The following is a 71604-nucleotide window of genomic DNA, read 5'->3' on the forward strand; positions in this document are numbered from 1 at the left end:
ATTAGAACTCTGTTATATTAGTCGGTGCACTTGCATTAAACAGCGTTTTTGCACAAAGTGTAATTTATTAAGGAATAAAGTTATTTCGAGCACTTCTTATGACAAAAAATGGTGAATATTTATACGGTCTCCGTTACAGCACATGTTTAAGACCATCAAAAAATATTTTCTCAGTAATGTGTATATTACCACAGTGCAATTACTTCGCGAGTATTATTACATGCATTAGCTATACCGACGCTTCATTTTGTTGTCAGCTGTTTTAGGTCAGATACCATCGAGCTGACTATGAGCGTGTGGGGATATTCTGTTTTATTTCTGAGTAATAAATTTATCAATAACATTTTTAAAAACTAATTTCGGCCGTTTCAATATACCTATATCTGAATGAAGTCGTAAGCCGATTTTTTCATCTTTCTGCTTATCAGGGCGAAAAGCTCAGATGTCTCATTAAACATAAAAAACTGATTGATTGATTTGTGGTGTTTAACGTCCCGAAACCACCATATGATTATGAGAGACGTCGTAGTGGAAGGCTCCGGAAATTTTGACCACCTGGGGATCTTTAACGTGCAACCAAATCTGAGCACATGGGCCTACATTTCCGCTTCCATCGGAAATGCAGCCGCTGCAGCCGGGATCCGATACATAAAAAACTGGCAGCCGGTGTCAGAATAAGGGATGCAAAAAACCAAAATTAATGACGTAGACCATAAAGTGTCAGCATGACGTTACAGGTCGTCAGAGTTTGTGATCTCGCCATGACTTATCACTGTGACTGTGCTGATAAGTGCTGGCCCGTTGTTATCGCAAGCCACGGGGCTGTGACGTAAGTGAGCCTAGAAATACGAGTCGAAATTAACGCCGGGGGCTTTTTTTTCAGTTGGTGGCTCCCAGGAACTGAAGATCAGCGGTGTGATCCTTGATCGGCGAGGGGCGTCGGTCGCTGAGTTACTGCCGTCCGCACCGACATGACAGTGACAACGGTAAATGTGATATCTTATCACTTAGGAGTGGTTGATTGATGACAATGAAAATATCATTAGATCCAATAACAAGCTCATAAGTCATTCATCTATAATTCTTCTTGATGAAGAATATATTTACTTGTTAGACAAGACATGAATCATGCTTTGTTGTAAGACATGCACATATGCACATAGTTTTGACGAGTCTATATTCTCTATTTATGTTCTTTTCTTTTCCTAATAAATTTCAGTAGTGAGTTCAGCGCTTTGTCTCTCCTCTATCTGTATCCAATTCGTCGTGCTGTAAAAATATTCTAAGATGAACATCCATCAACTTGCCCAACTCACGATTCTGCTTCAGTCATCACATCAGCAATATTTGTAAGCTTACATGGTTTCTTTGTAAATTCTATCGATTCTTTACTTGTTTTAACGTCCTTTTCATTATTTCTTTTTAAAATCTACCTTATCCGTGCATGTTTTATCCTGTTTTTTCGTGTCATGCAATGAAATCTTGTGCTACCACCTGCTTCTTTACCACTGTACAGAATATGTAGCTTTCACATATATGTGTCTGTTTTCAACAGACACTTATTTAGTTAATTCATTTCATTCGTTTTATTACCCCAAAAGTCGCAGTTGGGATATTACATGAAGGGGTGGGTGATGAAAAGAGAGAGCAAGAGAGATAAAGATGCAAGGAAAGGCAGGGAGGTTAACCAGACGCACATCTGGTTTGCTACCCTGCACTGGGGAAGGGATAAAGGGGAGAAAAGAGGTTGCGGAAAGATGAGAAGGTACACACAATCACGAGCACACTCGGGAGCACACACAGTCTACAGGCGGTCACTCAGGTTTGCTGACTTTAAGTAAAATAGCAGTGCTTTAGTCGCTTTCTGCGCAAGTGAGGCAGATGTCCAAGGTCCTAGTATCTTCTGCACACAAAATGGTCCGGGGTCAAGTTGATTCAAAACCATCCGGAGCTGGCATCGCTGTGTGTCGTAGCAAGCGCAGCTGCACAGGACGTGTTCGATGGTCTCTTCAGCTCCGCAGTAGTCGCATGTAGGAGTGTCTGCCATACCAATGCGAAAGGAGTACACCTTTGTAAATGCAACACCCAACCAAAGGCGGCATAACAGTGTCACATCAGAGCGGGAAAGTTGTGATCGTAGCTTTAGCTTGAGCGAAGGATCCAGTTCATAAAATTGACACCTTTGGAAGCTGGTAGACGACGAGAACGTGCGTGTGAGATCTCGAGCCAGCAGGTAAAGTTGTCTTGCTGCATCATTTCTTGATAGAGGAATCGGGACTACACGGGTTCCTTCATGGGCTGAGCGGGCTGCGTCATCGCCTGATTGATTTCCGGTAATACCGATATGTCCAGGCAGCCATTGATATATATCATGCCCTCGTGCTAGAGCTTCATGATGGCAATGTCTTATTTCTTGTACCAGTTGGTCATGACTCCTCCTACGCATGGCAGACTTCAAACTCTGAAGCGCTGCCTTCGAATCACAGAATATGACCCATTTTCCTGGACGTTCTTGAACGAGATATTGTAAAGCAGCCCTTATAGCAGCAAGCTCTGATGCCGTAGATGTAGTCATATGCGACAACTTAAACTTGATTGTCATTTCTGCAGCCGGAATTACAGTGGCACCTGATGAGCTGCTGGATGAGACGGACCCATCAGTATATATGTGCGTTCGGTCTAAGTACAACTCATGTAATAATAGCAGCTTTGCTTGCTTCAATGCTACTCTGGAGTGACTGCTTTTCTTTTTGATTCCCGGAATTTCTAGACGTACTTGCGGCTGGTCGAGGCACCACAAAGGACAAGCCGTTCTCGCAGCTGGCGTATATCCTGATGGGATGCTGTTTCGGTGCTTGGCTATGACGTCTGAAAACGTAGCACGTGGTCTTCCGGAAGGTAGAAGGGCCAAGTGGTGGTCGGGGACACGGCTAGCATGTCGAATGTGCGCTCTGAGGCAATTCACAATTATATATGTCCTGACTGGATGGTCTTTGGCAAGCATGATTGTGGCATAAGTAGAAGCGCATCGGGGCAGTCCTAGGCAGATACGCAGTGCCTGACCCTGCAAACTCTCCGATGAATGAGTATTCGATTTGCAAGTGTTAGTCAGTACCGGCAAGCTGTAGCGCAGTAGACCCAGAATTAGGGCCCTGTACAGCTGTAGCATGGAGGCCACAGAAGTTCCCCATGCTTTACCGCACAAGAATTTCATGATATGCACAATAGATAGCAGTCTCTTCTTTTTCTTTAAGTACGCACAATTTGGGCTCCACGAAAGACTTCTGTCGATTATTATGCCCAGGAAACAATGCGTCCGTGCATATTTGACACTTCCCATTGATGTAAACAGAGTATGGCGTCATTGGTTTGCGTGTAAACGCTATCAACGTGCACTTCACAGTTGATATATTTAGGCCTTGTTTCTGAAGGTAGGCAGTTGTGAGGGTTGCTGCCCGCTGTATTCGTGCACGCACCTGAGGGCGAGTAACTGCAGCACTCCAGAGGCAAATATCATCGGCGTATATGGATACGCACATCGACTTTGGCAGAACCTTTACCAGACCAATGAGGGCCACATTGAACAATGTGGGGCTTAAAACACCTCCCTGAGGTACTCCGCAGTAGGTGTAATGTTGGGCAGTTGTACCCTCATATGTTTGTACAAAGAAACCCCTGCCAGTTATATAATCTTTTATCCATTGAAACATTCGTCCACCAATGCCCATTGCCGCGAGAGAAGTGAGGATGGCATCGTGAGCTACATTATCATATGCACCCTTCAGGTCAAGAAAGAGTGCCACTGATATGCGCTTGCAACTTTTTTCTTGCTGAACAAATGTCGATAAGTCAAGGGCACAGTCAATGGAGGAGCGGCCCCGACGAAAGCCTGCCATGCAAGAAGGGTATTTGGTGTATCGTTCCAAGTACCACTCGAGACGAAATAGAACCATTCTTTCCATCACTTTTCCGAGGCAGCTTGCGAGGGCAATAGGGCGGTACGCTGTCAAGTCCAATGGTGATTTTCCCGATTTCAAAAGTGGTATTAATCGACTTATTTTCCATTCTCGGGGAACACTGCCGCTGAGCCAGGAGTTGTTGAAGCATGTTAAAAGTTCTTTTCTGGCTTTTTGTCCAGGGTGTCCCAACGCACTATAAGTAATACCATCAGGACCTGGCGATGACATGCGCTTAGAAGCGACTAACGCACCTTCCAGTTCTTCTATGGTGAACGGAATGTCCATTTCTGGTAATCGCGTCTCAGGAACGATCACGGCGTCGATGCTCTCGTTCATAATATTCCCGGCAACTCTCGTGCAAAATTCTTCAGCCACCTCGAGTTCTGTTTTTCCATGATGGAGTGCCAAAGCTTTAAAAGGGTGCCGTTGATGCGGAAAGGAGCGAAGACCACGAACTGTTCTCCAGATATATGACAGCGGTTTATGAGGGCCTAGAGATTCGCAGAATGCTTTCCAGCGTGTGTCCAGCAGAATGCTTTCCAGCGGGTGATGAAAAGGTTATTAATATCAGGGTAGTAATGATGGGATGGTTTCAATGAGCCGCTTGAATGCTTGCGTGTCTATGATGGGGGCGACTTCGGTGGGCAGGTCATTCCAGTCTCGAGCTGTGCGTGAAAAAAACGACTGGTGTAAGGCGATGGTACGGGCTTGCACTGGATAAACAGCGTTACATTGGCTGTGGCGGGAAATGCGACGGGCTCTTCTGATGTATAGGTTATATAAAGGCAAATATGGGACACATTTTATGATAAAGGCTAAGACGTGCAATTTTGCGGTGTCTAGCCAGGTCGGGTAAGTTATTCTTTGCTTTTAGTGCCGAGATGCTTGAGGTGTATGAATAGTTAGCATTAATCGGGCGGCATGGTTCTGGACAGACTCGAGGGCGGTAATGAAGTTATTGTGGTGAGGATCGAAAATCACATACGCATACTCTGGCTTTGGTCAGACAAACGTTTCAAAGGCAACTTTTTTAAAATAGAATTTTAATAGAAAGGGGAGCGAGTGAAAGGTTACGGCGTAAGTACCCTAGAGCACGGTTAGCAGAATTTATGAAGTCGTTAATATGACATGTCCCAGTTAAATCTCATGAGATGGTCACACCTAGATATTTAAACGAATCAACTGTAGAAATCTGGTTGTTATTGATACTGTACGTATAAACAGCATGATGAGGATGGTGATGAATAGACATTAACACAGTTTTAGAAACCTTCAAAAACATGAACCAAGATTTATCCCAGTTCTGTGATTGGATAGAATATGGAATAATCGAAGTTCTGTTATGCAACTAACAACAAGAGGCCCCACGGCATATTCTTAACTGCCGGACCCCTTTTTGTGTATTTTATCGGTTGTGTGACACCTTGAGTAAAAATAAACTTGAACTTGAACTTGTCTAAAGATGATGCATAAGGAACAGTGAGACTTTCTCCCTCTGCACTTTGGCTAAAAATCACCATCCCTCCTCCACAGAACTGTATTTAAGCACAGAAGCATCCCACAGCCTCGCATTCTTCTGACTGTGTCTACGCCGATCTCGGCCCGCTTATCACTCTGCGATAAGGACAGTTGGCGTACACTCACTCGGCTATGTAGAGGGTCCGACCACTGCTATCAGCCCCGCCTCCGTATAGTAACACCCATCGCGGCACATCGCGCTGCTGGCAGTCGGAAAAGTGTTCACAGTTTACTTCGAGCTCCTGGGGAATATACCGCTGAAAAAAAGTTGGCCAGTGGGGATATTGTCAGTGAAAGTTTTTGAACTTGGACTTCCTCCACAACGGTAAGAATTGCTTCGACATCTTCCTCGCTGATATGCAGGGAACCACAGTTTGTCTGGATTTACACTTTTTTTTTACGTCTAGATGAATAACTTCTAAAAACCTTCTCGAACCTTGCTGTGCTCCTCATTGTAAATACTTTCATGATGTTAGGATGTGTAAGTGGTGTGATGTAGAAATCATGATGCAAAATAAGAAAGCATGCACTGATTACGTGTAAGCTGTCAAACTTGCACATATGTTTTTGTCGGGGTCGCGCTTTTCTGAACAACGCTGTGAAATGTTGTGCCCACCTTCCTCCCGTCTATCTCATTCTCGAATAGGACTAATCAATGAAATTTTGTGATCACTGTTAAACTAATTTCAGTATTGCACAAGTTGAATTGTTTTGGTAGCGACGGCACAGCTACTCATCGTTAGGTGGCGGGTTCGATCACTGGCTATATAGCGAACACACTCGATGACTCTCCGTAGAGCCTTGCTCATTCTGGAAATAGTCCATAAAAAAAAGCCAGAAAAGAAAACTATAAATACAGCTTCTACATCTCTTGCTGCGTCTCTTACCACACCACCATTGCCTTTTATCGTTATGTTTTTGAAATAATCGTTTTTTTAGTGGAGGGAACTGTACAAATGCGAGAAAATGGGGAGTTGAACCGCGTTGACCCTTGCAGTTCTTGCTCTCGTGAAAGGTGGCTTGAGCCATGGCGTAAGAACAGCATCAAGACTACGTGCAAGGGCAAACCATGCCGCAACAGGTTTTGGTAGCAGTGACAAGCGAAAGTGAATTTCACACACACGAAGTTCGCGAATTTTTCACGGCCCCTTAGCAAATTTCTCATGTTTCTTTTTTTCATTCCCATACGTCCCAATAGCTCTAGCCTGCATCCATTACAACCATTTGCTTCAGTTTCCAAGAAATATATTGCCAAGAAAATAAAACTGTTCTCTAAACGATTGTCAAGGCAATTAGAGAATGGCATGCTGCTTTTCAACCACATTATCAAGATCCCTTTTAAACGAATTTGCGGATTTTCCAATTCGGAGCTGTCAATACCTTGAGACACATACATGCACTAACGACGTGATGTTTAATTGGTAATTATAATTATTATTATTATTATTATTATTATTATTATTATTATTATTATTATTATTATTATTATTATTATTATTATTATTATTATTATTATTATTATTATTATTATTATTATTATTATTATTATTATTATTATTATATATAGAAAGAGAAGAAAAAAACAAAATACGTAATACAGCAAGCATAAACTTCTATGCAATCAAGAAAAAGATTAGTCACCTGCACCTTGACGAGCACCAAAGCTATAAAACTGAATGGCGACTTCCTAAGCATGAAAAATATCCAACCTTACGAAGAAAACAGGATAATGCAATATTCAGATTACAATGCGCCAGAATACCCTCCTGAGCTAGTCACCATACGTGACGGCTTGGTCGCATTGCTTTTTTCGTTTCTTGAAAAATTTGGTCATTGTCGCCTCATCACTTCTATAGTGACTCGGCGCAAAATATTCACGATGTATGTACGTAGACAATATCGGTCCACTTGACTCTTGATAGCATTCACTGCCTTGCTGTCTCTGCAACTATCGGGATATGCGTCGAGGGTGCCCGTCAAATGGCCATGCCGGGCCTTGTTGAACCAGACTTGCAGCCCACTTACATGCTGAAGCACGGCCGCTTCTGGACTTTCCCTGAGAGTGTCCACAGACATCTGCTTCTGCATCGAGATAATCTTACGAGCCCTTATTATACCTGTGCGTGGCTCAGACGGCCCTGATGAGTTATTATTATCGCTTTTTATGTGACTATTTACTTAAGGCCACTCAGGTCCCTTCAAGCTGTTTTTGACAGCTTTTTGCCTGAAAGCACCCGCGACATTTTGTGTTGTAAATAACGTTCAAGGTTCATAGTGCTAAACAGCTGAACGGGTCAATGCCTATTTACACTCAATGCACATGCGCTCGCGCCCGACTCTCATAGGCTACTCAAAGTGAGTGGTCAATGCACGACCCCCGCAAGCCCACCCACACGGTGCAGGGTGGCCGGGTGGTTTGGGCGTAAAGTTGTCGTTACGGGGGGGGGGGGGGGGGTTGTGCTCCCTCTATCTGACGCCGCTCGCTGGCCACAACAGATTGATACTCTGTGGTGCATCGTGCGCCTTTTGTGTCTCACCGTCGAGAGTGTGACCGCACGGCACTTGACGTGTGCTTACATATATCTCTGCATTTCAAGCCGCCTTCGTCGCCTCATACCAATAGCAGGGCTCAGACTTAGCTGATGACATGGTTTTTTATCATGGAACACAGACCTGTTCATTGTTCGCTTCCAGACGTTCAGCACAATTTAAGTTACTTCATATATTTACGGCAAGCTTTCGTACTACACTAAATAAGAAGCATTCAAATAAAGCAAATGATCTTTAGGATAATCAACAGCTTTTAGATATTCTGACATTTTCCGATTTTCTACGATCAAGAGCGCACAAATGCAGCAACATTACGATATAAATTCAGTAACAGGAGAACTTTTAATGATTATTAAAGACAGACATTAGCATCAAACTGATGTACGTATGGGTAACGCTATAGTCTCATGAAATGATTGAAGTACATGTGTGTCCTCGATCTGAGAAACTAAACAAGTGAAAAAAGGTTTCAGTGACGTAGAGTTTTGTAGCTGCCCAATGAAACATTCTTCAAATCCCACAATTAAGAAGATTTAGTGTTTCAGTGATAGTGGACATTCAGTGAACATTCTAAAGGGTGCTTACCAGCGCAAACGACAGGGCAGGAGGGGACAGGAGAGAAGACGAGACAGAGCGCTGAACTGCCAACAATTTATTTCTTGTGAAGGTATTCGCGCGAAACACTAGTGCGCGAAACACTGTTTCGCGCACTAGTCATGCGCGAAACAGTGTTTCGCGCATGACTAGTGCGACTGGTAACTGTATGAAAGTGAATACCTTCACAAGAAATAAATTGTTGGCAGTTCAGCGCTCTGTCTCCTCTCTTCTCCTGTCCCCTCCTGCCCTGTCGTTTGCGCTCGTAAGCACCCTTTATGATGTTATACCAACACGCCCAATCCCGCTGTCTCAGTGAACATTCCACTCAATAGCCAACGCGGACCTGCAAAGACATATGAATTTCTGGCTAAATGTCAACCAGAACTGGAATGCTCCATCCAAAACTAGCCGGCACGTGTTAGCCAATATCAGCCACCACTAGCAAAATTTAGAAACCAACAGCCGAAAGAGAGTCCACGTTATCCAACGCCCAGTCACTAAACATCCATATGAACAACCACTAGACAGCTTGAAGAAACAAAATGTTCCACTCAGCAACAGCACCAGTGGTAAACACTAAGCAACGCACGACAGCATTAACCAGCAGCGACGGCAAGCAACCTCAGGTGCTGGTGAACAGTAGCGCAGCATTAGAAAACACTCCCTACAGCTAGCTGACAGTTAACGCTATCCAGAGCTAACCAACACTAGTTAACCACTGCTTTCTGCAATAAGAACACTCTAATCAACAGTTGAAAACCAGTCGAGGAAAGTAAGCAGATACAACTGTTCTAAAACTGCACGTTTCCTCGCTCACGTCACTCCGGCTACCAGTCAACGGGGTAAAGAAAACGTGGAGCAACTGCAGGCAAAATTGTACGTCATGTTCGAAAGGCCTTGGGAAGACGTTCAGGTTTGCTTGAAGACCTTGTAGGTAATACGAAAGTCTAATGAAGTCTACCAGCCGTCCCGAATTTTACGGGACTGTCCTGACTTTCATTTTGTGCACTGAGCACAGCCGCTGCATGAAAAAAGCGCACCCATGCGCTCTTTTCGTTTTTTTTTTGCCGAGCCGGAAAGAAAGCGCAATTCCATCTCGGGTATTTTATGCCATCAATTAGACTAGTAGGTTAGCCCAGTGTGCCGCTTTTGTTTTTACACCCTGTTTGCTTGGCTCAAGCGAAGCAATGTTTCATTAAATGGCCCTGCGAGCCAAATACCTAACATGGCGCCTATTTTTCAACGTCAATTACCTCTGGTAGCTCATCCCCCACCCCTCCTCTCATTGACGGGCCCGTTTCTTATTTTCTAGGAAAAGTGGCAATTCCAAGTCCCATGCTGTCGCTGTCGGGACAGCTGCCTGTCCCAGGTGTGCACGGGTACCCGCGGTTACAGAGATTTACTGTATACAACGCATGCTCAACAACACGCATCAGGCTGTGGAACACGAAGTTCACACGAATCGAACACACGAAGCAATGTTGCGTTTAGAGTTAAGCGGTACTTTCGAGGGGTCTTAGGCCCCTGTAGCTTAAGTTCCGCGCGGAGTGTGACACTTTTTGCGAGCGCATTCGTCAGCAGGTGAGAGCGTTGCGAACAGCACTTATCCAGCTGAAGTACCCCTTCAAGAGGCCACAACGATAAGGAAACAATTGGTTTGTCCGGAAGATATCGCAATGAAGAAATCTGAAGCTTGTTGCTTAGGTTTGAGCACGCCCTCCATACACACCACCTCGTCTTGACTTCGTACATTGAAAAGCTGGTGGCCCCTGACCTACCAGGTGCTGCTGACGTTCATGAATTCAAATTGTCTTCAAGCATGTCATAGTGCGCAATAGCAACAAACATGGAAGCACTGGCTGCGGCAGGCTAGACGCACCGTTTTACAAAAATAAGTGTCGCGAATATTGTAGGTATTTCAAAGAGCGAAATACTAATTACAGAATGCAATATTCATAACTACATAAAGATTATCTAAAGCAGAAAGAGTTCCTTCGCGGTTATATAGATTACACCTTGTAGGAGTTTTGCCTTTCCAAACTATATTCTACGCAAACAGGGGTCTTTTTCTATGCGATAATAACTTACGTTTTATGCCTCTTACGCTCACAGAGTGTCGCTATTTTATGGCAAGAAAGGTTTTTTTTACGATTCCCGTAAACATCCAAAGAGTTTTATGCAATTTGGCAAACCACCTCGTTGTCCAATATGCTGCGCTAGAATGTTGGCCTGCCACACTGTACCGAGCTGCACCGCAGGGTGAAGGAATCTTGAGTGTTCAACGCGATACAAACTATGTGTGTATGACGGCTGTGCACCCGTCGGCAATACGGCATGTCGCACCGTAAGCGCACTCGAGAGTCATATCAATAGGACCAGCGCTCCGACAACGCTTTTGTCACGTGTACAACGCACAATGCGAGATAGGGCACATAAAAGCGCTGTCAATAAGACAATCTCCGGGCAAACAATGTCGGAAGGCCCCGCGTAACCTGCACTCACGCGAAGCACCGAGACAGGGTTGCGAAAAGTGACTTTTTACGAGGGCTGCTTCCTTCTGCAACCGTAACACTGCACCAACATGCGTAAACCCCTATCACTGCAGAGGCGCTCTGTTATGCTTGTTGTGGAAACTAGCGTGTTCTCTACGCGAGAGAATACTTTCCCAGATGCAGTAGGCTTTCGGAATAGCTTGAAACGCAGCGTTTTAGATATATGCTCTCTGTTCCCGAAGCACATTAAGACTCCGTGGCCTCCAATATTACGGGCATGCCTCTCTGAGCGAATGCCGAAAGGCGGAGTGCTGTTGTGAGTGCGTTTTCTAATTATTTATCCTAAACAGAATCATGACGAACAGCTTTTGCTGCGCTATCATTGACCTTGTGAATTTCGTAAGTGCCTGTAAAGCTATAGATGTGAAGTTAGTTTGCGTTCATGTTTATTCAACAAGAATAGTGCTATAAGTATAGCTGCAATGCATTTTTTCTCTTTTTTGCTGCGAGACTAATTTTAGTGTATAAAAAAGGAAAGTTTTGTGAGCAATGACCCACTGTTGGTAGATATAACAATGTGCTTATTGTGCACTGTCAGGTCGTTGCTTGCTCGAGCTGGGTTGCAGTGCGTGTTGAGAATCGTGCACTTTCTGCCCGCGGGCAGGGTAGACCAAGCACAAAATTCCCAAAGAGGTACCTTATCCAGTCACGAATTATGATGCGCTGTCAGAAGTGCGTCAACTTCGCGTGGCGTAATTCCAAGGCAATCAGTATCGCATTGCAAGTAAAAAAATGAAGGGAATTGCTGTTTTGTGAGAACTTTAGTATATAGAGTTAATGAGTGTGTAACTAATTATTTAAATATTCTGACATCACTCAGCTTCAGTACTTGTATAAAAAGAATATCCTATTAGGACCGAAACACATGCACATTTTGTTTTGTTCTTTGGTTGTATTTATGTGATGGAAGAAAGAAAACTTGGGTCATCTCCCCGAAGGGAACTCTGATGGGATGCGTTGCGCACGGGTGGCGTCACAGTTGCAGCGGTGCTGATGCGGGTGCTGTGGTGAGCTCTGGAAGGCCCGTTTGAAACGATGGCTGGCGTAGGTCTTGCAACTGACACGTAAAAACATGTTTCAGCGCGCACGTTAGGCGTGTGTCAGGTTCATTGCTCGTGCACCAACGAGTCGGCGGTGTAGCGAGCGGCGGTCGCGGAGGGTGTTGCGAGAGAACGCACGATGCGGCAGCTGCGGCTGCCGCGGCGAGCGCGCGGCAGGCGAGGAAAAGAGTGCGCACACTGCGAGGCGAGCATGATGTCAACGTGCAGCGGTAACGTGACCTACTTGGCACTGCGCCAACACCTGCGGCGCGTTCTTACGGAGGGACAGCGTTACATAGGCTAGTCAAAGTGCTGCTTCGCATCTAAAAAATACTTTTTTGCGTAGGTGTCTGAACGCGTCACGTCAAATGATTGTCGAGCATAGCAGTGTATCCAGCAAAGTGATTCTCTGCAGCAATACGCAGCACGATAAAATTAAATGCTCGCCAGTTGTCCACTCGGGAAGCCTGCATGAATATGCACACTAATTTTAAGCCATTCGGTGAAACAAGAGGTGCTTGAGATGCCGTTGAAGTTGGCGTGTACATTTGTACACACCGTGACTGAAAGGACTATATAAATCTTAGACATGTGCCAGAGGTAACAGGTATTTCGAACATTATTGGCTGTACTTGCATCATGCGACAATCTTTGTCTTCCGATTCAATCCGGTGGAGCACTTGCTTACGGTTTCTAGAATATTCACAAAAAGATTTCTAAATATAAAAGCTTGACAGCCGGCTACGCTGTAATAGTGCATGACGGCTGGGCGCTGTTTCTGCTCTATCTTCCCTTTCTTCTTCTTCTTCTCGGTGCGCCACATCATTTTAACTAAAAATAGAAACGAATGGCTCAGGTTGAAGTTACCATTGACTGGCATGTGAGTTTCAACGTCTCAAAACCACCAAATATGCTGCGGAAATTTCTAACATCTGGGGTTATTTAACGTGCACCCAAATCTCAGCACACAGGGCTACATAATTTTGGCCTCCATTAAAAATGCAGCTGACGCCGCCGAGATTCGATCCCGCGACCTGCGGGTCAGCAGCGGAGTATAGCTACTAGAACGCCGCGGCAGGGATGACTGAAGTGAACATTCCTATTGGATAAATACGATAGCAGACGGCAACTTTGCCATTTACCATGATATATAAGGAGATGTTCGCGCACAGGTAATGCGCCGGCTCTTAGCCCTTGAGTGGATATTGAGCATACAGCTTAATGTAAAAACAAAGAGCAGTACAAAAATATAAAACACACGAGCCCACATATGTTAACACGCTGGTGTCAAACAACACCATCGCAACGTACAAGGAAATGTTTGAAAGTCAATTAACAATGTCTTCGATAATGTCTATAGTTATCATTGAATTCAACCACCACGTAATATCAGTCAGCAGGTCTGGTGCTTACGGGGACGAATTCACTTATGCGTACACAGCAGTCGACACGTCATGCACTTCAGCACATGACGGCTGCCATAATACTGCGTGTAAGTATAGCACTTGCTATAGGAATGAACATTCCTTTTTTGTTAGTGACTGCCAGCAGTCCAACTCAATGGTGTATTCAGTTGGCACGCTCTGGTCTTCTGGCTCAGAGTTGTCAGATGCTAAGGCAGCTCGCAGTTAGAGCGGGAAAGCTAGCGTACCAACCGAATACATTAACGATCTTGGAGTTGCGCGCCTGTAGCGCCACTGTATAGCCATAGCGGGAAACCACCGCGTAACATTCCTGCACTGCATCGTTGTTCAACCAAGCACTTCAAGTCGAGCCTTTGTTACCGGTGATCTGAACGTTCAGGTAAAGACATCTCAAAAGTTTGTGATACGAAAGGCATGGATCTGGCTCAAGCTAGAAAATATACTGGATGCGTATAGTATGTGCACTTGCTTGTAATGGCTTGCTTGCTACTATTCGTATTTATATACACTGTTGGAAGTGTGATTCATCAGGTCTTTTCTTTTTTTTACACTTTGATAAAATGATCGATTGTACCCATTTCACATAACTTTGTGCGTGTAGTCTACTTCAACTTAATTTGTATTTCTTCAGCAAACCTGCCACGGCTATATTTATTGTTACTTGTGTAATGGGTGTTTTTTTTTTTTGCTCCCACTCCTGCACAAATCCTGCAGAAAGTTGAAAGAATGGCGGAAAGAAATAGAGAAATTATGATATCAGAACTTATGCTTACTTGAGATAAGAGCCTCTTCTCTATCAGTTGTAACAATGAAAATTGTATGAATAAGATCATTGATAGAGCATACGCTTTTCTTGTGAGCGGCTGGGAACGTTGCGGCACCTGGCAAAGCAAATCAGATCCACGCAATTCTTTACGCGTGGCCCCTGTGATCCACTCCAACAGTTCGCCAAAGCACGATGTTAACGCAAGGAATGCACCAGAGTGCACGGATGCTAATGTGCGAGTGCACTGCCAGATATCTAATGACGAGAATCAGGGTTGCGTATTTCTGTTCGCAACATGTAGCAAATTTCTCAGTAAAATAATTAATGTTTGCTACGAAAGACATAGTCAATTAGTCTAGTGAACCTTATAAATTTTGTGCTTGTTATATTTAATTTTACAGAAGAACTGACAGTCCTCAGAAAGTGGCTCCTTCAATTTTAATGCCAATTTTCTAAACATTTATTTATGCCCTATTCAACTCACCCGCTTCATCTATTACGGTTGTCTCTAACGCAGGTTTCGCACAGCTTTAACTTTTCACGACGATTCAAATTGATTGATTTATATGTGGGGTTTAACGTCCCAAAACCACCATATGATTATGAAAGATGCCGTAGTGGAGGGCTCCGGAAATTTCAAACACCTGGGGATCTTTAACGTACACCCAAATCTGAGCACACGGGCCTACAACAATTCTGCCTCCGTCGGAAATGCAGCCGCCGCAGCCGGGATTCGAACCCACGACCTGCGGGTCAGCAGCTAGGTACCTTAGCCACTAGATCACCGCGGCGGGGCACCACAATTCGAAGGTGATGTTTGTTCCACTGATCAATAAGGATATTTCCTTGACAGCGTGAGAGTGACAGGTTGCTTTCTTATTAGATAAATGTGCGTGAACTTCGGCCTATTTCTTAAATGCAGATGTAGGTGTCCCAGAATGCTTTCTGAACACACACACTTTTTCTGCGCTGTCTCGTAGGTGAGAGACCAGAAATCAGATGGGTTCTGAGGACTGCGAGCACAACTCCTTGGTAGTCGATGGCGTTTCCTACGGCAAGATTGTCGATAAAGAGCTTTTCTTCAAGGCGAAGGAGCTCAAACTGCGGGAAGGGGACATTGTGCAGGTAAGACCGATGACCCGTTGTCATGTGTTGTGCTTAAAACCTACTGACCAGATGAGCTAAAGATGGGCTGCGATAATACGTTCAACACTTATGAGCTCTTCGGCGAAAGGGGCGAAATAATAAAATGCGGAGTACTGAGGCGTCACATACTAAATTTCTTAATTATTTTTGACGTGAATTGTGCAGCACAAGCTCCAATGATTTATTCATTCATTCATTGACTACATTCTCATAGTCCCTAACACATTTAACAACGTGAGTGCCCCAGCTAGCTGGTGCGCTATACTTAAAAAAACTATAAGCTAAAACTTTCAAACAACATACAAGAGACACAGATGTGTTCCAGCCTCCAAATCTGTTTAAAATTAGTTTATTCGAGGCCACCACATGGACAAACTCCGAACATGTGCATCAGTATACTGCAGATGTTGATGTTGGATATCTATCATTTACCGGCTTCTAATAAACTATACGTTGGAAATCAAATTTAATTGGGTGCTTGGTGTTGTTGAGTTATTCATTCAGCCAATTGTTGAGTGATTCATTCATGTTTTATTTGTCAACAAAATGTGCTTCTAACAACAGAGAAATGCTCAAAGCCACACAAGGCTAAACGTTTTTTACGTGATCTTGCGTCCAGTTTGACCCAAGAAAAATTTGTATCGGTCAAGCACGCGGAGACACCACTATTATATGTAATATATCTTAACTGTTGTCGCACTACATAACCAAAAATTTATTTTAGACTCTAAAAAAAACTTGAGTGCAATTCAGCATAAAGCATGCATTCGTGAGGAACTGTCCAAGGAGAACCAATAACACAACTTCGTTTTTGGTCGACACAGCGCGCCTGCCTGATGCCACATGAGGGCAATTAAGCCTCTTAAATTTTCATATGCTTCTTTCAGAGAGCTGAGAACGGATTCGTAATGCGTTTACTTAAAGGGTCCTGCCCAATTTTTTTATCAATGAACTTTTGTTTCTCATTAGGAAATATGGGGTAATGGAGAAAAAAAATGCACTACTGCAGCAGGACGTAGCTACGGCTCCCTAAGAAGTCCTGAATGCGGGCTGGCCCGACAGCGGGACCCAGCCGAAAAACGAGGCCCGCCTCAATAGGAATGTCTGGTCACTTTACGAATGCCTTTCAGATGGCTCGCGATAACTTTTGTGCATCGCCGACCTAAAGCATTGATGACGTTTCGTTGTTTTTGCAGGTGGCTTTTCCGAAGTGCGGTACCCACTGGGTGCAGCAGATCATACAGCTCATTCTGCACAAGGGCGACGGACCACGCAACTTCGAGGAATTCGTGGCACGGGCCCCGTTCATTGAGTACCAGGGCGAAGAAGCCATCGAAGGAATGGAGGCTCCGCGTACCATGCGCACTCACTTGCCATTTCGTCGTCTATCGTTCGACTCGAAGGCCAAGTACGTCTACATAGCCCGAAACCCCTGGGACGTAGTCATTTCGTACTACCACTTCATGCAGCCGCTACCGGAGTGGGAGTTGCGGGATGCAAGTTTCGACGAAGTACTCGATGCCTTCCTCAGAGGGGACACAGGGTTTGGTGATTACTTCAAGCACATAGCGGAAGGCTACGCACGCAGGGAAGAGCCCAACGTTTTCTTCGTGACTTACGAACAGCTCACGCAGGACAAGCGCGGCACGATAATCAAGCTAGCACACTTCCTCGGCGACGAGTACGGACGCCAATTGGAAGAGGATGAGGAGTTACTTCAAACGATCCTGGACTGCAGCAGCGTTGTTTACATGAAAAGATTTATGAAGGTGAATAATCAGGACCTGGCCTGTCTTTTCGTAAAGAATCCCGAGATCTTAGCCAAGATGACGAAACTGGCGACAGAAGAATCTCGCGCTAAGGCAAAAGAGGAGATAAACTTCGTTCGCGTTGGGAAGGCTGGTGGATGGCGGGAAACTCTTACGAAAGAGCAGCTCGCGAGGATGGAGGAAAGGATACAAGAAGCGTCCAAGGAGTCCGATTTCATGAGCCTGTGGACGAAGGAGTGGCAAGACGCCAGGAGTAGGATCAACGCTTGAGACTAAATTCTATGTGCCGCAATAAGGGAGAGATTCAGAGCTGTATTCGTAATGCTAATTAAATGTTTTTTTAATTACGAGAGAGAGATAGAGAGAGATAACATTTGCGTCCGTAGAGAATGACAGGGGTAGAAGCTTTGGCCTCTACCCCCGTTCGTCCCCCTAATCAATCATTCTCTTTCGGACTCGAGAATAGCCACGCTCGGATGTTGTAACAAACATGTCTAACCATGTTTGAAAAACGTATTATAAGAATACGCATAAATCTGGTTGATCATTCTTTGGGTCACTAACACAAGTCACCCGCGAGAAAAGCAGTCGCTGCGACATTGCACGAGTCAACCATCACCAGCTACACTCGACACACTTTGTGAAGTAGCTATTACTCCTGCCATAATATTGTTATGGCATCCTTGCCAGCGCAAGGATGCCGGCATGAAAGTGGTGTTCGCAAGTGATCGCAGTCTAATCCATCGCGGTTCACTACCGACAAAAGTCGCTCACTACGGAAAAGACGAAACTTCATTGGTGCCCTGATATGCTCGCCGCTTGAAGGGCTTAGTCCAGTGTGAAAATAGCAGCTTCAGATTGCTCGAAAACACTGATTATGGCGTAGAAGTGATCACACTTTCTTAAAAACTTCAACTTGCGAGAACCAGTTAAGGATGTTGGCTCCGCATGGGCCCCCTGTACTTACCTTCAAAGATTTCAACATTTTATACAATAAAAAAAAGCTTTCGTACTATGTTAACATTGCTTCTTTTATTAACAGGATGAATCTTTCAACCTTTGATTCAAAGCTGTTCTGTAATGAATTCATTTCACATGGATCGCCGCATAACGTATCCTTTATGCCTTGAATGAGAATCCCCTTTTTTCTTAAGGAATGATTTTTGCTGGTTGGGCAGTGACCGCAAACAAAGCTGTTCATTGAGCGTAGACTTTTCTAAAGAAACGTTTTATGAGCTCTGCTAAAATAATTTAATTCAACACAGCGGCGCGCATCGACTACTAGACAGCAAAAACAAATATACATAACCAGAATGTGCGCAGCAATGAATGTTCGGTTAATAAGCGTCGATGGTAAATACCTATACACCAGCACTATAATGTCGCTTTAATAATAAAGGAAGCGTCGATAAATTATAGCGTAGCTGCATCCGAGTTCTCGTGTGACGACGCATCTAGACCGGACTTCTTCCCTGCCCTTTCCGAAGACACTGCGCCGCGCAAGGAGCGCTGTGCGGCAGCTCGTGGTGCTTGCGTGCTGCCAGTCTTTTCCACGGGCGCCGACGTCCTCCGTTGTGAAGACTCGGCAACTTCGCGGCAGGTAGGCTTGCTCGAAATACCGTTCGCTTCGCTCGCTGTGCTCGATGATCTCATCGTCGTGCGACTAACGCTTCCAGTGGGGCCAGTAGTACTGCGTCCCGAAGTCCTGGGAGCCCCATGTGCACTCTCCTTGGCAGCGGCAGCAGCAGTGACAGGGGTACTAGTGACAGTTTCCTGGCATGCCTGTGGTTCCTGCGCGGTCTTGCAACCGGCAAAAACCTCGACTGCGTCACTCTTGGAGTGGTCAGCAGAAGCAGCACCAGGGTCAACCAGTGAGAGGTCGTCTCCCGACGAAGTCTCCTGGGTGGCATCCGAGAACTGAGCCGCATCCTCATATACGTTTCTGGTGATTTTGTTCATTATCTGCGAAACGAAATCACGTGTGCCAATGAAGGCTTTTGCTCACTTCTTGTCACACACAAACCTTCTCATGACTCATTGAAGTCACTTAGAAGGCGCATAAAAAAACGAACACCCTCAGCGAGCCAGAAAAAGAAGGCACTGGGAATTAAACCCAAATGTACCTGCACCCATTCTGGATCCCACAACATTGATTAAAGGTCAAAATGTATCAGCGAAACTGGACATTGGGATATGTGTGATATAAATACCTGAAAATTAGAAATACCTATATTAAGTAACGCCAATGTGTAAGACATGTCTATTCCTCGGCGGTTTGCTTTTATCAATCGACTGGTGCAAAACTTTGGTTAATGGAGTACGGTGACTATCCTAGCAATGGTTTGGTGCTCTGCTTAACAAAATATCTTTACAATCCAAAGCACTGAAACCTGATTCAAGGGCAGGTAGGTTCTGCAACATTGGATCCTGCCGATTTCAATGGGTGTTTGTCCACGTCCCATCCTTTTTCTATTAACTACTGTGGTTGCGTGCCGTCCCTAAATCAAGGCACGATTTTGAGAGTCACAAGTGGCTGCTCGACGAACTTCTTAGCTCGCTGGGGTATGTGTGTCGCCTCCGCGTTCACGCGTCAGCCGCGTGTGGCGGCTCACGAGCAGAGCTGCGAAACTGTACCGCTTACAATAACGTTGCCCCAGCCCTACCCTCTTCATGAAAGCCAGAAGAAATATCAGGCGCGCGCAAGTCGATTGCGTCTCATTTCTAAGGAGCTTCGATCATCAGTTGCATTCGTGCGCAAAACACGTGCCGGTTCATTTCCTATTTTTTTTTTACATTCAGTCGTAGGAGGAGGGAACAATGGCTAAGGCAAATTGCCACCTCCTCTGCTTCCAGGGATCCTATCGAATTTGGAAAGGACGCACTGGCGACCAGTTGTTGGACTTTGTCTACAACGTCTATTTCGAGAGCTGGATGATTTCCGTGTTTGGACACGTTCACGTAGGCAGCCGGATAATTTGGAGGGAAGCGCTTGTGAAGGGCTTTGGCTCTAGCTTCCTGTCACGTTCAATTATGTTCTGGGTGAATGCTTTTGGGGAGTGGCGAGATTATTAGGATGCTGCTAACAGCGACGGAAACTGCGTGCGTGGCCGTGGTTTGACTAGAAACGTTGATGCCAAGTCGTCGCAGGAAGATGCTGTTAAACCGTGCACGAGACCAATCTGTCTCCGTTTCACATTCGTTCGTAATCCCGTGGTTAACGCGTCATACAGACGCTAGTCCCTACAAATAGAGCGATTTTCTGACACGTTTGAGCACTCATTTCACTACTTGATTTTCCAGCGTCTAACTAAATGTTCATGTCGCACTGGCCCACGATGCGGCTTCTTTCGCGCCGTACCTAGGGAGCCTACAAGAAAACATTGCGGTCGTGCAGGCTCCCTAGCCGTAACTGGTCGATACTATGGAAAACGGCGGCAAAAAACGAACACGCCACTCGCATGCTGGGAAGCTAGGGCTTTCCTGGGCACGTCAAGAACCTGTAACCAGGCGTCGCGGTGCGCAGCCCCAGGTTATAACTATTACAGGAAATCATTTTCCTAGCTCACCTTGAAAAGCTTCTCCCAGGCGCGCATAGTGGCTGGTGTCATGAGTGCCTTGTTGCTGGCCACCATCTGCTCGAGCGCTGCCGCGAAGAGGCTCTCGAAGTTCGAGGGGCTCACGCCGGCCCTGGGCAGGTGATTGGCGGCGTTCTTGCGGATGAGCTCGATGAACACCTCGTCGTCCTCGATGCACTCCACGATGGCCGACAGCTGGTGGCCCACTGCGCATGCGTGCGCCCGGAACTTGGCGTCGTCGCGCAGCGTCTGCAGCTCCTTGTCCCTGAACCTGGGGAACATCTGCAGGTACTCGGGGTGCTTGGCGAACATGCTGATGAAGATGCGCACGCCGTAGTCGGGATTCTGCTCGCAGAACTTGCGCCAGCTGTCGCGAATGAGCCTCTTCTCGCGATCGGTCAGGCCGCTGCGCTGATCACTCGAGCCCCTGCGAAAAGCGTTGCCCATCTTGAGCTCGTCTTCTTCTTCTTCGTCTGAAGCTTCCTGGCAGTGGTCGGCTGTTTGTCAGCAGTGATGGGAACGATTCTTGTACAGACCAGACCTCCTCGCCCGATGCAAAGGTCTATAGCCGTACGCAGCTTTGCCATAATATAATCACACGGACTTCCGTTTCTGAGTATGAACCTTAAAACGATGTAAAACATTAAGCCCGATTTTTTTCTAGTCTGACCATATTCGATCCGCTAAGAAGTCGCTATATTTCTCAGATATCATGGTAATGACATTGCTCTGGGAATAGCTGGCACCTACCAACTCAAGGGGTTTGCTCGAGAATCAGGCGAACCTTGCAGTATCAAAGTGTCTAAATAATACCGAGGTTTACAGCGTGAATTAAAATGAAAAGTTATTTCTTAATGAAGTACCGCTCATGTTTCAAACACGTTTCTGAACGTGCTTGAAATGGACGGACAGACGGACGAACGGATAGACGAGCTTCTTAGTGGCACAACAATCCACTCCCCGCTTATTCGCAAACTGCTGCCCAAAAGCTATCCCCCTTCAACGAAATAAACATTCCATTCATCCATTCATTCATTGCGGTCTTGCAGTATGCGGTGTAGCACGTTGCGGATCGTTCACACGCCCTATCAAAAAGGCCAAGTCTCTCTGCTGTGTCAGAGGCTCCTTGGGCCACCAATAAGATTTGTTCTAGTCCGCAGCTGGCAATAGCAGCTTCCCGTTGAAATGGCGCAATTACTTTATCACCATGCAACGCGGGTCACCGCGGGAACATACGTTCTTGATTCACTACACCCACTCATAATCAACATGCATTAGTTGGTTGCATTTCAGTAGAAATATTTTGCAATAGTGCGGGGACAGGGTAGCCCCAGACATTGAAATTAGCCTGAGTGTCAGAGCCTGAGGTCTGTTGAAACATGCAGAACTTGCTCCAATATGAATAACCGTTTTCCCCTCTTTCTCAGCCTAATTTTTCGCGTAGTGTAGGGTATTGGTCCCGACCAAGGTAAAAAAGTTTTGTCAGTTCGTTATATGCGGTGGAGAGGCCCCCGATCTCCGAAACCACCACGGTGCACAACCTGCTGACTACTTTAGAGGTTGATGTCTAGAACAAATTTGTACGGCGTTGCAGCTCCCATAGACACTAGCGTCACAGTTCCCTCTAGTGCACATATAAGAAAGTTTATGTACGCACATGGTTCAAAAACACATCGCCGCCTAAAATACTAAAACCGACCGCATGCTTTCAAGTACTTGGCCACGTGTCGGGCCGACACAGTGGTCCTTATTTGCGTGAAGTAACATTCCCTTCCTTCTTTTTCTATCCTCCATGTTTTTATCACCCAAGACATGAATCATTGCATCAACGCACTAAACACGCAGCAACTTTCGGGCACCGATGCAGCAGAAGCAATGAAAAACTTGTGAACCCTGCGTGCACAGCTGAGCTTGCACAGCCGCAAATAACGTTGGTATGGTGGCAATCAGCGCGGTAGTTTTCCTGGAAATTCAAATGGATCGGAAGAGAAGCATGGAACAAATACGGCACCACCACCACAAAATTATGATTCCTTTAAAAGCTGCAGCATATCCGGGAAATAGAAATAAAGGTCCATTCAGTATCGTTGCATTGATAGTTTTGTATTATTTAATCGGTGTACGTACAGAATATTTCACATTCAGGTGCCCCACCGCAGTGGTTTAGTGGCTGACGCACTCGGCTGCTGACCCGCAGGTCGCGGGATGAAATCTCGGCTGTGGCGGCTGCATTTTCGATGGAGGCGAAAATGCTGTATGCCCGTGTGTTCAGATTTCGGTGTACGTTAAAGCCTAGGTGGTCGAACACACCAGAACACGCTCCGAGCGAGAACACTGATGAATTAAGTTGCTTTGCTTATACTTTTCTACTTTGTACTTGTGCTAAGATAAGATATAATTAAGGCGCTTTCCAATTTGTACTATGTGCAATTTGTCACAAAATAATGGCGCGCACAAAATAATGGCGCGAGACGTAAAATTGTCACCTTGTGCTTCCCAAACGCAGCGTTTTGCTTAGGAGTACAAGCTGCATCTTTTTCGCTATGTGGATCTACGATCAGGTAGTTATAGTATTCTTGACACCGTTCACCTGCAAGAAATCCTCTAACTCTTTTGCCCTAAACTGTGGCCCATTTTCTCACTATCCTATGAGGCAGCCCGCAGATGGCAAACAGTTACCTTACAGTTTTCACATTCTTTTGCGTAGTGTTTCAAGTCACTATTAAATGCGAAACATTATTTAGCGAACTTCGGCGACTTTGAGCGTATCTGTTTATCTAGCCGCTTACGTTTGGGTGTTCTCGTGGTCACCGCCTTAACTTGGCGCGAACTAAAATAAGCATGGGAGGGTAAGAAGGTTTGACAAATACGACGCGCTGGTCAAGACATGAATAATGTCACAATCCCGTTGCGTACGTCGTCAAACACTTCACGCCAGAGAGTGGCACATACCTACGAGCGAGTATGTGCCGTTAATATGAGGGTATGTGCCACGGGTGATTGACCCTTAGTATCTACCCAGGAACGACGAGAACACACATGGGCAATTTTTACGCACGAGCGTTAAAAAATACCCGACGAATGCAAAGACTACATGTCAGGGCCCCAGCTTTAATCGAACCCAAGCATTCTGCTTGGCAAGAAGCACTTTACCACAGAGCTATGCCAGGTCTCGGAACTACTTTTCAAATAAGACGCTAATCTTCGTGAACACGTTGCAGTGCTGCCTACTCAATTTTATAAACATTACATATGTACTCCTTTGATACAGCCGTCCCATCGGGTTAACATTAATTGTGGTTAGTTGTTATACGCTGAAGTTAATTTATGTAGCAGTGTCGAGGGCCACCATCCTCGCGAGCATCAGTGCTTCATTTCAGCTTCTGGTGTTGCTAATACGCATGTTCAAGTTGCCATCATTGCGCAAGGGCAAATAGCTGGTTATATAAACGTCTGCAACTCTTCAACATAGGTCTGTGCGTCCAACATTTGTACATATATTTAGCCTCATTTCATGACGTGTCGTTCAATAAAAAAATCAACATGGTCACCTTCCCTCCGCATGCTTCGCATAACGTTGATTCCCAGGTACGTGGCATCTGCCGAATTGTTTTTTACATCTACCCACCGGGAGTGTGAATTGACTGCGACCACAAGAAACATTTTTCTTTTTCTGCCAAGTCGAACTGAACTCGCCCCCAACTGTTGGTACACCACCATGAGGCCGCCCACTCCAGAAGATATGACGTTTTACAGTTTTTTTGTGGCAGATCTTGAGTCCGGGTCACCATATCATTGATCTTGCCAAGGCAGTCATCTTACTGATGGCTTTGTGTTGTTCGTGTAGCTATAACAGTACTTTCTCATGAAGAAGGAGGGGTATAACCACTCGGTTCTCCCAACTTAAACAGGCCTCACCTAGCGAAAGTTCAAATCGTCTCACAAAGAAAGGCTCATGCTGCGTATTCACAGATCATGGCAAGTCATGCCGTGTCATTTCCCGCACAACACTCAAGAAATTTTTTTAGATATTTCACCGGCTATGTCCTTCTCTGACAGAGAGAAAGTAAAAAAATCTTACCTACATACATCATCAGAGTATTAAGACAATGGTAGACGCTACAAGCCATCAGCATTTCTAAACTTTCGCCCTGATTTGTGTACAATGCGGATGCGGTAGTTCCACACAAGAAATGGCCCAGCGGCGGACTCGCGCTGCTGCGACAGCACCACTGTGATGTTTAGCTTCAAAAGTGGCTGGTGATGAGCGATAACGAAGCCGCGGCCATAAAGGTACTTACTAAACTCCTTTATGCGGAAAATTATGGCGAGTGTTTCTTTCTCGGTGTGGGCATAGTTTCATTCTGCTTGCGACATTGTCGTAGAAGCGAACGCGAATGGACGTTCAACGCAATGCGCAACGCGCGATAACACCATACCCAGCCCGTAAACATAAGTGTCACATATGAGCTGGATTTACCTTTCTACGTCACACAGCTCCAACACTCTTTCTTTAATGAGCAAACTGCTCACACCACGTGAAACACTCATCGCACTGACACGACCATCGCCATGTGCTCCCTTTGCGTTGAAGCTGGTGAAGCGGTTCTGGTAGCCCAGCCAAACTGGGCAAGAGTTTTTCATACAAACTTAAGCCCAGAGATGCTTTTAACTGGCTCAAATGTAAGGTTTCGGTGCTTCAAGTATTCCTTTCACTTTGTTTTCTGCGCAATGCAGACCGTCTTGGTCTATCGTGTGCCGCAGGTACTGTACTCTTTCTTGAGAGGAAACATTTCGCCACATTTACTCCTGTTTCGTGCTTACACCGAGCATTTAGCACTTGCTTCGTCGGGCTGTAGCACTCTTATGTTTTTTCCAGCAATCAGCACGTCGTCTAAGTCACAGGCTGTGCCGAGTATGTCTTGAAAAACCTGATCGACAACTGCCTAAAACGCTGCAGATGCACTAGCAACGCCGCAAGGCATCCACCGGTATCCAAAGAGACCCATGTGTATGTTAACTCTTAGAACTTCTAAGGCAATCTCATCTGACTCTAGTTGTAACAAAGTATAGGCCAAGTCTTATAACAGTGAACACGATTCCTCCAATCAAGAACACAACAATGTCCTCTGGAAGAGGCAAGCGATAGCGATCCACATCGATGGACTTAATCACACCGACTCTATTGTGCCCACATAGCCTTATTGTATGGTCATTTTTCTTGGAAGAACACTAGTGACGTCGCCCAGACGCTGTGCCACACCTGTTCAATTAGGCCAGCCCTGTCTAGTTCCACCAGATCGTTTCCGACTTGTTCTCGCAAACCATACGGTACAGGTCTGGCTTTACAGAAACACTGGAGTTGCATTCTCTTTTGTGCGAATGGTATACCTTCGTATTCCTGTATGGCACCACACCCTGGTGTGAGAAACGTCAGCGTACTGTTGTTTTAATGATTCTACAGCTTCTAGAGTCTTTATGGGTGCGACTGCTTGTACCTAAAGCGCAGCCTTGTGCAGCTCCTGCAGGGCATCAGACAAGTTCACTTTTATACTTGCGAGCCAGTCACAACCAAAAACCACCAGCATGCGCCTTGTCCTTGGCAACAACAAGTGGCTTTGCTTCCCACTCCTGACATCGACTTGGGCAACAGCCTTTACACTGATTGCGGTGCTATTGTAAACTCCCAAGTTTCTTGTCCCCACAGTTGAACGATAGGTCGGGGAAGTTTTCTGCACAATCTTTTTCAGACGCAATTGTAACAGCAGCTCCACCCCCATGCCCAGTTCCATCGTTACTTTGTGACCATTTATGATTACTTTTACTGCGACGGGAGGCAGCTGCTTTGTCTGTTGATTTGGCGTATAGTAAGCAACTCCTGCTTTATTGCCAGTACTTTTTCAGCGTAAACAATTCACGTTTTGCGCATTTGTACAACATGACCAAGTTTAAGAGCACTAAAGCAGGGCTTTTTTTTAAGAATGGGCACTGTGTGCTGTCCAGCACGTCTATGACAAACTATTTCTGTTTTTCGGGTAAAGTTTTTGTCCGTTACCTTGTTTGTTGCAGTTGGCTTCGGCCTGCTTTTCTTGCCAGTGCAGTTCAGCATTGCCGGCTCCCGTGTAGTCAAACAGCATGACCAGAGAGTCCTTCTGTACAGCTTCCATGGCAGTGGCTACATTCCACACGGTCTCCGGTGAACTCATCATCGGGCAACGTGAGCAGGTGGCACTCGATGGTGTCACTTCGTAATCCAGCAACGAGGCGGTCCCGTGGCCTTCTTTCAGAAAAAGTTCCAAAGAAGCATGTCGTGTCAACCCTCTTCGAGAAACTACGCAACGGTTTCATTTCACTCCTGGTTTCGTCGTTAGAAGGTGTACCACTCGGTGACCACCGACCTTTTCAGGGCATCGTGCTGTTGTAGCGCCTTCTTGGCACCTTGATTGATTGATATGTGGGGATTTGATTGATTTGTAGGGTTTAACGTCCCAAAACCACCATATGATTATGAGAGACGCCGTAGTGGAGGGCTCCGGAAATTTCGACCACCTGGGGTTCTTTAACGTGCACCCAAATCTGAGCACACGGGCCTACAACATTTCCGCCTCCATCGGAAATGCAGCCGCCGCAGCCGGGATTCGAACCCGCGACGTGCGGGTCAGCAGCCGAGTACCTTAGCCACTAGACCACCGCGGCGGGGCCTTCTTGGCACCTCCGTACTTTACTTCGGTGGGCGTTTTCGGCAGCAGTAAGCTACGGAGTGTCACGTGGGTCTTCTCTTCTATCATGTTCAGGAAGATTTCAACTTTCTTTCCTGCGTCTATTTCATTTGATTTCGCAAATAACTCGAACCCTGCTAGATAGACGTCGATGTTACCCGAGTCTGGACAGAACTCCGGCTGCTTCCCTAAAGTGGTAGTGATAGCTTCAGTGCCGCTTTATCCGATCGTCGTTGCCAATATTATAATGAAGGCGCTGACGTTGGAAAGCCGTTTCGTTGCATCTGATATCAGGAACACAACTGCACGAAACATCTTGGACGCCACGCTTTCCACAAGATAACAGCTGAAATAAAAGATGCGCACGCATTTTCTATGCAGTGAAAAGCAAGATCGCAGATACCACCACAGACGCGTTTTTGCAAGCTCCACAGGCGCGAAGTCTTGTTGTTGGAAAATACGTTTGTCATGAAGTATGTCGAGCAGTCTCCGTAATCGATCACGATCTTGAATTCTCTTGGGAATACATTGCAATGTAACTAATAATGCCCGCTCTTGGTTTATAAGGTAGCCAAGATTACCGAGCTGTGCTGTCGTATAATATCCGTGTTTTATTTACCCTCATTCATGAGGGCCAATGTTCTGTTCTATTCTGTTTTAACTGTTTTGCTGTGGAGAGGTTGAGGTGCCTATTGCCTCGGCTACTTCATATGACAAAGTTCTGCAGCGAAAAATAAAATTGACATGTCGCCTTAGAAGACGACATTAACTAAGTGCGCGCGGGGCACTGGCGCTGTGGCACGAGCGCGAGCCTGGCGTCGAACGCTGGCCAGGAGTGACTCCAACGCCTGGGCTACGCTTTTGAACTTGTTCACGTTTCCTGTCCTTTAATAAATCGTCTACAGTCACAAGCGGCTGTACAGACGTAACAGTTGGCGACGAGGAAGACTGGATCGACTCATCGGCACTCCACCGACGTCAAGGAAATAACATGGCGACGCCCGACTTCGGTCGGCTACCCGAATTCAGCGGCAGCCCCAGCTCCTGGAGATCCTGGTATGGGAGGCTACAGTTCTTCTTCGAGGCTAACGAGATTACGGACGCATCGAAGAAACGTGCTCATCTGCTAACGCTGTGCGGGGAACAGACTTATGACATCGTCTGCGCCCTCGTTCAACCCAAGCAGCCCAACCAAGTGAGCTACGAGGACATAGTCAAGATGCTCAAGGCTCACTTCGATCCACAACCGTCTGAGGTCTTCTGCAGGGCACGATTCCAGCGACGTGACCAAAAGCACGACGAAACGGTCAGTGATTACGTCACGGCGCTCAAGAAGCTAGCAGCAGATTGCAATTTCGGGACAAGCGCAGACACTGCAGCGAATCCGACAATGCTGCCTATGGACGTCATGCTGCGTGATCGTTTCGTTTGCGGTCTTCGGAACGAGCAGGTCCAGCAACGGCTCTTCGCAGAAAAGGACTTGACGTTCAAGAAAGCTTTCGACCTTGCACTGCGAGCTGAAAACGCCATCGAAGACCAGAAACGCGTGAAAACCGAATTTAAAGAGTTTCACGAATCCTGCATAAGCACATGCAAGATAGACAACCAAGGTCACTCTAGTGCCTCTGCCCAAAAGAAGAAACAACGCTGTTGGCGTTGTAACGCGCTACATAATCCGGACACTTGCAAGTTCCAGACAGTCTCCTGCAACTACTGCAAGAAACGCGGACACATTGAAAAAGCCTGTCTGAAAAAGCGGAAAGAAGCAAAAACGAGCAACAGCATCGAATATCCCCAACAAGGAACTTCGACAGCTGCCTCAGCACCAGTGTCGACTCAGCAGGACTCATCAGACGTGGCCCTTTACGAGCTCAACACCGTAACCAACGCGTTCAGCACACAGAAGGTCATGACTCGGCTACGCGTACATGGCAAGTTCTTGGATTTTGAAGTCGACTCGGGTGCAGCCTGCACACTCATCAGTGAGGTCACGTTCAAAGCTACGTGGACAGATGATCGACCACGGCTTCAGACCGACAACATGCTCCTACGCACATGGTCAGGACAGTCTCTTCGAGTTCTCGGATGTGCAACGGTGATTGTTACGCACGGAAACAAAACCATGACACTACCACTTGTTGTCATCAAGGGAGCAGGTTGTAACCTCCTTGGACGAAACTGGTTTCCTCACCTGGGTATACAGATCACGGGCATCAATGATGTATCCGGCGATGAACTTGTTTCGAAGCTTCTCGACAAGTACCAATCTGTATTCGACGAGGACATATCAGGACACATCGGTCCAGCGGTACAACTAGACCTCGTGGAAGGAGCGAAACCAAAGTTCCTAAAAGCACGGCCGGTTCCTTTCGCGCTCCGGTCAGCTGTAGAAGCAGAATTGGATCGACTGCAAAGTCAAGGCATAATCGAGCCAGCACAGCATTCGGATTGGGCAACGCCTCTCGTACTGGTTCGAAAGAAGAATGGCTCGTTGCGAATATGCGGCGACTACCGTTGCACAGTGAACCAGGTATCAAAGAAGGCAGACTACCCACTTCCCTCAACTGATGAAGTGCTCAGCCACTTGAGGGGAGGCAAGGTCTTCAGCACCCTGGATTTAGCACAAGCGTACCAGCAACTTCACGTGACGCCAGAGACAGCAGAGATATTGACCCTGAACACGCTGAAGGGACTATACAGGGTCAAGAGGTTGCCTTTCGGAATTTCTGCAGCCCCAGCCATTTTTCAACGTTTTATGGAGACAATGCTGTCAGGCATCACAGGCGTGTGCGCATACCTAGATGACGTGATCATCAGTGGGAAAGACGCCACGGAACACGCCGAGAGACTGGAAGAAGTGCTGAAGAGGCTACGAAACTACAATCTGCGCCTCGGAAAAAACAAGTGCTGCTTTGCGGTGCGACAAGTCTTCTTTCTGGGACACCGAATCGACGAGACAGGCGTCCACACAAACGAAGAGAAAGTTCGAGCCATAACGGACGCTCCAGCACCAAACTGCAAACAAGCGCTTCAATCATTTCTCGGAATGCTGGCTTTCTACGACAGATTCTTGAAGAACAGGGCAACAGTTGCCAGCTGCCTATACCAGCTTCTTCAGAAGGACGCCACGTGGAGATGGGAGACAAAGCATCAAGAAGCCTTTGACAAGCTTAAGGCATTGCTGCTCAGTCAGACCGTACTGGCACACTACGACGAACAGAAGGAGCTTCTTGTCTCTTGTGATGCTTCACCATATGGCATAGGAGCTGTTCTGTCTCAACGTGATGACCAGAATAGAGAGGCGCCAATCGCTTTTGCATCTCGGACGCTAGGGCCGGCAGAACGCAAATATGCTCAATTGGACAGAGAAGGCCTTGCTGTGGTGTTTGCAGCCCACAAGTTCCACAAGTATATTGCGGGAAGAAAGGTGACTTTCGTCACTGACCACCAACCACTGCTCGGCATACTGGGTCCACAAAAGCCAACGGCTCAAGTCCTTTCTCCACGGATGACCAGATGGTGCATCAAGTTATCGGCGTATGACTACAGCATAATCTACAGGCGTGGCAAGAACCATCAAAACGCGGATGCGTTGAGCCGTTTGCCATTACAAGAACGTCTCGATGAACCCTGGCCTCCAGGTGACGTACTATTGTTCGAAGCGTTATCGAGACCTCCGTTGACTGCTGCCGAGATAGCACGCCTGACACAACAAGACAGCATCATGCAGAGGTTGTACAAGGCAGTGCAGGATGGTACAGTGGAGAAACTCACTGGAGATGAGTTTGCTCCTTACCGACGACGAGCGACCGCACTAGCACTACAGCGCGAGTGCATCACACTTGGATCCCGAGTGATCATACCGAGCTCAGCACGATCCCGTGTTCTGGCACTTCTGCATGCGGGTCACAGAGGCATGGTAGCCATGAAGAAGTGCGCAAGGAGCTACGTATGGTGGCCCGGAATGGACAAGGTGATCGAGGAAACGGTGCGACAGTGCCGTGAATGCCAAGCAACGCAAAAGAGCCCACCCAAAGCTCCTATTCCTACGTGGGACCGTCCCCAGACAGCATGGAACACGGTGCACGTTGACTTCGCGGGGCCACTACTCGGACGCACCTACTTAGTTGTTGTGGACGCATACACAAAGTGGGTGGAAGTCCGGCACGTGACACAAGCAACATCCGCGGCTGTAATCGACGTGCTCCGAAGCCTCTTTGCAACGTTCGGCATTCCCCGAAAGGTCATCTCCGACAACGGAAAAGCATTCATCTCCAACGAGATCAAGCAGTTCTATGCGTCGAACGGCATACAGGCTGCAACCTCACCAGCATATCATCCGGCAACAAACGGCCAGGCAGAACGCTATGTGGCGGAGCTGAAAAGAGCGCTGTTGAAAGATGCAGACAAGTCCATACAGTGCCGACTTGCAAGATTTCTGTATCGGCAGCACACGACAATACACACTACCACAGGTATGACACCGGCGAGAGCGATGTTCGGACGAGAATTGCTCTGCCCTCTCGATCTTCTTAAGCGGGAGACGGATAAGCGAAGTCCTGAGAGCCAGGAGGCATTGCAAAAATCACGCCGCTTCGCTATAGGGGATAGAGTGCTTATCCGGCAGTTTTTGAAAAAGCCAGATTGGATTGAAGGCGAAATACTGCGCCGCGTCGGACCACGATCCTGGCTTGTAAAAAGCGACCAAGGAAAGGTTCGGCGTCACCTCAATCACATGAGGAAAACGAGTCAGACCAGACAAACAACCCAATCGCGGACAGATTGGAGCGCAGCTGACGATCTCTTGGACGCAACGCCAGAAGAGACGCCATCGAGCTCAGCTGCTCAACCGCCTGAATCGCCCGAGATGCAAGATCACACTCCCTCGCAACCGTCGACGTCACAGGCAGTGGCCACTCGGCAACTGCGACCACCAGAGGTTAGGCGACCTCCAGACCGCTATGGAGACTTCGTCTAAGGGAGGAAGAGTGACATGTCGCCTTAGAAGACGACATTAACTAAGTGCGCGCGGGGCACTGGCGCTGTGGCACGAGCGCGAGCCTGGCGTCGAACGCTGGCCAGGAGTGACTCCAACGCCTGGGCTACGCTTTTGAACTTGTTCACGTTTCCTGTCCTTTAATAAATCGTCTACAGTCACAAGCGGCTGTACAGACGTAACAAAAATAATAATAAAGAACGATACCCAAAAATTAAAATTACGAAAAAGAAAAAAAATAATAGCACACTGAAACCAGTTCAAATATCATGCCAATACACAGTTTTCTTCGCGCAGTTCATACAGTCATAAACTACTTACACGCACACCTTACTAATCTAATGTCAGTATATACATGACCACATTTTATATAATATCCATCTCTGGTTGTCAGTCATAGGCGCTTGTCCAGTCCGGTCTCCACTAAAACGTCTGTCAGGAAGATTATTGCCTTTTTCTGGAGATGCATCTCAGGCCATGGTCCAAGTGGAAGTGACCACTTGCCAGTATTCATATATCGCCCAAAGTCGAAGAAAACGAGAAATAACCGCACAACAAGAATTACAAATTGGGCAATCTTTCGAGAACTACAGAGACAAAATCTTGAACCTTGTTCTGACGCAGAAACGTATGCATCGAAGATAAAAAAATTTCTAACAAAAGCAACTCGTGCAGTACCCATTCCAGATGGGTATTCGGGTGTTGACGCTGAGTATGAGAGGCTTCGGGCAATACGACGCCGATCTGAAAGAAGATATCGCATGTCGGGTAATTTAGAAGATTTCAAGGTTGCACAGAAAGTACATTCTGCAATGCATAACCAACTGCAGAAGCTTTCAACCAAAAGGTGGCAAGATTTATGTGCCTCACTTTCTCCATTTACCTCGGCGCCTCAACTGTGGAACATGGTACGCGCCCTCCGACAGCCAGTAGTCCACTCGAGACCACTACGGGCTCTAGCGCTGTCTCGAGGAGTTAGCGAACGTGTGATTGCCGAAGAATTTTGCGATCTTATACTGAGAAATGGAGAAACCGCCCAAACTAGCGAATATAAATACTCAGCAGAATCAGCTTTGGCGGTTGTGACAAGGTTCTCTGCGATCACTTCATCAGATCTGGATGACAGCTTCACACCAGAGGAGCTCCAATATGTGCTGTCTTCAGTAAAATGAACAAGTTCACCAGGAACAGATGGAGTTACATATGCTGCTCTTGCTAATTTGTGCAAAAAAAGGAAAATTGCACCTGTTGGACATCTATAATAAAAGTTGGCAAGAAGAAAAAGTTCCGGAAAGTTGGAATATATCAAAAGTAGTACCGTTGCTAAAGCCAGGGAAGAGCCCTATGCAGTTGGACTCGTTTAGGCCGGTTAGTTTGACAAGTTGTTTTTCAAAAGTGATGGAAAAATGATGAATGAACGAACTTTATGGTGGCAAGACATGAAAAAACTACTGCCAGAAAGCATAGCCGGCTTCAGAAGAGGTAGATGCACAATGGACTGCATTCTGGATTTGGTCACAGATGTGGAAAACCAACGAACGCAAGGAAACATCACTGTCGCTGTATTCCTTGATGTCCACCGAACATACGACACACTGAGTCATGTTCACGTTCTGGAAAGTCTGGCGTTACAGGGATTCAAGGACAAGATACTGCTTTGGATCGCTGACTTCCTGAAGCACCGGAAAAACTTTGTACTTACGCAGGAGGGCCCAACGTCAGAACATGTCGTCAACCAAGGAGTGCCACAGGGCAGCGTGCTAAGCCCTACTCTCTTTAATGCAGTGATGGCGCAGCTCCCGTATAATCTTCCACCTAACATCAGATGTTCAGTATATGCTGATGATATAAGTATATGGACGTCTGGTCTATCGTTTTTGGATGTACAACAAACTCTACAAGAGGGATTGGATTATGTAGACCGGTTTCTAAAAAAAAGAGGTATGGCACTGAGTCTGGCTAAAACAGCCATACTTCCGTTTACATTAAAAAGGCCTGGAAACTTCCAGATTATTCTGCAAAATCAGCCTATTCAAAGGGTTAAAACTCGTATATTCTTGGGAGTAATTTTTGACCGGAGACTAACATGGTCGCCTCATGTCCAGTCCCTGGAACAAAAAGTGAATCAGGCCATTCGAATCCTCCGGCCTCTCTGCGGGGCCAAATTGGGTGGTACTAGAGTAGAGTCGTTATTAGCCCTACGTGTTGCCTGTATACGCCCCATCGTAACTTACTCACTGCCTCTGCTGCACGGACTCCCGGCCTCCACCGAAAGGAGACTTCACTTGTTGTTGGCAAGGAGCTTGAGGGTATGTCTGGGTTTACCACGGTCAACTTCCAGTGCTTTAGTGTATGCGGAGGCTCGAGAGCCACCTTTGACAGTCCTCCGAACTAAAGAAACATCTCGAAATTTGTTTAGAATTTTCACGCAACATGAAAGTCATTTTTTATCTGGTGCACTAACACAAAGGACGGCAGCGAGACTACAGGATACTATATCATCATTTCAGGCAGTAGTACCGGAACTTAAACAATGGAAACCTTCAAAACCACCTTGGACGCTGCCACTTCTCAACGTTATCCGTGAAATAGACGGCATAGAGAAGAAAGCAGACAAGGCACCTCTAGTGGCGGCACAGTTGGTACTTCATCAGCTTCATGTAATGCATAAGGAAAAAACGAAGATATATACAGACGGATAATGCACAGAAGAAGCGTCAGCCTGTGCGGTCTTTATACCCGAAATTCAGAAAAAGAAGATGTACAAATTATCGCAAAAATCTTCATCGACGACAGCAGAAATGGTGGCTATCTTTGAAGCAGTTAAGCTTATATGTGAGAATCCTGAGCCACAAATATGGGTGATATGCACTGATAGCAAGCCTGCTCCTTAGCTAATCAGAAATGTGACATCACCTTACAAAAATGGTGAAATAGCACAATGCATCGCAGAAACTGTGGAATATGCCTCATCGCATGGTCACAACATCGTATTCCAATGGATGCCCAGCCACATTGGAATAAAGGGAAATGAAGATGCTGATAGTCTCGCGAAGGAAGCATTGAAGGAAGGACGGGATTGCGCAATCCCTATGTCTGGGGCGGATATTCGACATTTTATATCGCAAGGAGCTAACCATTGTTCGATGGAGAAGTGGTTTGAGAGCCCTAAATCAAAGGAAACGGTACTTTATGAAGTTGATCCACACAGAAAATTTTCCATAGTGGCACACCTCCCACGACACCTAGATACATTAAACCGCCGACTTAGATTGGAAGTAGCATACACAAACAGCTTCCTGCACAAAATACATCGATCCAGCTCACAGGAATGCCATTGTGGTCATGCAGAAGAAAATATTCGCCATATACTTTTGGAGTGCGTTAAATACGCGAATGAAAGAGAAAAATTAAAGAACAAGTTAGCAAGTTTTGACAGACGGCCCCTCACAATAAAGGGCCAATGTGAATATTCTTCTAAGCACATGCGTTTTTCCGAACAATCAGAAGTAATCTCCAAAAAGTGAAAGTTATTCTGAATTCATGACACGACCATGAATTTAAACCAGATCTGATTGAAATTGAGTGTTATACTGAATATTTGTGATGATGAAGCACAAGCTTACCAAAGAAAAAAAGTAAATAAATCTCAACAAAATTAATGAACTTAACTAAATCGAAGACTACTTGTATCGTTGATGTGAATGTATTGTGTAGAAGCGAAAAATTCTGGTTCTCATCACATGTCTTATAAATTACAAACCAAGGCAGAACGCTCACCTGTGAGGTCACTCTGTAGTTACGTTGTACTAGTATAATAAACAGTTCCGTTATGCCCTCACTCTAGGCTCGGAAGGTTGCCTCAACATGGGGTTCCCAACGTCATCACCAGCTGCTGCCACCTCTTCGTACGACGACCAACACTCTACTGAACTTAGCTCGTGCTATTCCACCATCTTCGAAAACGAGAATTCCACATCTGAAGGCACCGGCGATAGTGCCGACATTGACGCACGCGTACTGGCGGCATAAGGAACGATATCGTACGATGTTCGCACCTGGCGGCTGCTCATCCATGCTGTCCGGCTGTCGGACCTCATGTTCGTTCGCGATGGTTCCATTCCGGTCCTAGACGACGTGGCTTCCGGCTTCCATCTCTTAGCGGTCATCATTCGGGTGCAGTTCGCCGGAAGACCACAAGTCTGGGAAAACCTCAGTCGTCGCAGAGGGTCCGCGGCATCAGTTAGAGACACACCTAGTTGAGGACAACTCCCATCATGTCGTGCTAGAGGTCGCCTCTTCGAAATGGGCCCTCCACATCACGTTCCAGGCGTCCCGATCGCGTAAACACTTCGCAGTCGACGTGCTCAAAGGCCTCGTCTTCTTCTGAAGGTTCTGCCGGACCCTTTTCGGAGATGTCGGCAGGGACGAATGGTACGCCTGTAAACTCACCGTTCGTTTCACGGAAGGATTTCGGGACGCCTTTGAGTGTTGCGAGTTCGCTATTCCCCATTACTGGACCTGTAATGTTAATGGTGCGCAACCGCGGCTGTCGCCGAAGCTGAAATTTTCTTTCGTTGCACTATATAGTAATAAGCTTCCAATACCAATATAATTTACATGACCTAGGCGTAATATCACGTGACTTAATATTTGTCATCCGACAGCCTATGCTTGTATTTTTTCAGTCTGCGTTAAACGTTCCTTTCAAGTTCTACTTCAAGTAGACTTTATTCTGGATGAACACAAATGCGAACGTAAAACAAAGTACATACTGTAGTGCGCAATATCATTACGAGAGATTATCAAAGCTTATATTCAGAATACAAGATAAAGTGTCACGGTTAGACATTGATACGATATGTTCTGGAAGAATATTCCGATATTCAACATAGCAAGGAAATCTTTATTAGGTATGTACTACCACTGGTACGCGCACGCGCTGGAAACAGCATGTTTTTAAGGAGTCAGGATACTTGCACAAAGGCATAAATATGCAAATAGACAGATTTATTGATGCAAGTGCATTCGTAAAACAAACAAACGACAGCGGTCAAGCAGCTGCTTATTAATCACTGAATGAAAAGCGCTTGTTTTTATCACGAATATTTGTTATAGACTGTGTTTTCAAATGTGTATCTGATAATAAAGTCTGTGTGCAATTTCTTAATCACCAGTTAAAGCATGGCCTCCAAGATGGCGGGTGCGCAGTGGGTGCCGTGTGCCACACACCCGACATCTATGAGGCATTGCTTAATGTAACCAGACTTACTACAAATCTCAAGACCATTCCACATGGTAAAGGCGGATTATCAGTGGCGTTGGCATTCGCTGCAGGCGCTTCAAGGAGCTGTCTACGACATACAGAAAACCTAGTTTGGTTGCAAACTGCGACCGAATGCCGTTTTCGGGTGGCATTGCAATTTCGTTTTTAGTTTTCGTCAACCTCTTGAGTGCACCGCGAAACAGTTCATAGTGGCATAAGTCTTCACGAGTTACAAAAAAAAATCCATGATATTTATGTGGGGTTTAACGCCCGAAAACCATCTTATAGTTATGAGAGATGCCGTAGTGAAGGGCTCTGAAAGTTTCGACCACCTGGGGTTCTTTAACATGCAAACGAACCTGAGCAGACTGACCTATTTCATTTTCGCTTCCGTCAAAAATGCAGCCACTGCAGCCGCAAAGAAAAAGACACGGATTTATACGTCCAAGCATGTAGCACAAGCCCCACCGCGGGGGTCTAGTGACTAAGGTACTCGGCTGCTGACCCGCAGGTCGCGGGATCAAATCCCGGCTGTGGCGGCTGCATTTCCGATGGAGGCGGAAATGTTGCAGGCCCGTGTGCTCAGATTTGGGCGCACGTTAAAAAACCCCAGGTGGTTGAAATTTCCGGAGCCATCCACTACGGCGTCTCTCATAACCACATGGTGGGTTTGGGACGTTAAACCCTACAAATCAATCAAGCATGTAGCACAAGTTCACTAAAGAGCCCACTATTGTTTGCTATGTATTCTCTCACCAGTGGGTGTCGTTTCCAACACGCATGTCCTTTCATGACTACCTGGGCCTCAGGAAATTAGGGCAGCAAGATTGCCGGGTCGCAATTGATGCCGTAGTCAAGCAGTGCTCTTTCTCCTTGGTGGCCTTCTGCGGAAGGCGAAAGTAGGCGACTTCGGCTCGGCGGGAGAACACTGTTCCCAGCAGGCACACGTAAACCATTGCCGCCACCACGTGGACAGAAAAAAAATGGCTGCCACCAGCATGCCGTCATGCTCGCTCCGAGGGACCCAGCACTTTCTTTGGCGGGGTCAAACAGCAGAAAGGCGATCTGAATGAGCCAAGTGCCCTGCGCAGTCAGGCAACAGGAAAAACGTTTACGCTTCTTTACTTCAACATTCGGGCTGCTGAGGGTCGTGGTCAAAAAGCCTCTAACGGGCTTGAATGAGACCATTAGAAGCTTTTTTTCGACCATTACGCCGTATGGTGAAGTTGCGCAATTTTTGCAGGAACAAAGGAGACAAGGTGGGCATAGCACTCGCATCCCATATACTGTCGACTCTCGATTCTTGTCGATCGTTCGGCCGATGACACAGCAAAGTGACAGCGGCTGAACCACCAACAAGAAGCTTCCGTAGAGGCAAGTCCATAATTGCCCGTTCCACAGATAATAAGTGGATGTGGGCCTCTTTTTTCGCCGAGTCTTTCGTAGAACCTTCCAGACGCTTGCCGTGATTTTTAGGCTTATATGCATTCTTCCAGCAAATTAAGTTATTCTAGTAATCATGATACTCATTTATAGCCTCTTCGTTATTCTCTAATAACGCGCTTGTCAATTACAGTAACTAGTAGCAAGTTGAAGTCAAACGTACGTTGGTGGTATAAGCAAATAACGTTAACCACGCATTGATAAACGAGCATTCGATCGAATGGAGACTGCCTTGGAGACAATGTTGAGAAGTAAATAAATGCTTCCCTTCATATATAGTAGCGCACATTTTTTGGTGTACAAAATAATTTTCGGGCTATCTATCGTGTTTGATCGGTATTTTAGTATAAAATATTTATTCTCAAGAAGGTGACAATTGAATTTCTGGTTCTCTTAAGTTTCTTCGCTGAATACGTGCCTATTTTTAGCGATCCTTTGCAATAGCTATTTGCTTGTTAGATGATTTGCATCTGTCATCTCTGCACCAGCCTTATGGCAGCACAACACGCCTCAACGGTGAGGGGAGGAGTCACAGTTACGAGGCGTGATGACGTAGACCGAGCGTGGAAATAAGAAATGCCTTGCTCTGAAAGGTGCTGCGCTATCTAGTTATGAATGGCATTTGCACGGAAAGCTTCATAAATGACCAGCCTTTAAGATGTAGCCTCATAGACGAGATAAGTTGAATGGTCACTTCCAACTTCTGCTAGTTAATCCTTTCTTTGAATGCGCTGGTAACTAAAGCAACGGCCTTCTTCAAGAGCCAGTGTAGGTATTTAACTCTGCCAGTGAAAAGCCTAAAAAGGAAGTTATTTTGTAATGCGTTCGGTTAACTGTGGCAGCTAGTGTTATTATATTACCCATTGCCAAATGGAACACAGCAGTTCACCTAAATATTTCTTGGCCATATACACTTTTATAATTAATTTTGCTGAAATTCCTTGGGGCACACTATGACGCTTCATGAAAAACTAGATGATATTTCTTACGGAAGCCACCAAAATAGATTGGTATGTTCGTGCTTTGTTTCATAAGCAACTATCAGAGGCAGGAAGTTTCGTGGAAAGTGTCGTTCACAGGCGTGAGTGTTTTTTCTAGGCGGGGAATCGTTGTGGCTCCTACAAACTGCGGCAGTACGAACTTTGGAAACTCTGCTTCGACCGCTATTAAGTTTGTGGATAATAGAAAAGTTGGAGCTTTTATACAATACTTATACTGCTTACGAATTACTTCAGCACTGCAGTTTCAACAGACAGGAATTCAATTTGTTATCATGATAAAACGCATGCTCACAGATGCAACTGTGAGGCCAAAGACTACAACCGTTCTTGAGACAAACCTCTGCTGATCAGAGCAGATGCTTATTATTAAAGACGATAGTCTTTCTTGGGGTACTTCGACGTAAAAATTTTGGTCTGTCTGACTGTCTTTCTTTCTGTGTGTCTGTACATTTGTCTCTTTGTCCGCCCCAACGATACCCCTAACGGCACCAAACAATACCTTAGAGGGCGAGTCAACAGTCTCCAACTTTTTTTCACTCCCTACAAACAAGCTCGCACATCTTTCGTATACGCCTGACCAACCTCCTTCTACGCGCAGTGACGTAAACTCGGTGATCGGTGACGTTGACTTCATTATTTTATGTTGATACCTGGTTTAGACCAATCGACGAGCTGCGTGTTGCATCACGTCGCGATTGCAGAGTTGACGTCACTGAGCGTGGAAGGAGGTTGGTAAATGAGTGTGTGTGGCTATGGGCCAAATTTTGCATATAATACGGAAGCGGTAAGCTGCTACGTCGGCTCTCCTGATCACGAAACTTGCGCTCGACTTTGTGACAAAGTCCTTGCTAAATTTTCGCAAAGGTCTCGAAAGGTATCGCAAAACTCCGTGCAGAAACCCAGGTTACTTTCCCTAAGCGACGACGTGATGGCGATCGGGTGTGTCACCATGACGTCACATAATGACGTATTCATGACGCAGAAGACAGTAAAAGTTCATAGCACCATCGCGACTTCACTAGCTGGATCGAATGTGGGCAAATCTTGAAGGCACTCTAAATTAACGTGAGGAACAAAAAGCTGGCAATCAGTGATGTTTCGTGCAGAAAATTTTTCTTTTCATTTTGAGCAAAAGGGAAAAGGGGAATATTTGTAATATTGCAAAGAATTTCAGGAATGCTTACATTCTGCTATGACGACCGATAATTAGTGGTCCCAGTGCGCCTTCATCTGCTGCAATTGGTTCTGGAACATGCACAATGCATACAGAGCCCTTGAGATTTGTTGCTAATATGTACGCGGAGCGATTTTACTACCCTATTGGTGTTATAGACTTCAAGCCCACAATGTGCATTGTACTAACAGTATATAAATCAATAAAGTCATGCTTTTGTTGCGCGGCAGTGCAGGGGCTTGTCATGATTTCAACAATCATCGGTACGTCAGACACGTGTAATTAAAGTACGTGTGTGCGTGGACGGGGCAGAAATTTGTACTGTTATACCAGAAAATATGCTGGAAATTTCGTCAATGTTTGGAGGAAAAATTCCCGAAGTAGGGAATTTTCATGTCTCTAAATGGGAATTCTTCGACGTAGTACGGAACATCACTGCTGGCAATGCCTGTCAAACACACCGGGCGGCGGGATTTTGTACGTGCTCTGATGCAGCTTCGTTGCTGTAATGGCTGTGGCCGCACACACGTACCCAGAAAACTGCGCCGAATCCTCTTACGAGCACCGCCACAACGCTCGATCGCCGCGCCATCTCGACGGTGAGGCAGGCGGCTTGCGCCATGATGGCGTAGACGAGCAGCTCGTGCTTCAACACGTCCAGCAGCGCCCTGCCGTGCGAGTGCACGCAGAACACGAGCCCTTTGCCCACGAAGGAGAGTAAAAGCACGACGTCTTCGTGGTGACGAAGAGAACAGATCCACGCGCCCACTCAGCCCACAGAACACGTACACGTAGCCACGTGGTGCCATTTTCTGGTAGAGAGAGAGAAAGAGAATAAACTTTATTGAAGAATTAGAATTACGTGACTAATCCCGGGTAGAGCCCTCTTGTAGAGCCCCACTGGCCACAGCGGCTCGCCGGGCCTGGTCTAGGGTCACCAGTTGGCTCCCCAGTGCCAGCCCGGAAAGCCGTGCCTCCCAAGACCACGTTGTGAGTGTTTGTAGTGAGCGCATCAACCTAGATACTGCATTGGCTGGCCGCTCGGTACATTGGTAGGTTATGTGTGTAAGTGTGGCTGTGTGGTTACTACACCATGGGCATACCCCTGTTGTGTATTTCTGTGGAAAAATTGCGTGTAGTTTTGATATGTGGGGGTATGTGTTCGTTTGGAGGCGGCGCCAATCCCGGGCTTGTTGGCTGCTTAAGTTCGGATGTGGAGGGGCGTACGTGCGTCTTGTAAGGCGTTGGTTTTCCAATATCTGCCTGCTTGTTACACTTTGCTCTTCATGATGCCCTGTGAGGTGTCCTGAGGAGAGTCCTGCGTCTCGGCCAGTAAGTCCGCGAGCTACGCAGTTTGCCTCCTCGTTCCCCCCCAGGCCGTCATGCCCTGGGCACCAAGTGACGCCATGTGCCTCCATCAACATGGACCCCAAAATATCTGTGACGCACCTTGGAAGTGTGCCTCTAAGGTATAAGCGACATTCAGCTTGTGAGTCTGTCAAAATATACGCTGAGCGCCCCCTTCTTTCGGCTTCTCTGATTGCCAAGGCTATGGCTGCTGCCTCTGCGGTGGCACTTGATCTGGTGCGTAGGGACGCGCAGGCCACGACTTTGCTTTGGTTAGTCACTGCCAATGCATATGCTTGTTTTCTGGAGCCTTGTGGTGGCGCGGGATAAAGAGTGACGTCGGTAAAGTAAGCGTCTGGATCGCTACTTCTCTGCAGGAGTTTTCGTGCTCGCGCTTGACGGCGCTTTTTGTTGTAGAGCGGGTGCATGTTTTTTGGAACTGGTTCCACGATTAATTGATCACGTATTTGCTTGGGTACAATGACTGTCTCATCACCACAATATTGAGGGGTGAGAGGGTATCCCAGCCTCTGTAGCAGTGTTCTTCCCTGGAGCGTAGTGGTGAGTCGTTCTCGCTGTGCGATTAGCGTGGCGGCGGCCAATTCTTCATACGTATTATGCATGCCGAGTCCCATGAGTTTTTCTGTGCTTGTGCTGTTCGGAAGTCGCAATGCTGCTTTGTACGCAATTCTGATGAGTCTGTCAATCTGCTCTATTTCGGGCTTGCGTGTTGATTGAAAGGGAAGAGCGAACGTGACTCGGCTGAGAACGAAGGCATGTACAAGGCGTACCGTGTCGGCCTCTGTCATCTCATCATTACTTCGCGCAATTCTAGCTATAAGGGATGCAATACTCTTTACGGTGTGTTTAAGTTTGCCTATTGCAGTCTTTACGCTGTTTTCTTGCACGTGCATGCCTAATATTCGAGCTACTGGGGTCCTGTTGATGATCTGTCCGGCAATTTCTAGCTGCAGCGCGGGTGCACGGTTGGACCGAGTGCGTGGGGGTCTTATTTGCAAATATTCCGATTTGCTAGGTGCGCACGACATGCCTGCAGCAGTGAGGTAGCCTTGAATCATGTCTATAGCGGTTTGCAGTACATCTTGTCGTTCTCCATAGGAGCCCTTTGTTGCCCATAGCGTAATATCGTCCGCGTAAAAGGAACAGCCCAGGTTTGGTACAGTCTCCAGCTGGAGGACTAGTTTCCGGAGGCCGATATTGAATAAAAATGGAGACAAGCTGGAGCCCTGAGGTGTGCCTTTCAGTGGGAGGTCGTATGGTGATGATTTGGTACCAGCTATGCCAATCTGCGCCTTGCGATTTCCAAGAAAATCAGAGGCATAGTTGAATATGCGTTGTCCGCATCTTATGGCTGCAAGACCGTCTAGTATGGTAGAGTGCGCAATATTATCAAATGCTTTTTCGATGTCGAGTGCAACGAGTAGATTGTTGAGACTACCTGGCGCTGGGTTAAGCACTTCCTCTTTGAGCAGTAAGAAGATATCCTGGGTAGACACTCCTCGCCTAAATCCATACATAGATGTTGGTAGAGGCCCCCGTTCTTCTGTGTATTGGTCAAGGCGAGTGAGTATAACTTTTTCGAAGAGCTTGCCAATGCATGACGTTAAAGAAATTGGTCGTAGCTGATCAAGGCTTCGCCGTTTGCCTGGTTTAGGTATGAGTACAACCTGTGCCAGTGTCCATTCTGGAGGTATCTTTCCACTCGGTGTCCAGACTTCCTGATTAAAGTGGTCTGTGATGGCTTGTAATGCTTCATCGCTGAGGTTCCGTACCATGGCATTTGTAATGCCATCCAATCCGGGCGCTGTATTTCTTTTGAAGCTTTGAGCCGCTGCATAAACCTCAGCAAAGGTTATGGGGGCGTCGAGCTCAGTGTTGGGTTCTCCATTGTATTTTTGACTGGGTGTTGGGCTAACGTTTCTCTTGCGTTCTCCTGTGTAGCGTTGTTTCAGCTCTTCTATTAACTGATCCGGATCACCTTGAAATTCCCCAGCTAGCCGTTGAAGGGTAGCGTTTGTTTCGGTTCTTGTTGCAGAGGGATCCAAAAGACTCCGTAGGATGTTCCACGTCTTTTTCGTGCTTAATGTGCCTTTTAAGGAATCGCAGAAGGTGCGCCAGTTGTTGTTGTAAAGTTCCTTTGAGTATGCGTTTACTTCCTCCGTGATTTTCGCTATACGGAGTCTGAGTTTCTTATTTAGCTTTTGTCGGCGCCACCATTTCGTGAGGCCTCGACGAGCTTCCCAAAGATGTGTCAAGTGGGTGTCAATGGCAGGTGCGTCGGTAGTTTGATATATCTTGGTGTTCTTGTCATAGAGACCCTTAATGTACGGTGTCCATTGGGCTATAGTTGTTGGCTTGGGCCCGTCTACTTCCTGTTGCTCTCTATATTTAGTCCAGTTAGTCAGTCTGGCTTTTTCGAGCGGGCGTCGCAGTCGAGCTGTTTCATATGTTATTTGCACAATATTGTGATCGCTGCCCAGATTGTCGTCCAGCACACTCCAGCGCATGGTCGTGGCATTGTTGGTTACGGTAAGGTCGGGAGTGGTGTCCCTGTTGACACTGTTTCTTATACGAGTCGGTATGCCCGGTGTCGTGAGGAGTGTGTAGTCGTAGCGCTGTATCGCTTCTAAAAGTCGCGTACCTTTGGGTCTGTCTGCGCTATAACCCCATGTGGTGTGCCAAGCGTTGAAGTCCCCAGTGATGATCAAGCGGTCACGTGGTTGAAGCTTGTTGTTCAAATAGTGGAAGATATTGCTGAATTCTGCTTTTCTGTCTTGTGGGGGACTGTATAGGTTACATATAACCTGCCTCGGGCGTCCTTTCTTCGCTGGCCAGAGCGTTACGATAAGGTGTTGCGTCTCTTCGTTCGGTGCCGTTATGCATGTAGCTGCCAATTCTTTCCGGACGAGTGTCGCAATCTTAGGTGTATTTGGATCCATGTATAGTTTGTAGCCAGAAACTGTTTTAGGCCTGGCTCCCACCTCTTGCAAGCAGATTACGTCAGGAGGAACCAGCGCCGCCTTTATGTATAGAGTGAGTGTAGCGTGCTTGTTGTGCAGAGAACGACAGTTCCAGGACCATATAGTGAGATTCTCGTTTGCTATGCGTCGGTTAATTGCCATGATGCGAGGAGGTGGGTGTGCTTTCAGCGTCCGAGGTAAGCATGCTTTTGGCGTCGGACTCCTGGGACTGCGGTTGGCTCTGCTTACGTCGACGCTTCGTTTCTTTGTCGAGGCTTTCATGAACGTATCGCTTCAGGTCATGAAATTCGACAAAGAACTGTTTCATTTGGGCTTCTGTTTGCTGCAGTATGTGCTGTTGCATTAGCTGCAGTTGTTGTTGTAAAGTGAGGTTTGTCGCCGTTTGTTCTGTTCCTATATTGGCTACAGGATCTCGTGGTGGCGTCGATTGCGGTTGGATGTGCCCATTGTCCCGTAGCTTTACGCTTGGGTGGCTAGTTAGATTTTGAGAGGCCTGGACTGTAGTTTTCGGGGTGGCTCCCATTAATTGGGCCAGCTGTTTTTCGAGCCACATTATTTTGTTCTCGTATTTGTCAAGGCGTTGCTTAAGCTGTTTGTTTTCAGCGATTACTGCTTGCTAGTGTACGTTTTGTGTGATGGGGGGAGTACATGCAGACTTGGGAGCCACGGCTTCCGCCCAGCTTACCGGAAGTGATGATGCCTGTTGGGTGCATCCTTGATCCCCGCCGTTGCCTTTGGCTCCCCCTCCTGGAGGACTGCGGTGGAGGTTCTGCTGAGTCGGTGCTGGCACGCTCTTCTTGGATGGCGAGTGCGGCTTTCTGCCCGGGGACCGTGAATGCGACCGGGAACTGTGCTTGTCATCGGCTGACTTGTAGGCGTTTTCTTCCTCTTCGGAGGAGAACCAGCGGAGATTCTTGGTCCTCGGTGGGTCGTTGCTAGTGCCCTGTTGAAGCTTATCACTGTGGCCTGCTTGTACTTGCGGCTGTTTAGGCTTCGGTGGCTTAAGTCTTTTTTTGCAAGTTGGATCTCCTGTGGGGTGAGCCTCCCCGCACGAGGCGCAACTAATAGAACACGGATGTCCATCCGTTGGATTAGTCAGTCCGCACAGCCGGCAAATGGGGTGATCCGGATGCGGGCAAACGTCCGCGCGGTGTCCTTTTTCTCGGCAGACCTTGCAGACTTGAATCGTAGGTCGGAAGGGGCAGTTTCTGGTAGCCCACCCGGCCTTAGATATGCATTTTCAAATGTGCGAGTCAGCAACGAGTGGTGTACGTCCAAGCCTGTATCCATACACTATACTTCTGTTTGTCCTTATAAAGAGCACTGGCATAATGAGTTCACGGTTATAGCGAACTAACCAGGGACTATGTTTGGTCAGGTTTAATTTTATGGGCATTTATATTGTTATAGACTGGTCGAAAACGTGAGGGCTGGCGTGGTATCAGCTGGAAAAAAATGTTCGGATCATACGACGCTCAGTGATCCCTGCCGCGGTGGGCTCACTTTGTTGGAGACGTAACGCTGGAGGCCCGTGTGCTGTGCGGTATAAGTACACGTTAGATAACGCCACATGGTAAAGGTTTCCGGAGTGTACCACACACGGCGTGCCTCGCAGTCATAGCCTGGTTTTGGCATTTTAAACCCCACATATGAGAATGCGATGCTCACAAGTCAAAAAGTTGCATCGCGCGGTAAACGAATAATGAAAGGCAATTACACAACCATTTTCCGCAGCTTTCTTCAGATCACATTCATTTTCGTATAAATTATAAAAAAAGAACTGCTTTGATGCACAACCTTTATTCGTTTGTAAGTTCAGCTTATCATGCTTCAGTCTACTTTTGTTCAGTCGCTTTTGTCCCATCTTCAGTGACGGCTGCCCAAAGCACAAAAACTTCGCGGACTGTTTAGACTGCAACCTCCGTGGGACGCTGAACACACACACATTGATCTGCGGCGTTTTCGGGCCAATCAGAAACAGAAAGTTCTGACGGAGACCAGAACGCTGGCAAATAATGTCTCACAGCAAAAAAGTGTTGAACATCGAATGCTCATTCTGATATTGCGAAGCCAGATAATAATTTTTAGCTTTAAATGTTCCAATAGAAGGCTTGAAGATAGTTCCACCAATAAAAATAGTCTTGTAATTTAAGACTTAGACAATTCGTAGCGAGTTATACGCTGCTGTTATAACGCAAGTAAATCAACCTATAGATTCAGGTGGCTGAAAACACCGTGATACCTGTTCTTTTCCACAAGGCGCAATGGATCGTCCGCTTATTCTGCACCAGGTGACCCGACAAACGCTGCCCTGCATATGCATGATCACCCTTTGGTCGTGACGGTAAAGAGTACCAGACAGAAATATTTATTTTATCTGCTGATCAAACACAGGCCTACACGAGGCCCTTCTGATTTTTAAAGTACGCAGTTTTTCTGGTGTACTTTTTTTTCAGTCTGCAAAGTCTCTTCAGTAAAGGTGATATTCATTGTTGTGGAATGTGAAATAGAAAAATCTCAGCATATCCACGGAGTGAAGAATGACTGGTGGGGCAAAGCGTTTGTCAGTCCGTCCGTATTTTCGTCCGTCCATTCATTCTTGCTTGCGTCCGTCCGTGCGTCCATCCGTGCGTGCACTCATGCGTCTGTCCGTAGGTTCATTCGTTGGTACGTCTGTCTGTCGGTTCGCTCGTTCATCTGTCTGTGCATCCATGCGTATGTCTGTCCGTTGCATCCGCCCCTCTGTCTATCTGTTCATCTGTGCGTGTCAGTCCATCTGTATGTCTGTCCGTCTATCTTGCGAACACTTCAAGTACCGCCATATCACATCTTTTCATTAAGTATGCATCATATACAAGTACCGCCATCCAGGGGATATCCCAAGGACCGCTCTTTCGGGTATGTGCCACCGGTTGTTACGCAAGACAACGAGGGACGCACAAGCCACGCCATAAGAAGCTTCGCCCCTAAAAGCAACACAGTCGCATCGTGGTCACACGATCAGGTTTCCCACCCTCATAGATTTTCCCAAAAGTAACTAGAGAGGACTTTGGCGCAGCCACCATTCAGCGACCGTGGGAATGATGGGTAGTACACATGTTTGCCTACTATTCGTACTTGCCGGTGGCGAGCGCACTCTTGGTTTCGTTTATTGCTATGTTTTGGTTTTGTTTCAAAGAAAAGAACAAACCGTTTTTCACTTCGTGACGCGATGTGAACTAATCCTAAATGATTACAGTGGGGAAGCGTAAATGTCGACCATTTGCCGATTGCCGTTTCGTGACAAAGCAGTCTCAAGCCACGCGAAGCCAGAACGAATGTTAAGTACGAAGACTAGGCAAATCCATGTCATACCCATAATTCCCATGCTCGCTGAAGCGCTATGCATTGCAGCTTCCATAGAGACTGGCGCCAGAGTTCCCTCTAGTGCATATTTAGGAAACTCTATGCCCACCCCCCTTTCCCTTCCAGGGTTTAACAAAGAAAAATCATTCCGAGCTTGCTTGTTTTTTGTGTACTTCGAAAGTGGTTGGCATCCACTTCCGTCTTTCTTCATATTTTTCTCCCCCCCCCCCCCCCAAAAAAAAAACCTCTAATGTCGCCTAGTGCATTTGCTTTATTTTTTATTTAAGTTTTATCCTACTCCTCAGTTTATTTACAGGCTTCTCAGCTAATTTTCTGTAGTTCGCACTCGGCATAGCGTAGACAGCCATAACGTAAACAGCCAGAAAGCAAGAAGAAGATGAAGAAGTGCCGGCCATGCATAGTTCATCTCCACGAGTAAGACCAAAAGAAATGGGCAGATCTCCTGAACTACAACAGAATCTTCAACAACAACATCAAGAAGAACCCCTTCCAACAGGTTCACCGCAGCCACAGATCCACCAGTCATGGAGGGACTACCTAACGCCGGATATGCAGTTCTCTGTGAATGGTATGCCTAGAAGCACGTCTGGTGCCTACTACCTCTTTTGGTTGTTTAAGCATAAGGGAATGCTCACAGCATTCCAGTGGTGTCAGGTATCGTGAAAGTGATAAGCACTCAACGCGCTGTATGTTCTCGGTTTAACAAGATTCTTTAACACGCTTTCGCTACGGCACTGCCAATCGGTAGTTATTGTTACGTCTGCGCTAATCTTTGCTCAGCATTCCTTCACCTTGAGCAACATCGAAGCAAGGACTTGCATTCTGATCACAGGAAACGGGCGGTTCCTACAGGCAACGCTATGGGAGGGGCGCATGCGAAAACATCGTGATGCACTTATAATTTACTTTGACATCCTCGATTAATTGCACTGTACTTCTTCACAACTTGCATACTACAGTAATCCGAAGTACAAAAGGGGCCCTGCATACATTATTTGAACCTTAATCTAACAATGTGGCTCCGACGCAGCGCTAATCAAAGCTACCCCATACAATTTTTTGATTGTTTCACTAAGCCTTTCGACAACGCGCTTCCCGGGGTTAATTAAAGTAATAGATCTGCTCCTCCCCCTATGTAGTCGGTTTGTTTAATCTAAACTAGATGGCACCACCGCACGGTGGCCGTCTCCCTACCATGTCTTTTGGCAGCACTGCTCACTGTATTCCCATGCGCGTCGTGTCGTCGGCACACGAGAAGTAAAAGCCAGCAGACGGCAGTGCCGAAGAGTCGATATTGTGGCACCTGTGTACGCAGTTTCTTTCCGCCTCGAACTTATCATGCCGTCGTTCTGCGCTGTGTGGCCCGCAAGTTCACTACGCATCCCTCTAAAGCTTAGAAGGCATGGCTGAATAAACACCACTAATCTCTGCAATAAAGACGTAACATACCTGATTCCTTGTCCTCAGCGTGAGATGACTCGAAGCGATGGCTGCTCTCTCCATTTATTGCTGTAAAAACTGGGCGAGTAGCAAGCGCGAGTTCGGATTCAAGCGGGCGGTCGCGGCTACGGGGGTGCCGCCATGTGGACTTCTAACCCCTGCTGCTGGCTCTTGCGGCAACGGCCGCTTCGCTGCTGCCCTATGCGTCAGCTGGGGCAACAGGCTGGGAGAAGTCCAGTTACGGCCACGTGGTCAAACATGGAAACGCCCATGCGCTCCTGCGGAAAATCGTCTATAAACACAAGAGCCCTCTTTGTGCATGAGATTACCGTGAAGTCCAGCCAACGTCTATTTCATCTCTTCCTTCTGTTACGCGCGTCGTCATAGCAACGTACATGCGCAGTATCTGACCGTTTCCAGCCACACATCCCTCTACGTCGTTGACGAGAGCCACGAGTCGGTGAGCGCACGTGTCTTGACACCTCTATACCTCGCTTCGTGTCAGTCACGTGACTGTCGTATCGGTAATATGCACAAAAATGCATTCATCGCGCGGCTCCTTCCCGCGCGGGGGCGCCGACGCGTGGTACACCGCCGGCACATTTTCCACGACAGTTGTCGCTATCGCTAGACAATCTTCCTTTAATCGCGCACAACTACGTACATCACTTTTTTAAACTCGCATTCATGTGCAGCTGACATTTTGCCTGTCGTTTCTCTTCTAAACAGCCGTGTGCACTCACCAAACAATGCAGATATGGCACAGCTATGACGCTTAATTACTTAGGTGAAAATTGGAAGCTCTTTGCGTTGCGCGTATGCCAACACCCTGCTGTTATTACAGCTGCAAAACTAAGCATCCCGTTTTGTTTTCTTTTGTTCTTTCTTCCAGCGGTGTAAGTATTTGCAAACTACTACATGTCTTGTTGCATGGAAATGGATACTATCGGCCGGCGTTTGCCTATGTCGTTATCGTCATGTTCTGCATGCATCTACACTGTGCCGCAACAATAGCTAGCCCAAGTTTTAATATATGCCGATGTGCTCGATGACGACCGACCAAGTGCATCATTCTAACTGTTGCCTTGGGTGTGTCACACTATTCTTCATCTTTTTCCTAATTGTTTATAAGGCATGTTTACTGATTGATCTTTTAAAGCAACGATGTTGGGCGAAAAAATTTAACGAGAAATTTCTACAGTTCACAAAAGATCCGAAGAGATAAGTTACAACTTTCTATTAGATATTACTGTTTTTTGTTTCCTGCAGATGCCCATGAAATACAAAAAAAAAACCCACCAGATACGCCTGCTTCTTGTGCAAATAAAAAACTATGCAACGCTAAGAAACGCCTTCTTGAATCAAACGTATAGTGCAAACAAGGACGCAAATACACCTGACCACAAAACATTTATTTGTACCGCAAAGCCACTTCCTCGGCCATCCAGTACAAAGCTAATGTTAACCCGCAGCGCACCATTCTCCCGTGTATCCACTGCACTGAACAAGCACCACAACATTCTCATGCTATGTGAGCGCCTTGAAAAAATTCTCGCCCAGAGCAGTACATAACTTGTGCCTTTGAGCTCCGAGTTGTCGATGAATTCACCCTCGCGCTGCCAATTGCTAGCGTCCAGGTTAGCTCAGGTGGTAGAGTGACAGCCGCGAAAAGCCGTTGGTCGCGGGCTGTAATCTCACACAAGGACAAATTTTTGGGCAACTAAGAAGCTTTTTTTTCCTGAGAAATACGCACTATTATCCTTGTGGCTTTGTGCTTGACGGGTGGTTGTCTTTTTTTCGCCTCTAACCCGTGAGCAGTGTACCACAGAGCTACGAACGTTCGCGACATATATGTGCTAGTTCTCTCTCTCGTTTCCAGATCACGCCGGATGCTTCCCACCACTGTCACGTACAGGACGGTGGCAGCATTCACCTTCGGCCTTCCACTTTTGCTCTTCGTCCTCGTTGTTGTCATATCCTACATCTACATAGGTAGGCGCCGGTGTTTGCATTGTTCAGTAACAACTAAACCGCCACCTCGCGTGGCGTGGGCTCTTTCGAGCGATGATGCTGACAATCCGTTATAATGTTTGGTTTCTTCTCCGTGGTAAATGCTTTCTAAATAGAGCTGAAGCAGCGTTATCAACAGTGTCAGCCAGCCCGCAGCGATAGCGTTGACCGTAGTACATTGTACGGCCATCGTGCATATAGCCCTGATGACAGCGGTGCGACGATTTCAGGGTCGTTCACACTCGGGCGTAGCGTCGTCGAAGCGGCAAGCGGGGAAACCTCCTTTCAAAAGTTGAGCTGGATGACTCGGCTTACCGTGTTATTGCGATAGCAATTATATGGACCCTCTCAGCTGGATTTCGCCACTGGCGTCGGCGTGGACATCACCATCGATGTCATGCATCGTATATGTATACGTATCTATATAAATATGAAAACGCAAAAAAAGAAAAAAATCAGAAAAAAATGGCCGCGTATCTGCATGTTAATCTGCAAATGTCAACGAAACACGATAGTCTTGCGTGTAGAGAGAGTGAACAAAACTTTTACTTGATGTTCTGCGCAATAAAATAGGTTGATTGATATGATTGATATGTGGGGTTTAACGTCCCAAAACCACTATATGATTATGAGAGACGCCGTAGTGGAGGGCTCCGGAAATTTAGACCACCTGGGGTTCTTTAACGTGCACCCAAATCTGAGCACACGGGCCTACACTGTAAAAAATATCCGTGTTTTAACGTCGGAGCAGACCGTAGAAACTACAGAGTAACATCTGTTTCCTGAAAAATAGCGAGACTGGACGTTTAAAGCACAAACTGTGCTGCGGTTTATGGGAAACAGCAGGAGTTGCCGTAAAGCAGCAGTCGATGTTTCCGTTCTTTCGCTCCTTCCGTAAAACACCAGAAAAACGTATGTCTTCTGTACTTCAAGAACACGCTTCCGTGATTTGTGTGCACGGCGACATACTGGCTGAACTTTGACCATTCCCCCCGTTCGACAATGATACAGTGAACTAGAACAGAAAGTTAAGCGACAGCCATGGGCAATGCCTTGAGAGAGCTGTCGGCGACATACTGGCTGAACTTTGACCATTCCCCCCGTTCGACAATGATACAGTGAACTAGAACAGAAAATTAAGCGATAGCCATGGACAATGCCTTGAGAGAGCTATCGTGGCGGGTGGCTAACGTATACATACAGCGGCAACGCTGCAGTCGCCGACTAAGATGAGGCGTCCCACAGTGTGTAAGGAATGCGCAGATTCGCATTGTACGCTCATGGAAAGTCAGAAAACGAAGACGGAAAGTGTGATAACTGGGCAGGCTTTGATGAGGAAATTAAGCTTAGAGCAACATTGGGTTCGAAGATAGACTAAGAAATACGAGAGAATGAGGAAGAGAAACTGTTCATTAACTCACAATGGAGAAAAAGAGCTGCATGCAGGATCACTGGAAAGTGCCAGTATGGATACATATATATATATTCGGAGAGGCGGAGAAGGATAGCAGCGGTAAAAAAGAAAAAGAGAACGTTTCAGAGTTTTTACCGATTAAGGAAGAGGATAATTACAGCATTATGATACTTCACCGCAAGGGAAGCTAAATTTACTATTAGTAGCGAAGTCGGGTTGCCATAAAAAGTTATAAAGCGAGACGATATGGTGGGCCAGCCTTCGTTAGTGTGGTCACACTGACGAAGGCTGGCCCATCAGCCGAAACATTTGTAATTAGTAAAGGTGTTTCGGCGTACGTCGTGCTTTTTCGCTTCCGATATATATATATATATATATATATATATATATATATATATATATATATATATATCGTCGAAAGGCGCTGCACTTCGTTTTCAATCTTGCAAGATTGAAAGCGAACAGGTACTTGTACTGCGTCTATGAGACTTTATTGACAAAAGATAGTGAAAAAAAAACATACCCGTCCAAGAATCCCTGCATATATGTGAATCTTGATGGTGTGCATAATAGTTTACGTTTTTTTTTTTTTCGTCACATCGTGAGAATGCACGACACACAGAAGAAGAGACAGTGTACATGTTCTCCTATTTTCGTTCCTTTTTTTTTCGTGCTTGCAAGCCTTGACTTGTTTAGTGAGAGCAATCCTATAATCGTAGCTGCGTTGTATAGTTGGCACACCAATTAACACGCAGTCAATGAAACACAGTAATGAAGTGTATTTTAAAAGGGTGCGGTTTGCTGTTTCTTTGTATGAACTCGTTGTTTTCACGCTGTTTCGCACCGTCAAGCCTACCATGCAAGCTCAAGCCCAATAATAAAATTTGGAAGGCTCGGGGAAACGTTTGTTCTTTTTATGAATTCATGAGTCTACTCGGTGAACACCGACGGCGACTTCACTTCGTCACCGAAGAATTCATCGGTTGTTGAATGGTTCTCACTACCTGCGACGAGAACATCGATTCTTCAGAACTATTTCCCTTTACACCACTTTTCCTGAATAACCGATAAATTTTTTGCACCACCATAGCTCTTCCCAACCACAACAGGCCAAAAGAAAAAAAAATGCGTTGATGGTCACACAAAATAACACGACTGCTGCGGTGTGTCCGGCCATCACTGCCCAATAGAATGGGTGCAAGATAGCATCGGTGCATCGTGGTGTCGGCTAGAATACAAAAACAAATTGTAGGCAGGCGCTAAAGTAGTCAGTTTGCCCCAAAGGGAGCGTCGCGAGTTCGATTAAAAGCCGCACCACCCGCCGGTGCCGTTTCAGCTGAGCGCCTCCCTTCGTAGCCTAAGAGGGCGCTACGAGCGTCGTGTACATCAGTCACGGCTGCATCTGCTCCCACAAAAACGCCGGATTGCCCCGGAACTTCTCTTCCTGCCTCCAAGATTCCTGTGCGCAAGGTCAGTAAAGCTGCTAAGACTCTTTTGCAACCAAAATCTTCGGGACTTAAAGCACAGAAGCGAAAAAAACCCCACAACGAGGACGCGCCCGGGGTACGTTCAAGGCTAGGCCTAACAAAGCACCCGCGCCGACCCAACACTGGCGCGGGCGCAACGCCGGCTACTAGTGACCCCAATGCCGAAGTGCCCATGATGCTGTCCGCGTTCGACATGGACACCACACCACCTTTGAGTGCAACAGACAAAGCACACGTGTTTTCCATGCCTGCACCGCTTGCAAGTCATACGTTCATTACTACAAAAATAGGTGTAGGAGACGACAGGGGCAGGAACTATCACTTGGCTGTGTGTAAACTTATTTTGCCATATTTGGCGGAATCTGAGTGACAGCCGTGAGGTACGATTGGTGCTCGCATTTTGCATGCAGGTTGTGTTGCATCTTGTTATTGATTTACGTGCTCAGGACCAAGTAGTGCTAGCAGTTCATTTGTTTGGTTCCTCACTTGTCAAGTTTTTTGGCGCACTCTTCACTTGTTCAGCTCAGTGGTCTCTGGCACCCTACGTGGTCAAGGCAGGCGGCTATTGTCAGAGCTCTCTCACCTTCCTGCGAAGTCCATCACCTGGCACACATCACAATCAGGTAGGCATTTATTTCACCGTTATCGATCATTACCTATCTTATAAACAGTTATAAGGTGCACTCGCATGCCACAGCTCATACGAGCTAGGCATGTAACATGTCTGTCGCTATTATAAGGTGAATAATGAAACACGTGTTTGCCATGCTTGCATCGCTCATACATACCTTATTACTAAATTAGGCACAGAAAACAGTAGGGGTAGCAACGGTAACATTACTGTGCGTAGGCATATTTCAGTGCATTTTGTGGATTTTTAGTGTCAGCTATGAGGTACGACCATAGTGCTCGCACGCTGTGTTGCACCTTTATTGAGTTGCGCATGCAGGAAGCAGTACAGTGAACAGTTTAATTCTTCGGAATTATATGAAGCATTGCTTGCACTCAGCAATAACGGCATTTTTCCTTTGTTAGTGTCACTTAATTGTATTATTGTGGTGAAGCCTGCTGTTGAGTTGCATCTTTGTAGTTTGAGGATGTCACAGGTCTGTTTGTGCACGCACTCATTAGTGATCTCCTCGGTGCCCATGCACATGGCTGTTATAAGGTGCACTTGTAAGCCGGATCAGCAGGAGTCTGCTGTCACGTACACACCAGGCGTGTACGTGTCTTTGTCGTCTTATCGAGCGCAGACAAAGCACTCGTGTTTTCCATGCCTGCATCGCTTGCAAGTCATACGTCCATTACTACAAAAATAGGTGTAGGAGACGACAGGGGCAGCAACTGTCACTTGGCTGTGTGTAAACTTATTTTGCCGTACTTGGCGGAATTTGAGTGACAGCCGTGAGGTACGATTGGTGCTCGCATTTTGCATGCAGGTTGTGTTGCATCTTGTTATTGATTTACGTGCTCAGGACCAAGTAGTGCTAGCAGTTCATTTGTTTGGTTCCTCACTTGTCAAGTTTTTTGGCGCACTCTTCACTTGTTCAGCTCAGTGGTCTCTGGCACCCTACGTGGTCAAGGCAGGCGGCTATTGTCAGAGCTCTCTCACCTTCCTGCGAAGTCCATCACCTGGCACACATCACAATCAGGTAGGCATTTATTTCACCGTTATCGATCATTACCTATCTTATAAACAGTTATAAGGTGCACTCGCATGCCACAGCTCATACGAGCTAGGCATGTAACATGTCTGTCGCTATTATAAGGTGAATAATGAAACACGTGTTTGCCATGCTTGCATCGCTCATACATACCTTATTACTAAATTAGGCACAGAAAACAGTAGGGGTAGCAACGGTAACATTACTGTGCGTAGGCATATTTCAGTGCATTTTGTGGATTTTTAGTGTCGGCTATGAGGTACGACCATAGTGCTCGCACGCTGTGTTGCACCTTTATTGAGTTGCGCATGCAGGAAGCAGTACAGTGAACAGTTTAATTCTTCGGAATTATATGAAGCATTGCTTGCACTCAGCAATAACGGCATTTTTCCTTTGTTAGTGTCACTTAATTGTATTATTGTGGTGAAGCCTGCTGTTGAGTTGCATCTTTGTAGTTTGAGGATGTCACAGGTCAGTTTGTGCACGCACTCATTAGTGATCTCCTCGGTGCCCATGCACATGGCTGTTATAAGGTGCACTTGTAAGCCGGATCAGCAGGAGTCTGCTGTCACGTACACACCAGGCGTGTACGTGTCTTTGTCGTCTTATCGAGCGCAGACAAAGCACTCGTGTTTTCCATGCCTGCATCGCTTGCAAGTCATACGTCCATTACTACAAAAATAGGTGTAGGAGACGACAGGGGCAGCAACTGTCACTTGGCTGTGTGTAAACTTATTTTGCCGTACTTGGCGGAATTTGAGTGACAGCCGTGAGGTACGATTGGCGCTCGCATTTCGCATGCATGTTCTGTTGTGTCTATTGATTTGCGTGCTCAGCAGTTCATTTCTTTGGAATTGCACGACACATTGCTTACACCCGACAACATTGCGAATTTGCACGTCACTTAGCCATACTACTGCTTAACTGCAGCTAATCCAGCATGGGAGTCCTTGTGTGTACCCAAGAAGTTGGTGTATGGCAACAGAATCAAGCGATCGCATATGCGAAGTTTTGGGTGCCCTATCTTGAAGCCACCCATTTCCATCTCTTGCGCGTACTACTGGCAGGCTACGGTGCAATTCATACTTGGTATCAACTGTTTGATTAGTCAATATATCACAAAAAGCTTTAAGTAATTGTTTAAAGTAATTATGTTTCAAGCTAAAATTTTAAAGTAATTGTATTCAATATTGGACCTGGCTGCACTTGAGAGGCTGAAGCTGCTTTCACATATGTGCAAGATATGAACATCTGTTGTCAACATTAGCGATATAATGGATAGCATTACTTAAGTTGTGAACATGTGTAATGTTGGAGCATATGCTAAGCTCACTTTTGACTGCACATTCAGGAATAGCCTTTTAAGAGACCCAAGTTGCGCAAGTATGGGTGCAGTTTTCTGTAGAATTTGTGCAGTTAATGTTACAGTCTCCGTCATTATTTCTTTTCCTTGCGCCGCCTGCTTCAACTTAGTTTAAACATTTGTAGCAGGTCAAGAATATTTATATTCACTGTGCTCTTATATAGAGGACTGCTTAAAAAGCATTGGCTAATGTTCATATGAAATTGAACATAACCTGACATGCTAACCAGATATTGGAATGATTCTACTATTGTAGACTGTAAGGTATTATTACCATTGTAGCAGTGTTTTTATTATAAAATTGGGCGGTCTGAAAAAGTGCACAAGCCAGTGAATGTAATTTAGCAAAATAAGTGCTCTACCTTCATTGCAGCCATAACATCAATGAAGAATGCCCACTTGCCGGCATTGCGCACAGACATTTTCAACATTGACCGACTACTTCGAGCACTACCACTATCACAGCAGTGTGTTGGGCGGTGCCCTTTGCCCTTGTGAGCCTTGTGGAGCTTTGTTTAAAAACTATCAGAGCCTAAGAAGTCACGTCTTCAGACATCACAAGAAGCGATGCAGCAAACAGACTGATGATGCGTTTGTCTGCTCTGTGTTGTCATGCGGGGCGAGTGTGCCTACTCGCACGGAGCTTCTTGGTCACATAGCTGCCCATCTGGAGAGTGGAATTGATGCTGTTATGTGTCCTTTTGTGGGTTGTGGTAGTGTGCTGAGGTCAGCAGGTTCCTTCAGAACACATGTTTCAAGGTATCACCGGGGCAAAACTGCAACACAGTGCACGGAAGTACCTGAAATTGAATCCAGTTCAGATCAAGAGCACAGTAGCACACCCCCTGCTGATGTTGGAGATAACTGTGAAAGGGAGTCTGGTTGTGACAGCGATTTGCCGCTGAACCCCTTTTTTTTTTTATAGTGATGTCATAATCGTGGAGTGCACGCCATTTTCCTGCTCATATGCTTTGGTGTTTACAAAAACAAAAGGAGCCTTTTTTATTTTGCAAACAAAATCTGTTGCAATCAATGCTCTATCTCGTCCACTTCTTTTTTTCTTGTCTATGTGGTTTACGTCCCTACCTTTCTTCAGCCTGAACCTACTAGCCAACAACATGTTCTAGTAAGCTGGTGCAGTAGTTTCAGGGTGGTATTCCCCACCAGTCTGTTTTTTGTCTTCTTTTTTTGGCGTGTCACAGCTGTTGCACTCAATTGTAGGGTGGTAATATAGTTCTACATTTCAATCAGTTTTCACTTTAATATCTCTACAGATGAATTCATCTATTATCAAGTAACTGTTATTTACTTTGATTTTTGGAATAATTGCAGGAAATCTTCCAGGAGAGGATGGCGGCCTGTGCGCCTGCATTATTTCAGATGATGGAGGAGGCGCCGACGAAACATACTATGGAACTGGTGGTGCGCGTGAGAGACGAAGGACAAAGAGAAAAAGCAGTCCAGGTAGCTGTGCTACCATTCCTCTGCGCGCATTTTAAGGAAGACAAGAACTACCTTTACCAAGTATTTGAAGTAAGTTTCACTTTGTTGCATTATGTTAGTACAAAACTGGACAGTAACATCTTTTCAGAAAGTGATGTATTGGTTTGTTGAGAACAGCTTTAGGTTCTAGATTTTATAGAATACAGTCGATCCCGGGTATATCAAACTATGATATATCGAATTATTGGCTATATCAAAAAGTTGAGAGATCCCCTTGAATTTCCCATGCAAAAATACGGGACTGCTGTACACATCTATCGAACTCACGCACAGCAGAACATCCGCTAAATTGAACTCTGAGCCACGCTAAAGCCCACAAATTGCATTTTTCCTAACAAATAATGATCATTTATAGCCACAATTCGACAAGTTCCGATCCCTTTTCGCGTGCAAGTGACTAAAAGGGGGTGCTGAAAAGTGAAACATTGAAACTCCATCTTGCTGATCTAGCTCGTTGCACAGCACTTGTGAGTGCACCGGTATGCTTGATGTGCGATCTGCAGGTTTTAACGTGGGGGCATGGTGATGACCGAGGGCACCAAAACGAAGTGGAATGACTTAAGGAAGTTTAGTGATCTCATTGCGATGTTCGCATTCAATCGTGTATGATGGCATGTGGGACTGAAAAGCGTGGCCTTCGAGATGTGCAACTTCATGAGGTATTTTGGTGCTTCCGGTTTTAGAACGCTCATTTCGGAGGCTACGCTTTTTTCTAGCTTTCCGCACCAAAGCAACAGCTGTCGGTTACAAAATGACAAAGCCACAAGTGACATCGCTATCACCAACATGCTGACGGTGGGAGCTTGCTCGTTTGTGGGCAGCATCGCCTTTTGTGGCTTGTGGACCTGTGTACTTCTCGCCTCGTTACTGATAAATCATCATTTGGAAGACGGCGCTACACATTGATACGCTCGTAGCGATAAAAATCATGGCTGGTGCTAGGAGCGACCTCAAGTAAAGCACAGTCGTGAACTGTTTCTTTGCGGGCTTTGTGCCAGGTGACGACTTTGAGTGCGTCATGACTGCTGTCAAGGGCGTACAATGCCTCAGTAAATTCTATGCCTTGTTAGTGTTTTCGGGCACCATCTCGGACAGCGAGCGGCTTCATTGGAGCAGAAGACGACGTCGCTGGTTCTGACTGCATGGATGCCGAGATGATGCCCAATGTTGACGGTGCCGTGGAATTATTGCTTTCGCCACCAACGCTCTACGGAGCTTACATTGGCATTCAGTGCCACTCAGCGCTGTTGTGGCCGAATGAGCTGAATTTGCTTACTTGGAAGGGTCCAGTGATATTGAGGACAACTGAAACTTGGTGGCACGCAAAAAGAGAGAAAAGTTTACAGACTATTTTCAAGTGAAATGAAGTGCGATAACTTGCAAAAGTAGATGTTCAGGCCTTGTTCTTTATCATATTGTGAGAGAATCATTCTTTAAGTGCTTGTTAGGATTTCAAAAAACTGTTTTTAGGTCTGAGATGCTCTAATTTATGCCTTAAGGGGAGACGCTCCTCGAAAGCACTTTTTTTTTGTTATTCAACTTAGAGCTTCAGAAATTGGACCACTGATGCAGTTTTTCCTCCTGATTCCAAATCTGTAATCAGTTTTTACATAAGTGCAATAGTTTGGGAGTTGTGTTTCAAGTAATGGTGAAACTTGATAAGTTTTCCGGGAACTTTCGCGCATACTAAATGTTCATGCAGAGAGTTGTTCAATGGCTCCTTTTGCTCCCTATTAGCCATAGAGTGCCGATATCTAGCTAGAAATTGTGCTCCAACTTTGAAACTATGAAAAAAACATCTGTGTAGCAAAGTACCCTTTTTTTTCCACTCGACCACCATTAAATTTATTAATAGATATTTACAGCTGATAGGTTGTGCTGATTCAAGTAGATATCGGCACCCTACGCACTCTCCTCAATGTGTGTGCCAAATTTCGTCGTCGTATGACCATTCTAAGTGCCCGAAACACTTCCCGCAAAAAATGCAAATTGGCCAAAATTGCGAAATGAGAAAAACGCGTTTGAAAGTTTGAAAGTCTGTATTTACAAAAATGAAAAACGCAGTAGCACGAAACTTGTGCTGAACACATACACACATGTCCAGAGGGAATATCAGTTGTCTAAAACTCTCCAGCACCGTAGGTTTTCCCTTCCCGGCTGGTGCGGCAGGACTCTTCCACCCGGGCCCTCTTGGCTGCACTGCGACGGTGTGCCCTCGCCTCAGCGGTCTGACGCACATTCATCTTGTGCATGCGCATGCTGTCTCGGCGGTCGCTGAGGGTAACCAGGGCCTCCGAAGGAAGCACCCCAAGCTCTTCCAGCACCTTTTCAAAGCTCGCGTGGCCCCGGTTGAACCACAGGACTGCAATGGCTGTGGCTGTTTCCACAGCAGTCCGGGAAGCAAACCGGGTCTTTGGACACAGCAGCCATATTTTGCTGTTCAGGGACTCGGCCGCGTTCTGTGTCTTGCCGTGGAGGCACCGGGCAAGCAGCTTCGCATCTGTGAGACGCTTGTAGATTGGGAGGACTGCCAAACCCTGGGCCTTGGTCAGGAGGGGGGTGTGGCACGGTGCAGGCTGGCCCTGCGCCTCAGCACGTCGGTGCTTGCACCACGAGTCTGGGCCTGCAGGACAGAACTTGTGACTTCCAGCACCGTCTGTTGAGCACGAGTGCAAACATGAGGCCCATATGGCAGTGTACATCTTGTGGACATTTCCCCGATTGTTCACAATGGCCACCTGAAAGTAAGTTTGAAGCTTCTGGATGGTGGTCTCCTTCAGCTTCTCCCCTCGTGGAAGTGGCGTTGGCAGCTTCCGCAGGCCGGTGCCCAGACGTTTCGCCACGTGGTTGGTGCACTCCTCTTTTTCAATTGGAGTGTCAGGGTACACGTTGGCATCACAGACCCCGTTGTAGGCCTTGCTGTCTCCATCGCTTAGGAAGATGGTGAACCGCAGGGGTGTCTCATAGTCCACAGTCCTCTGCCAAATGCGCACTGCAGCTTCGGCCTCCATGGCATGCGAAGAACAGTCGCAATTCTTCTCACAAACGGGATGATGAAACGCCTGCCATGTTTCTTCATCGCCTCCCATGTCGTTATGCAAACTGCACGCCAGGCAGAAGTTGGAAAGCACTTCATAGTCCAGGCACAAACCAGTGTCCAAGGACACTACAGTTCCCACACCATTGTGGCTTTTGTGGCCTCTTTTTTGCCATGTGCCGTCAAACATGACTGGCACGTCACTGTTACCAGCCACCTCTTTGGTGACGCTGCGTGCCCTTTGCATGTTTTCACAGACAGCCTTCACTGCCGCACTGTGAATCTTTTTGCCGATAGCATGGAAGGTCTTATGGTGCATAGGGTTTGGCAATCCAACTACTGCACAAAATCGTTAAAGTTGCTCATGCCCGATACCGACGGCACGCGCTGCAAGCACCACTTTCAGGTTCACGGCAAAGGCGTCACGCGAACTCCCGCTGCCGTAGCTTCTGCTTGCACCGCGGCCGCCATCTGACGCGACCCGCTTCGACGAGTACGCGGACGAAAGGATGCTCTCCGAGCACTCCGCATTCTCGCAGTGTAGCTCCAGAAACGCCGAAAGGCCTTTCCGCTTTTTATTCGGTGCCCGAACTGCGAGTTTACTCTCGTGACAAACGGGGCATGCCGCGCCTGCGACGACGGCCGTCAATGCACCCAACTCGCACAGCACTACGCTTTCGGCACGATCGGCATTCGGCCTGACGTCGTTTTCGAATAACGCGATCTTTTTCTGCGATGCACTCACAAAATTCACTGCAGCGTTGATCTCGTCGTCGCAGTTGCCATGGTCGACGTTGCCGTGGTCGATGTTAGGCCTACCGGCCGCTGGCCCGTCGCGGACATTTTCGTTGGCGGTGGCTTTCTTGTACGTCCTCCGCCGCTTCCCTCTGAACTTGTTCTTACTTCTGTATTTCCGATGGTCGGCAACGGCCTTTTTCGGGCTTGCCATCGCACGAAAACAGCGAAAAATAACTCCGGAAAACAGTGAAGCGAACTACGGCAAGAAAACACGGGTGCTGTCAGCCAATGGCGGCCCTGCGTTAGTGGCGCGCGGTTTGAAACGGCGGGAAAAGACTGTTTTTGTTGCTTTTTTTTTAGATTTTTCGTGAACGTACGAGACTTCAAGAACCGGGATCGTGGAGAGTAAGGACAACTCTACACGAGCCAGCGGCCGCAATATGGCGGACAGCTCTCTTCGCGGCCCCGCGAACAGCAGCCCGTTTTGTGTAAATTTCGTGATGCCGCGCGTCACTGCCGCTCACTCAGACGCGTTTTTCACTGACTTCTGATGCTTATTTCGCTGTGATATTTTCAGATGTCAAAATATAATGTATAAAGATGATAAAGCAACAAAAAACAGAAAAGGTGAAATTTGGAAAAAAAACGCGACTTTTCGACCCGCGTCTCCCCTTAAATACACATATTTTGTGTTTCGACTCATCGATATATTGAACTACATATATCGCGATCCCCTTCGAGTTCAATATATCTGGGATCGACTGAATGCTGTGCAGGTTTTTAGCACAAAACAATAGCTTTTTCAGTTGAATTTTGTGAAAAAAGCTGCTTTTGTATAAAGGAAAATTAAACTTTGACTGCTGAAATCAGTTTTCTTCTAATTTCACAATTTCTGAACTTTGAGCAGACTTAACTTTTTTACACTTCTTAATCGATGTATTTTCTTCCCATAAAGAACAAGTGCAATGCTACCGTATGAGAATTTAGTGACCGCTGCAGCAAAATTTTTTGACAGAACAAATATGCTAAACATCCAAAAATACCTAATTCATGAATTGCTGGACACAAGTTAAAAGGAGGATAGTGTAGCTTTGCATATCTTTTGCCTTTGTGCTTCATTTTAAGGTAATTTTGGTGGCTTTGTACAGCAGCATTATTCATTAAAATTACACCGGAACACGCGCTTTGTCACAAGTATCAGCATTTGAAGATAGTGTAAAAAAAAGGCAATTTTCAATTTTTTTGTGGAACTTACTTTGGTTATCCGCATTGTGTCGTAGTCACAAAAATGTTCTGAAAAAAAAAATACACTGCCCTTGAGCCAACAGTTAGTGCGGGCAGGTGCCATTGTTTCATCAGAGCCACTAGGATAGGGAGTGAAGTCCCCAAGCATCCGACTATAAAGTTCACAGAGTGAATGAGAAGGAACGTAGCGCTGTGAAAAGTGAGACTTCATGCAACAAAAACTGTGTTGGGGCATGGTGCACGCATGGTGAACCACAGTGCACAAACTTGGTTTACTAGCCTTTTTCAGGCTCAATGGGAAAAAAAGTGTTTGTGTGCAATCAGAGTGCTCCACATGCACAAAGCATTAGTTTTTTGCAATGCACTGCAGAACAATGTTTCTCGTCACTTTGGCTGTAGTGCCTCATTACGACGCAGTGAGGAGGGCACTAAGAATGGGAATAGGCCAGAGTTGTTGCAAGATGTTGCTCACTTTGTCCCTTGCTGTCGCACATGCAAAATAATTTTAAGCAATACTATCACCACTAACATTGATATATTGACCTGCAATCATTCAGAGTTGTCTATGATGTTGCTGTAATCCAAAGAGAAAAATGAATCAAAATGTGAGCAGGTTTTTTTGCGTGCTCGCTATCCATTCTACTTTGCTCTAAAATTGTTCCAAGTTTCAAGGCTCCTAGGTAGGTAATTTGTACTTGGTGCACACAGCCTGCAATAGACCAGGAACCATGGTGGAAAACGGAATTGCAGGGATCGCATCTCTGATTTATATATTGGAATGGCCGCAACTGTACATATCTCTTTGTGCTTTTGTGTACATGGGATATTTTTGCTCATCCAGGAGGGAACAAGCATCACTGAAAAGCTTGCCGAGTTGCCATCAACGCCTACAATCATTGCACTGGGTGAGTTCCCTTGTCGATATCATTATGTGTTGATTGTTGTGCGAGGAGGTCAAGTAAATTGATGACATTTTACAACATGAGTGTGAGCCTAACTCCAGCTACAAGGTGCAGTAGATACTTATACACTTAAATAACAGATGTTGTCGGAGGAGAAGAGTGGAAGATGAGGGCAGACCTGCAACTGGGTTTTATTCAGTACACTCATGCAGGGAACCTGCGTTCATTCTGATAGTCTGAGTGAAGTATCACAGACACAATCATTGCTTTTGTTCATTAGGAAAAAAGCCTAGGCAAGCTCAAGTGCCATTGGGTCACAACTGCATCTCAATTCTTGTCTTTGCCAGTAAAGTCTGCCATGGTTTACTAAAAGTAAACAATTCGTATGCATTTAAGTTGGGCAGGTGAGAACCTTGTCTGGTCTTTATCAAGGGCTGGTGTTCCCTACATCATTCATTTATACATTGACCTGTATGACCAATGTTAACATTCCTCCATGTCTGAGTGACTTCGTTATCCTACTTGACGAGCGCACGTCGAACTCAGTGGGGTGGCACTTAGTGCAATCTTGCACACCTCATAGAGGCAATGCGGGGTCTTAGCATTTACCTTGAACGGCACAGAAGAGTAACCTTCACCCACAAACTAGCTCACCAGACAAAATGCTGTGCTTTAATATTAACCCAACTTTAACATCAGATCATACATTCTGAACATATTTACCACGAGCATGTGAAGACTTATTTTATGATTGTGCGTATTCGAAGACTGAAAAAGGCCATTGCACATTTTTTCAAAGGAAGCCTTGGAAAAATTTTGGGAGCGTACAAACCACTAGTAGGGTGTGTAAAATTGCACTAAGTGCCACACCTTTTAGTTTGTTAGTTGCTTATCAAACCAGGAGGAATGTTTACATCAATCAAACAGGCCAATATATATATGAACGGCGCAGGGAACACAAGTTGTTGATTCCTGACAAGGGTCTTATCTGCCTCTGACTTCAGTGAAAGTCCATTGATTACTTGTCAGAAACTATGACAGCCATTACTGGCAAGAATGAAATTCGGAGATGCAGCCTTGACCAATTGGCTCCTAAGCTTGCTGAGGTCTTCTTTTTTTTTTCAGGAGGAAAATGATTGGGCCAGCGTATTTGGCTCAGATTGTACAAGAATTAATGCAAGTCTATGATGCATAGATGAGGAATTTGCAGACTGTAGCGTGTAACCATACGTGTTCTAAATGAAGCCCATTGACGAGTCTGTACCCATCCTTGTGCTCTTCTCATATGTTTCATTTGAACCACACCTTGATAACCTTAAAGGGCTCCAACACGAAAAAGGGCAGCAGGTGCGAAGGTGGCCAGAAGTCTCGCACAAGTGTGCACACAAAGATAATGAAGTTGGCCCAGAAGCTGCGTTTCAATCAGTGAAAGTGTGAGCATGAATCATACACATTTTCTGATGATATCCGGTTATTAGAGCTGAATATTATCTTGATTGTGGCTTTGCATTTTCAATTTAATTTGTTTGTAAGTATTATGAGCCTGGCGTTTTCTTTTTTTTTGTCCTTCGGAGTGTAGTCAAAATATACTGCTATTATTTCACAAGAGCCAGCACATGAAAATGCACTCTCAATTGAGATTTCTATATACTGTGAATTGTGCCAAGGACATATAGTATGTTGTGAAAAGAGAAAAATGGAAGGTTTGGCCTTAATTTTATCCTAGTTATCAATCTCACTGATGCTTCGTTAAAGAACCCCAGGTGGTCGAAATTTCCGGAGCCCTCCACTACAGCGTTTCTCATAACCATATGTGGTTTTAGGACATTAAACCCCATATATCTATCTAATCTCACTGATGCTTATGTTAAACAGGGTTTGGAAATTCATTCATCTAAACCAAGGGCATACACAGAACTTTTTAGGGGGAGGGGGCCCTTTTTGATCTGAACCAGAGGTCTGGGCAGGCAAATGGTAATTTTGCGCTAAGTATTTCATGGAGAAAAAAGTTTGGGGGGAAGGAGGGGAGAGGCACGGGCCCGGTGTGCCACCGCCTGGCTACGAATAAGTGTAGTGTATATTCACATGATGTTTCTTAGTTCAGGTCAAGCTCTTTCAGTTTTTTTACAGGATCCTCAACCCCCCCCCCCTCCCACCTCAGCATAGTGAAAAAAAACATTCTGTGATCAATAAACAGTGCTTAAAAAATTTCACTAAAGCTGCTGCTTGGGCGAGTTGGTTCATGATTAAAATATGTGCCGTCTTTTTTTGCGCTGGTAAATCTATATTAAGAAAGTTCAGCCATAATTTGTAGCTATATGTGGCACATAGAGCTTAACAGCAGAATGCAAAGTTGAAAATCAGTATAGGTATTCACCCGTGCATTCTGCTATACAATAGCAACAAATATTTCTGAAAATGTAACTGCTCATTCTGAGCATGATCAGAGCCAGTGGGAAACTTCTCAGGAGCGCCGGGCAGGCCCTATACATCCTGTGCATTTTTGCTGATTTTAGGTAGTTTTCTCAGTGACTAAAAGGGATATTCATATAATCCATACATCATTTTCTTCCAAACTTTTTGCTCTTTTAACTTCATAATATAGAATTTTTGTGAATTTTTTACCACTAGAGCTTGACTTTTGAGTTAATTGGCGTCTATGAAAATTTGTAACACAATAACGGTAAAGTGCATAGCTTCTATTTTGCTTCAGTAGCTGTATACAAAAAAAATAATCAACTGGTTATCTTAAAATACATGGGAAATAATGGTAGCTAAGTAATAAAAAACTGTTTTGAGATATGGAATAAAGTTCAAAAACAGGTGAAAAGTGATCGCACTGTCAGAAACACTGTTCAATTATTTTGTTTAGTAGTTACAAGCTTGGTAATCACTGCCAAAGTCAATTTTTCGCCGTGGAGCCTCTCGCAATGCTTGTCTTGTTTTTTTTTTTTTGTGAGATGTCATTCAGCTCTATCTGCAACGTATCGTCAAGTGTGGTCAACGATTTCCAGCAAATTCATTGTAGTTTGGCCAAGCTTCAATCCTATCTCAGAATAGAGGCTCGTGTGATACTACCATTATTAAATGCAAAAAAAATATTCAATGTCGCCATTTCTAGGACTCTCACCCTAAACAAAGAAAGGAAAGATTCTGTGACTCAATTCCCATTAACTCAACACTTACACTGAGTCGTTCTCACACATTGTTATTCAGTTGCATCAGAAATATTAGTCCATGTCCATTAGAGCATACCCGTTGTCCCCATGTATATACGTGATTCACCTCGAAAGATGCTGAAAAGGCTGGGAGGTTTAACAATAAAGAGCTTGCTGGTTCAGCACCTCAGTACGTCACAGGGATTTATTCACATTAACAAGAAAACTGTACGGGCTTCAACGAAATTTACACTTCCTCAGAACCTTCTTTACCCCCAGCATCTAAGGTTATCGACAAGCACGGCAAATGCAAGGTGTAATGATGCTAGGAGCTGAAAGTGTTCCAACCTATGTATTCTGAAGGCGGATTGTGAATACAAAGGTGCACAGTGTCTTCGGACTGCTTTAGAAGTTACCCGACAATCTTCTATACACAGCTGACTCTAGACAAGCATTTTGACTTTTGTACGTCAGAAAATTAGGCCGTAAGCATAGAGCGAATGCAAGGGGCTTGCACTAGAGTGTGTTTTCACTGGCTACTTCCTTTTGGAAAAACTGGTTTTGAGCCACCAAAAATGCTGTTTATGAAAAGCACGAATGTGGATGCACAAAGGGACACCCCTCCCCAAATTGCAAAGAAAACAAAGCGATTTTTTTTTTCACATTTTGCTCTACCACGTGCCCCTACTTTTTGTATCAAGGGCCATATACATACACAGAGAAGGCATTATAAAGTGTGTGTAAGTTGCTTCTTGCATTCATTTGATCACTTGTTTTTCACATTCTTTTCAGGCATAAACATGCTGAAGTGATGAAGAATGGTGATGTAGCAAGCTACAGCACATGTATTATATGTAAATAAATTCATCTGTGTTTTGTTAATGTTGCATTATTATTTATATGGTATGCAGCAGCAGGGGTGGTTTACACACACACAGTACATAAAGACTGCATTAGTGTAGGTTGAAACAGTACATAAAATTGGACATAAAACTCAATCATGAGAATCTACAGGCAGCCACATAAACATTCCATTCCATCCCGTAAAACATCGGCTTTTCGACAGTACTGGTCAACAAAAGCTTGTGTTAGTTTTTCACAAATTAAGTTACTACCAAAACTAAGTTTATTTTATGCTCAGTGAAACAACTCTTTCCTTCAAGGCAAAGAAACTACACAAAACCTTAGTCAAGCACAGAAAAGCCATTAAACGAAACCAGGTGTTTTACTGAAGCTTCTGTTTTCATTAATAATAACGGAATAATTTACAGCCAGACTGCTCTACAGCGATCTCCGTTTATTCCTCCTCTAAATACAGCAAATTCTGTATTCCTACAAACAGAGTCATGATGTGTTTGAGATAACAGATTTGCTGTGTTTGGGATAACAGATTTGCTGTGTTTGGAATAACAGATCTGCTGTGTTTGGAATAACAGATTTGCTGTGTTTGGGTTAACAGATTTGCTGTGTTTGGGTTGACAGATTTGCTGTGTTTGGGTTGACAGATTTGCTGTGTTTGGGTTAACAGATTTGCTGTGTTTGAAATAACAGATCTGCTGTGTTCAGGAATACAGATATGATGTGAAAGAGAATACGGAAAAATGTATAACAGAGACTTCGTGATACGGAGCCTGCTGTTACTCATTTACAGAATGCCTCCGGCAACGATTTACCAGCAGCTTTTGCTGTGTACCGAGACATTTTTTTTTACAGTGTACAACATTTCCGCCTCCATCGGAAATGCAGCCGCCGCAGCCGGGATTCGAACCCGCGCCCTGCGGGTCAGCAGCCGAGTACCTTAGCCACTAGACCACCACGGCGGGGCAATATAAAATAGGTGAATGGTATTCTGGAGGCGCTGCGTTAGAGTGCCTCGAGCGTGCAGCGGAGGCGAACGAGCAAATGAAGTCACGTCACTCGTGAGAAATGAGCGCTATCTGGCAGTTTTCTTGGAAAACGAAGCGCACGCCTCTAATACGGGCGTGCGCGCCCGTCTCAGAGTTGATAAAAGGTAGAAACATTCGCTTTTTCATGCAAGTGTTGCATGGTCAGTGCAGTGTGATAAGCGCTACGGTTCTTAATATTACTTATGTATGCTTTTTATCGTAAAAGACGCACATGCAGATTATATACGTGTTGTTGTGGTGCCCCAGGCATGCGCACTAATTGCTTTTTACTTGACCATTGCTCAAGTATGAACGCTGAATCTTGAGCAACATTGGTGGGCGCTGTGAATGGGGTCGGCCGTTTCAGGTGCCCGATGCTGTTAAGAGTGGACGAACAGACAAGTGTACAGACAGACAGACAGACGGACAGACAGACAGACAGACAGACAGACAGACAGACCAACATTTTTCTGCACCGAAGGTCCCCCAGAAAGACTATCGTCTTTAAACAAGACTTGGGCGCGCGGAATCGAACGTGGGATCTCCG

The 71604-nt window shown here is 46.0% G+C and overlaps 3 protein-coding genes across 4 annotated transcripts; 2 read left to right on the plus strand and 1 right to left on the minus strand.

Annotated features, from left to right (window-relative positions):
* Positions 1–5634: 5634 nt before the first annotated feature.
* Positions 5635–18342, plus strand: LOC119163890 (amine sulfotransferase). Its single transcript, XM_037415964.2, has 3 exons — positions 5635–5802; positions 15387–15531; positions 16749–18342. The coding sequence occupies exons 2-3, from the start codon at positions 15406–15408 to the stop codon at positions 17589–17591; spliced, it is 969 nt and encodes a 322-aa protein (XP_037271861.1). The 5' UTR covers positions 5635–5802; positions 15387–15405; the 3' UTR covers positions 17592–18342.
* Positions 18343–18497: 155 nt separating this feature from the next.
* LOC142769213 (uncharacterized) lies at positions 18498–27333 on the minus strand. 2 transcript variants are annotated; one of them, XM_075872247.1, is made up of 3 exons: positions 26952–27333; positions 20888–21323; positions 18498–19283 (listed from the first exon to the last, which is right to left on the minus strand). In XM_075872247.1, the coding sequence occupies exons 2-3, from the start codon at positions 21206–21208 to the stop codon at positions 18735–18737; spliced, it is 870 nt and encodes a 289-aa protein (XP_075728362.1). In that variant the 5' UTR covers positions 21209–21323; positions 26952–27333; the 3' UTR covers positions 18498–18734. The 2 variants fall into 2 exon arrangements, with proteins under 2 accessions (XP_075728362.1, XP_075728361.1); XM_075872246.1 differs by lacking the exon at positions 26952–27333 and having other exon boundaries at positions 20888–21364.
* Positions 27334–55413: 28080 nt separating this feature from the next.
* On the plus strand, positions 55414–70053 carry LOC142769214 (uncharacterized). The gene is made up of 7 exons (XM_075872249.1): positions 55414–55544; positions 56084–56184; positions 57113–57213; positions 59921–60121; positions 65953–66016; positions 67335–67446; positions 69964–70053. Exons 4-7 carry the CDS (start codon positions 59939–59941, stop codon positions 70031–70033), a joined length of 429 nt encoding a protein of 142 aa, XP_075728364.1. The 5' UTR covers positions 55414–55544; positions 56084–56184; positions 57113–57213; positions 59921–59938; the 3' UTR covers positions 70034–70053.
* The last annotated feature ends 1551 nt before the right edge of the window (positions 70054–71604 follow it).

The sequence above is a fragment of the Rhipicephalus microplus genome, chromosome 8, assembly GCF_043290135.1.
Source record: "Rhipicephalus microplus isolate Deutch F79 chromosome 8, USDA_Rmic, whole genome shotgun sequence".
Classification (NCBI taxonomy): domain Eukaryota; kingdom Metazoa; phylum Arthropoda; class Arachnida; order Ixodida; family Ixodidae; genus Rhipicephalus; species Rhipicephalus microplus.

What these genes read in the sequence shown, in the direction of transcription:
- LOC142769214 (XM_075872249.1), top strand. Translation starts at nt 59,939, where the DNA reads ATGGCGGCCTGTGCGCCTGCATTATTTCAGATGATGGAGGAGGCGCCG. An exon ending in GCCTACAATCATTGCACTGG is followed by an intron (nt 66,017 to 67,334) that starts GTGAGTTCCCTT and finishes ATAACCTTAAAG; the next exon opens with GGCTCCAACACGAAAAAGGG. An exon ending in GCGTTTCAATCAGTGAAAGT is followed by an intron (nt 67,447 to 69,963) that starts GTGAGCATGAAT and finishes CATTCTTTTCAG; the next exon opens with GCATAAACATGCTGAAGTGA.
- LOC119163890 (XM_037415964.2), top strand. Translation starts at nt 15,406, where the DNA reads ATGGGTTCTGAGGACTGCGAGCACAACTCCTTGGTAGTCGATGGCGTT. An exon ending in GGGAAGGGGACATTGTGCAG is followed by an intron (nt 15,532 to 16,748) that starts GTAAGACCGATG and finishes TTGTTTTTGCAG; the next exon opens with GTGGCTTTTCCGAAGTGCGG.
- LOC142769213 (XM_075872246.1), bottom strand. Translation starts at nt 21,343, where the DNA reads ATGGGCAACGCTTTTCGCAGGGGCTCGAGTGATCAGCGCAGCGGCCTG. An exon ending in CCTGGGAGAAGCTTTTCAAG is followed by an intron (nt 19,284 to 20,887) that starts GTGAGCTAGGAA and finishes TTCGTTTCGCAG; the next exon opens with ATAATGAACAAAATCACCAG.